Genomic DNA, 69,552 nt, shown 5'->3' on the forward strand with positions numbered 1-69,552 from the left:
AAAATAAAAAATACCGATTCTCCGAGAACAATTCAAAACGGGAAGTCCATAATCGAATGGCAAAATCAAAAGCACAAACACATCAAATGGACGGACAACAACTGTCACATTCCTGATTTGGTACAGGCATTTTCTTATGAATAAAATGGTGGTTTAACCTGGTTTTAAAGCAGCGCTAAACCTCTCTATTGTATTTATATATATATATTTGTGGAATATAGTAATTTTTTATTTTTTTTTATTTTAATGGGGAATTTTTTGTGACTTTTTACGGAATATATTTGAAATTTTTATAGAATTTTAAGCTTTTTAGTGTCTCATAAGTCGTTTTTATTGCTGGATATTGATTGTTTTATGTGTATATATTTATATAATGTTGCTTATATTTATGTCAATCAATATGTGACACTTTAATAAACTATTTACTTACTTTACTTACTTACTATGACAGTCGCATCAAAATCCATTATATTGACAACGATGTGTGAATAAAACAAACAGACAATTTTGCGCCTGTCCCAAGTCAGGAGCCTCTGGCCTTTGTTAGTCTGGTATGATTTTTAATTTTAGTTTTTTGTGTATAATTCGAAGTTTAGTATGACGTCCATTATCACTGAACTAGTATGCATATTTGTTTAGGGGCCAGCTGAAGGACGCCTCCAATTGCTGGAGGTTTTTTTATGATTTTTATTTCAGAAGAAATTTCAACAGAAATCACATGTTTTTCCTTAATCTTCTTTGGGTACAAAGTATGATGATAAAACAATATGTCCATCAAACTATATGTCCATGTTAAATTTTTTCTAGCTGTATTCTAACTGTTTTTGTGTTGTTTTTCCCATGCTGGTTAACTTTATTATGTTACAAGACGTGAACAAATAAATTAGATACATAAAAGACATGAAGCCATATAATTATTTACTTCCATTCCGTTTGAACTCTGGTAGATTGTTGTCTCATTGTAATTATATCACATCTCGTTATTCTAATATGACCTTCGATGACCATATATACAGTCTTTAGATCTTTACATAAAATTGCAATTATGTATTAAAATCAATACTCAAAGTTCTATATTACCATGACTAATACTCAATTAAGGTTCTGAGACAAAGAATGTGCCCTGTAATTATGTCATGCCAGATGCTACTAATGAAATATGACTGTATTCTTTATACAAAGAAATGAAATGTGCTTCGTCGAGTAACGTCTAATATAGTTATAATTTCAAGTGTTCAACAGACTTCCTTCTAACTTCTTAGTCTTCAGTTACCTGTAATCAGTATGACATTTAGATAATCATAATAATCAAAATATAGTGTTGTAGATTATATTTTGAAACATATTTTTGATAAAGAAAACTCAGTCGAATCGCTCACATACTTAATTTACTTTGTGGGTGAAAAGTAGAGTTTCATCTCCAAATCAATTATTCCGTAGGCATAAATTAATGTATTACTTACAGGTTGCAAGAGCGCATTTTTTAAAACCTTTTCCATAGGTAGAAGTGGTATCCCTTCATTTCTTAAAGATTATACATTATCTGGAGAAAAAAATTGTAGCAGTTCATGTTACTAGAAATGTCACGGTTGTGTAACAGCCACACAAATATATACATGTATGGTCATGCGGCAGAAGTGGGAGTGAAAATGCAGTTGATGAACAACGTCTATTTGTGTCGCTAAATAAAAGAAGCATTGTTTAATAGCTCCTACTTGCAGAAATTTAATGCATTTACTTTACTTTATAAAAAAGGAACTTATTTTTTCTGAAATTTTTAAACCGAAAAGGATAAGCATTTGAATAAAAGAGATTCCAATCCAAAACGAACAATTTGTATCTAAGAAGCTGGCATTTTAACTGGTACATTTCCTTAATTTGAATGTGTTTCTATATAAATCATACAGGAATCAATCGTTAAAAGTAGTTATTCATCCTGAAACTTGAATATAAAGCCTCAAAATCTGCAACACAGAAATCTAGGGAGAGATGTTTGATTAACAAAAGCATTGTAAACGTCTGCTTCTGCTCGCTGGAAAAAGATTATGGGTACGATTCCTTCCGTGCAATAAATTATTTGGTACTAACAGTTCTCAAAAAAAAGAAAATTTCTTCAATTCAAACCCGCCGCCCTGTGTCAAATATAGCCGACCATTATTCGTTCATTATTCGCTTATAAATACGTGTGTTAATACGCTGCACTTTTTATAAACTGTCTCTAGTGTTCGCTATCAATTCTCAGAGGTGAAATAACCCTATCAGCGTGTATGTACCCGTTTCGGCGCTCATGTATATATTTGTGTGGCTGTTATAGTAGGGTGCCCAGTATCGAAAAAGACGTCTAGTTAACGAGTTTAAGTTAACGGATAACACACGGCTATATTTATATGCAAACTATTGCAAAATCATTATATTTTCCAATCATGAATGTCGTCGTAATCTCCCGTGGTCACGTTTTTCAAACTTTTGTGGTTTCTCAGGGTACCCAAAAATACCTCATCTTACAGGACATCTTCAACACGAAAAATAAAATTATTGCTTTCTGTGTTATCTGTTTAAATGAAACTTATCATTTAGCTTAAAAATTAAATTTATCATAATACGAAAGCTGAAAAGATTTATATTATTTAAGTACAAGTATTTAATGATTTCAGTAAGACTATTTTTTTAGCTGAAATTTACCACATTTTGAACGAAAGAAAATTTATTGCGTGTTACTTTCATGTGATTTTTACTCTGATTGCATCAATAAGACATGGTTTATATGTGTGCCAAATATCTTTCGTGTAATGTTAATCGGTGAGAAGAAAATAGCAATTTAAAACACAAATTTAGTGATAATTCTGCCTTGTTTCAAAGACGCCTTTTCTCGAGACGTTAACCGTTTTGTAGCTGACACTATAGGTCATTATATAGGACAATTGTCACTAACTTCTTTTCGTTTTTTTTTGTTTTTTTTTTTGCTTTTTATATAGTCGATTTGTATATTTGGAATAATCCAGTTAGTTTGAAGATCGTTGTTTTGTAATTGGAAACATTTTTTTTGTTGGTTTTTATAACTTTAATTGTTTCTTTTTCAAATCCTTCGGTCAAGTTTCAGACCCTGAATATGGCACACATTCACAGTCTTGTTAAACTATGCCCATCAAGCCCGAAACGAAGTAAGAATGAAATACAATGGAAAAAATATGTTATATGTCAGGGTTCTTCGACTAAATTGCTTAGTGATATACGAGGAATTAGCACAAACAAAAGCTTTAACGAGGTTATGGGATCACGGAAAGATTTTAGTTTATTGCATAATGCTTCAGACCTAGACCATCTCCGTACTGCATGATTACAAAATATTGTACCATCATTCTTGCTATTAATCTTACACTAGAAGACACAACTGCAGTTATTTTAAAGCTGAATCAAGTTCGTTGTTCGTCTTAAAAGTGTTTCAGGTCATATATAAAAGGTCGTCAAATTCCTGACTGGAAAAAGTTTCTTTGAGTCAGTGAAAACCAGCAGGCCTTAATCAGATTCATTTTTGAATCGATTGTTCAGTATCATACATATGGTCGATCAACAGTTACTATGATATATAGGAAGTCATGTTCTAGCTAGCACCTTCAATGACTCTAAATCAGTTAAGAATTTTTCGAAGGGGTATTCAGGTTTTAAGAATTACTTTGTACGCCCGGTGAAGTAGATACTCGCATGATTTTACATGTATTCATGTAGACAAAGAGTTCGGTGTGAAAGGAATCAAGGTTAGGATAATAATAAAGTCACAATACACAACTGTTCGATTTCATTTTTCTGTATGTACCTTATAAATCATTTTCAGCTATTGAATGAAAGTGAAAATTAAGCAGTCTGTAACAATAAAAAAAAACACATCTACTCAATTTTGAAATCGTAGGAATTATAGTTATAATCTATCCAGTGGGGATTCCGAAAGATATGTAAAAAAATAAATAAAAAAAGACCCTGCACTATGTATACTAGCCTCGATCATAATTTTCTATTTGCATTTGTTGTTGTTTTTTCGTGTTTTTGTCATGTTGTTGTCTGCTAGTCTTCATTTTATAAGTTTTTAATGATCCTTTGGTTTTTCACGCCTTTTTTGTTTGCAATTGTTTTAAGATACATCGGTGCTGTACGTAACCCTCTCTCTTATTATATTTTTTGAATACTTGTAGACATTAAAGCCAATTGTTGCTTATTTAGTCATCTATATATATGTAGGATTGGGTGTTTTACCTGTTTCTAATAGACGTTTTGTTTTCACAACTTTTACCCCCCTCCCCCCCCCCCCCCCCCCCCCTTTCTCTGTTTGCAGTAATTTTTACTTTTTTAAACCAAAGCTATACGCAGAGCTTTATATTCAACCAAGTTCGACGTTAATTTTGAAACAAAACATTTAAATATACTCTTTCAAACCCAATAACAGAAATCTGATATTTACTTAGAAATTGACGAACACCTTACTATCAAAAGACGTGAAAAACACTTTTTGTTTGCGACAAACGATTAAAGTTAAGATCTAGAAAACATCTTTAGATCTTACTTGTAACGAATTGAATACAAAAAATTGATATTTAGAAATTGAAATAGGTCAAGGTCACTGTTATTTAACAGCTGTTTGAAAATTTCAAATTTGCACCCTATATGCAAAAAAGTCAATTTAAAGTCATTTTTGGCGATAAAAATATGAAATAAGTTCTAAATGTAGATACAAAAGACATTTTTTCTATAAATTATTTGTTTTTATCTTGCTCCAAATGCATAAATGTAGGCGAACCAAGCTATCTAAATGTGACAGTGCATTTTTCTTGATTTTTTGCTTTGACCTTTGACCCTGATTTAAAAAAATCGTGACCACGAAAGACAACGACGACAACGCTATTTCGATGAGACATGTTCTCCTCTTTCCAATGATATGAAATATAGCCGTGTGTTATTCCGTTAGGGCAAATCGATCAAATTTGTTGATTGGGCACCCTGCTATTACACAACCATGACATTTCTAGTAACATGAACTGCTACAATTTTTTTCTCCAGATAATGTATAATCTTTAAGAAATAAAATAGGGATACCACTTCTACCTATGGAAAAGGTTTTAAAAAATCATTTTTTCAAATAAGTCATTTAAATGGAGATAACTCTTTTAGTACAAAATTTATACAGTATATATAGGGAAATTTTCATTTTTTACTTGTAGCAAGAAATCTAGTTCGGTGACACCATATTTTTTTCCCTTAAAATATGTTATAAAACCTATCTTCTCGTATTTCATTTAAAAATTTCTTTTTATGCACAAAAATATGTTTTTTCATTACTAATCTAAGCAATTCTGGCAATTTTGAACGACTTGTACTTTGAAAAATAGCGTGGTAAAAAGGGACTTTTTAAAAACGTTAATTATTACTCTAACGAAAAATCGTAGCTTCTTTATCATTGTATGTAACATATTATCTACATACTAAATTCAATCAGCGTACGGGAGGTTCATGTCCATCCTGTTACCGCTACTTAAATCAGCCATTAAATTATTCTCCGTATGAATATTGAATCAGTCAGTGTTGGTTTCAAAAGTGCAAAGTAATCTTTACATTTAAAACGCATCGTTTCTTGAACGACAGTGTAGAGAAAAGAACTTTCAAGACATTTAGTGCAAAAAATATAGAGTGTACTTTTTCTTATGTCTATGCTGTTACCAACAATGTTGATTAATTACACCAACAGTATGCTTGTTATGTTCTTCTCATATATTTTAATAAGTATGATGGTATGATACTAAACCCGTAACGGGAAGGATTGTGCCTGATATTCATATGATGAAGACATAATCCTTCAATCAGTTTAATTGAAGTCTGGAGCTGGCATGTCAGCTAACTGCTAGTAGTCTATTGTTATTTATGTATCATTGTCCTTTTGTTAATTTCTTTGGTTAAATCTTTTGACATCAGACTCGGACTTTTCTTGAACTGAATTTTAATGTGCGTATATATATTGTTATGCGTTTACTTTTCTACATTGGCTAGAGGTATAGGGGGAGGGTTGAGATCTCATAAACATGTTTAATCCCGCCGCATTTTTGCGCCTGTCCCAAGTCAGGAGCCTCTAGCCTTTGTTAGTCTTGTATTATTTTTAATTCTAGTTTCTTGTGTACAATTTAAAGTTTAGTATGGCGTTCATTATCAAGTATATATTTGTTCAGGGGCCAGCTAAAGGACGCCTCCGGGTGCGGGAATTTCTCGCTACATTGAACACCTGTTGGTGACCTTCTGTTGTTGTCTTTTCTATGGTCGGGTTGTTGTCTCTTTGACACATTCCCCATTTCCATTCACAACTGTATTGTAAAAAGTGCAATAATGTGTTGGAAACCAAAGTCCCAATAGAAAACCATAATCATTTCACCAAAGGGAGTAGTTATTTCACAACAGCAATCAAAAACGAAGAAATTTTTCTATCCTGTTATGTCTATCCTGTTACTATGGTTGCTATGGTTACAGTAACAGGATAGACAATTGTAGACAAAAACATCGTTAAAAACGAATGAAATTTTTCGTTGTTTCAACACATCTTAAGGTTATAACGTCTTAATCTTCCCAATTAAGCATTTCCAGGTGCAATACTGATATCGGTAACAGGATAGATAAAAAGGTAACAAGATAGACTTTTATATAACGATATATCAGAAACGGACGTTCCTGTTTCCAATGAAATAAAGAGACAAGTAAACTAACTTATGAGGGATTTACTTGATGTTGGGTTTATTTGAAAGGGTGAAAAAATGCCGAACAATATAAATTGCTTTCTTAGACTTGCATTACTGATGGTAATTTTTACAACCTTTGAAAACCAATTTTTAGAGGTATTTTTCAGTACAACCTGGAAAATTGACAACAATCTATTATTTTACAGAATGAATATATATAGAAGATTATTCTCTTGAAAACCATCTAATTGGCTACGTAAAACCAGCTTAACATTTTATCTAAACCTTTTCTTAACAACCCAAATGATTTCTTTTGAAAATGGTAACCATGGTAACAGGATAGACAAAATATTGTACTACCGATCAAAAAATGTTTCAAGATATTCTTGTATGACATCATTAAGATTGCATCTTTTAATATGCTGTTCTTAAAGCACTGTTTGTTTTGATTTGCTTATGTAGAGGGTTGTTTGATTAAGTAACTTTTAATATTTTTTTCAATTTCAAAATTCGACATTTTTTTAAAATGACCCATGTACGATATACAATATACGTAAAAGGTTGTCAGTTCAACATTATTATATTTTTTATTGTAATGATGGATACTAACATTAAAATGGCCTTTTTACATTTTTAGTTCTTCAAATTTGTATCGCTATCAAGTTATAAAGAATGGAAAATATTAGGCCCAAGTGCCAAAATATAAGAATATAGAAAATTAAAACGGTGGACTGCAAAAAATAAAGAAAAACTGACAGAAAGGAAGACTGCCAACCAACACTCATATCAAAGGTTAACAAAAAATGAATATCAAAAGGAAAATATACCTAGCTGTTTGAAAAAGGGTAACTGTGCAAATAATAAGGTTAGAAGGACATGCAAAATACTTATGCAGATTTTTACAATAGTCATACTGATCAAAACAAAACTACTCACATACATGTATGTAACAAACGAAAAAATATAAATTTACACAAAATTGACTGCTGTCTCGAAACAATATCACGAATATGTTAGACCAGTCTAAATCGAGAATGATCAATCTCTACCCACAATTTACAAAAACATGGACCGCAATAGTACACTATTGAGTCAAATAGTTCATAAATACTGTAATTAGATAACTTGATGAAATTGAATCTGAATTCCTATTTATCTATATTGTAATCATTTAAAATGTTTATGGTGATGAATGTTGATGACATATATCTTGATGGTTTTGATCGACTTACATTAAATATTTAATGAATTTTCCTGAAACTGATGCCAGCTCTCAACCAATTTATTTTAAACCATAAATGTAATAAATGGGAATAATATACGTCATTAATCTTTTAATCGGTGTGTTGTTCTTTTTCTGTCTCAGTTTGTTGTTTTTGAAGATTTATTGTTATTCAGCTGTGTCATTTTGGACTCTTGTGGAGTGTTGTCTCATTGGCAATCATACCACATCTTATATATATATATATATATATATATAGGCAATCATACCACATCTTTTTTATTGGCAATCATACCACATCTTTTATATATATAAAGCAAAATAATCTGCCTTTTTTTAGATTTATTTCAGCAATGATCTCAGTTTAATTAGTATTTGATTTTATATAGGTGAAGAGTTACATACGGTTAGTCCAAATAACTAGCCTGTCGTCTGCAATTTTATTTTTTTTTTTCGCAGAAAATACTAAAATAGCCTTGCAATACGTCCTAATTAATTGGGCTAGTGAAGCCTATTCGGTAAGTTATTTCAAGGTTTTTAATGGTAATGACAGAGAAATATACAATTCCATTCTCAATTTTATTTAAATATTATTATTATTGCATCACTACGGGAGCTACCATTCGAATTGTATGGAAAAGGGGGGGGGGGGGGGCTAGGATGAAGAATTGTGTCCTGCATTATTTTCACGAGTTGTAATCTATGTCCTGCCTTTTAATTTTTCTTTCAATTCGGTACTGCCTACACTGCATGACATATTGGTCATTTTTAAAAAATGTCGCATTAAAGTTAAAGTTAGTTTACTTTTCTCTTTATTTCATTGGTAACAGGAAAGTACGTTTCTGATATATCACTATATAAAAGTCTATCCTGTTACCTTTTTTATGAGGCTCCGTTTTACTATTCATTCACTATTTTCTGATATCAAAAATTTAATTTTTGCTATCAATAAATTAATTTTTTATATCAAAAAAATATTTTCTGATATCAGAAAATGGATTTTTTGATATCAAGAAATCTATTTTTTGATATCAAGAATTCCTTTTTTTGGAAAAAGTACACTCTATATTTTTTCACTAAATGTCTTGAAATTTCTTTTCTCTACACTGTCGTTCAAGGAACGATGCGTTTCAAATGTAAAGATTACTTTGCACTTTTGAGATCAACACTGACTGAATTAATATTCATAGGGAGAACAATTATGTCAAACCGTTCTCGTCAAAACTATGTTTAAACCATTTTTCGAAAAATTTACACACTGAAAATTACAAGAACGCACAGTGAGATTTAAAAACTTCAAAACACACACTGAGAATTAAAAATTACGCACTGAGATTTCAAAAAGACGCACTGAGATTACAAAAATGAAAAACACACACTGAGAATATCAGATTATTACATGGCATTTTTCATATCGCATGTATTATCAGCCTAAGGTTCAATATCAGCCCAAGAGCCACATGGCTCGAGGGCTGATATTGACCGAGGGCTGATAATACATGCGATATGAAAAATGACATGTTATGATCTTTTTATCATATGCTTCAACAGTAAAGAAAAACAACAGATTCATATATTGATCCTTCTACGTGGTTCCTGAAAAGAAGTTGAAAGAGTAAAAAGTTCACGGACGTCGGACCCAAAATTTGATACATTCAATATGAAATCTTTCTATCATATGCCTCAATAGAGAAAAAAAAACCCACATTTTTATAAGGGCCAATCGACAGTAAAATAATTCAACAATATACATAATGAACATTGTTTGGAAAAGTCAACTTTTTTAAAGTAACTTTCTAAATTATGTTTCAGAAAAACTTAAAAAATACATTGATTTGATAATTTAAAAAAAATAATTTTTAATTTAATTTAATTATTTTACACAATATACTTTCCAGTATTCAAATAATTATTTTGTACACTACTTTGTAATGTTTTTCACTGAAAACGTAGCATTGAGGTGTATTTTCCGGAAATTGCCGAGTATCACCGGAATGCCATGTGATAACGTTACGGAAAGGCATGTGATAACAATCGAAGCATGTGATAAACTTTTCATATCAGCCCGCTAAGCACCAATTCGAAAAATATGGAAAATACTTTAATTTAATGCTATTATCATACGGTAAAAATCATATGTTATTTAGTCTAAGTATATGATAATTGAATTACACACTGAGAATAGAAAATTACACACTGAGATTTCAAAAAGACACACTGAGAATAAAATAAACTGAAAACACATGCACACTGAGAATTTGAAATTAAAACACTGAGAATTTAAAATTACACACTACGCACATATCTAATTAGCATGCTTAATCTGAATCTATTACAAGCTTAAAACAACTAGGGGACAGAACTCGTTAGTCCTTCGATTTAGTTCCAAATTAACTTTAGAAATACAAGAACAAGAAAAATACCCTCTAGCTTACACTTATTACAAAAAATAAACAAATGGTGAAAAACTTTATTAAAATTATAAGAAAACATTAGAACAATCTGCAAAAAAACAAAGAATGCAAAATTTTTACTCAAGTGTCTATTATAGCATATAAACGTAACAAAAATATAAAAGATTACCTTGCAAAATCAGGGTAACAGTTCGGGAAGACTTTTGAAAAGGGACCCATGCTTAAACGATTTTAAGTAAAAAAAAATCCAGATACACTGGTAGTAATGATCTGAATAATAGACAACAAACTTATGAATATGAGCGATGTTAAGTCTTGAATTTTATTACGAATCATCGGTTGGTTGAAGAAATCGCATTTCAGTACAATGACAAGAGTTCTTAATTAAGATCAAGATATTAATCTGTTGAATTATTCATCTCATGAATATTCATAAGTAATTTGCATATTAATCTCAGTGTGTACTTTTGAAATCTCAGTGTGTAATTAACAATTCTCAACGGTGTGTTTTTCAATTTATTTCATCTCAGTGTGTCTTTTTTTGAAATCTCTGTGTGTTTTTAATTTTTTTTAAATCTCAGTGTGTAATTTCGATTTCTCAGTGTGTTATTTTAGGTTTTTAAATCTCAGTATGTATTATTTTTTCTCTCGAAAAAATGGTTTAAACACAGTTTTGACGAGAACGGCTTGCCATTAACAATTTAATTACTACGTGACAGCTCAGTTAAAAGTAGCGGTAACACCGTAACAGGATATACATGAACCTTCCGTACGCTGATTTAATTCAGTTAGCAGATAATATGTTACATACAATGATAAAGAAGCTGCAAATTTTCGTTAGAGAAAAAATTAAAATTCTTAAAAAGTAAATTTTTCGCATTGATATTTAGTACGTTGTAGTGGAGTTGGTGCTTTGTTGGCAATAGTTGTTTTGTGTGTCTAGTGTCATATTTTCGACCACCAAATTGATGACGTATACACATCAACACAAGCACATGTTCAGAAAATAAAATGGGAAAAGGAAAGAAATTGGTAAAGTATTTATTTGTAGATTTCTGCGGGGAAAATGAGGATTTTATCTGTAACGGAGAATCATATTCATTTTTAACAATGCATATTTTTCTATGAAACTCACATCACTCGGGCCAGGAATATAGACTGTTCTCAGCTCGGGCCTAAATTATCCATAATCCAGTAATCAGTCAAGGGTCTAACTTAAATAAGTTATTCATTTGTGTTATTAGAGAAAAATAACATGCATGTCGTTATTGTGGGCTAAAATATCAAAATACTGTAATAACATATAGTTTGTTACATGTTTCAAAGGGACAATATACAAACTTTATTTTGTTAAATTTTTCACAAGTTCTATTGCTATTATAATTTTCTTTGTGTATACTTAACTTTGCAAAGATATAGTATAACAGTTCATAGTTTACCAATCATGCATAGTACACCTATGTTATTACAGAAAATATATTCCTGCAATAACTAAATGGTGTTATTACAGCTTCTCTAAATCTCTTTAAGACTTTGCTCAGACATATATCACAATGTATTTCAATTTATTGTAAGAAATGATGATCAGAACTTGTAATGAGGCACTGCGCAAGATTCCAAGTAATTCCCAAGTGTCTCATTTACTCTCATATAATAAGTTACATGCCTGTAATAACTAAGCCTTGTTATTACAGCTTAATTTTCCCTTAAAGGCCTTGTCTCATTGATTTACTATGGTTGATCAAAATTGTATTAATGGAATTAGAAAATTAGTTATCAAGGTAATATATTAAGCCACTGCGCAAAGTTCAAGTATTTCAAGTGCCCACAAAAGACAAAATATTTATGATATATTTAACTGATAACAAACATATGTTACTACAGATTAAGGAAAAAATAGTAGACAACTCATGAAAGTGTCTGTAATACAATGTAACACATGCATGTTATTTTTCTCTAATAACTTATTTAAGTTAGAACCTTGACTGGTAATCGCTTTCATTCCATATTAATATAAAGCCATGTAAGGGAGCTACCATTTGATTTTTATGGGGGGGCTAGGATGAAATTTGAAAAAAATAGGCAGGACAGGAGTTTTGAGTAAAAAAAAAAGGCAGGATGAGACACTTTGCAAAAAAAAAAAAGGCAGGATGACAATTTAGGTAAAAAAAAGTCAGGATAAACTATTAAAAAAAAAGGCAGGACCAAATAGAGTGAAAAATAAAAAGGCAGGACAGAGATTACAACTAAAAAAAAATGCAGGACAAAATTTTTCATCCTAGCCCCCCCATAAAAATCAAATGGTAGCTCCCTAAGATTGCTTTATAAATTTACCTCTTCAACCAATACATCAATAGTAGTTTTCTTCATTTCCACAAAAATGCAGTAGTATCCCCATGGGGCATGAACCCCATAATTTTTTATCTGTTCATAATATATTTTTTTCAATGACAATGTCTTTTTGCTCTTACTCACTATGTAATGAGGGTTGTGATAACAGGCACTTGTTTCTATCCATGGGAAGGTCGATTATCCATATTAAAAGAAGAAGTTGGCTAATGAAAACAAAATTGAGGTCATGTCTCCACTTTGGATGCTTTTTGTACCCTTAAAGCTGGGAACAGTACCGTATATTTAACGGGAAACGAATCTGATAGGATTATAGTATAAAACTTGCTGAGATTTATAGATTTTGGTAACGTCTGACTAAAAAGCTATCTGAACTGCTCAATAAATTAACCACTAAACTCTAAATCATAAATAAATACAATTTTATCACAAAGAAGATATACATGTATTTTGCATTATAAAATTACCAAAATAAGTTTGGTTTATGTGATGTATAGTGTTTTATAATTGTTTGGGAATTAGGGTACCATCGTGGTAATCACCCCCAATTTTCTTATCCCCCAGTTTGCATTCTCATTCTGTGATGAAATGAATGCAATTTTAACAAATTTGAAGTGACAGAATACAAGTTGTTGATACACTGACATGACTGACATCACTATACAACTGGTTTGAATGACATTTTATTGATATTATCAGAAATTATTAGGATAATAGCAAGTCAGTATTTTACACAAATTCTGACAAGTATACGTAATAATTAATTGCCCTATAGCTTGAAATCATTTTTTTTTTAGTTTTCTCTTTTAGGTGGGACACACATTTTTATTGACAACCAAGAGCTAGCTGAAAGAGAAAATGTATCCAGATCTGTGGAAAGAAAATTTACTTTAATAGTCATTAATTAAATAATCTATATATATTCATGATATTGTCATATAAACACATGTTTGTGACAGTGAACAAAAAACTAACATACACTCATATATATAATATATATATGTATATATCAATTGTTGCAATTAATGATGACACAAAATAACAAATCTCTTTTAACTGAAACGATGGTGAACCAACACTTTTGATTTGCGTTCTGTTTTATGGTAACAAAACTACACTAACACAAGTACATGACTTTTCATTCAATTTTATATATTTATATTATTAATTAATTCCTTTACAGGGACGGTCTGCCAAGAAGGCTAGGGCAAGTCAAACAGGAAATGTAGAAGAAGAATTTAAGAAAGCACCCCATTCCTTTGTATTCCATCGTGGACATGTTGGAAAGAATATCAAACAGTTAATTACAGATATGAGACATGTGATGGAACCCTATACAGCCTCAAAGTTAAAGGTATTATTACTTGTAAACTTACACATGTTACATTATTACACTGTTTATACACTGCTCAGAAATTAGTTGAACAACAAACAAAGTCATGAATGTGTCTCTATCATGTCTATATATACCTGTAGTACTGATTTAATGGAAATGGATACATGCAGTTGGGCTTGGATTGAGTCAGACTGACATCCTTTTTGATGGAATTCTAACTACTAAGGATATACAATTGTTGTATTGTTATTTGTGGGAAACTAGTCATTCCTTTCACCTGGTACTATTACCCTTCTCAACCAGTGATCAGTATCGTCTATATAAAGGAAATTTCATATATAATGTATTCAAAAACTAGACTTTAACCTTCTAAGTTTACAAGTAGGAAAAGTACCAAATCACTAAAAAAGATAAAGGGTTGAATTATCTATGTTAAAAAAGAGGGTGAAAGATCTAGACAGTCAGAGCTCAGACATAAACAAGTCGATTTTTGTTTTTGACTTAAAGAAGTCAAAACATGTATTTATCATAAAAATTTGTTTTCAATTTTAGACTTACAGTACGGGTAGGGACTTATTTTTATGGATGTCTTAATCCGTCTAGTCGGATATGAATAATCCGACATTTTTATGGTAGGTAGTATGGTCATTAATCAACAGATCCAGGTGTGAATGGTCCTTTCATCTTAATCCGTGTTGCTAGAATTACGGTTCACTGCTTTCAGAATCAGGTTACCTGTAATTTTAACCTCTCTGTCACTTTATTGATTATATAAGTTCTACATCCTATTTGACATAAAATATTTTTACAGGTGAAGTACTGGAGAAAACTTTGTTTTAATAAAAATAGCCTATTTTTGTTAATTATGGTTTTTATATTTCAACTGCTATTTATTTTCTTTGTTCCTTAAAATTATTTTTATTTTATGTTCCTTTTCGTTTGTTTTTTTTTTGTATCTTTTTCTTATTTGTTTGCATAAATTTTTTAAACATATATACAGACCTTCTAAAATTCAAACTGACCACACGCACGATACACGCACGCACGATACACGCACGGTGAATGCACGATACACGTACGGTACACGCACGATACACGATACACGCACGATGAGCGATGAGCGTTACACGGAGGATTAACGCAAAATGAATGATGAATGATGAACGCACGATACACGCACGATGCACGATGAATGATAAATACACGATACACGCACGATACACGCACGATACACGCACGTTGAATGATTCATTGACGTATGAACAACGAACGCTTTTTACACGATTCTCAAAGCTATTTTATTTAGAATAGTATTTAAAATTGATATGCATTTGAATTAAAAGCAATACTTGTTGCTGTTTTGCCGATACCAGCATAATAGATAATATGCTAGTTTGACAGTTCAGATTCAAATAACTTAATTAAAGTCGGCGATTTTATAGGTATCGGAAATATTTGTGAACTTGGACAGAAGCTCCTAACAATCAAAATATAGTGTCTTGATTTTGTTCAGTTCAAGTTTACGGCAAAAGAAGGCGAGACATTGTGTTCCGCGGAACCCTTTCTAATTTTATTTCATACAGTTAAAAATCTAAATTTTATTTTTATGCATACAATGTCCGACGCATTATATCTACAGACAGTGACTGGTTCTAGAAATTATTTCAACTACATGTTTCATATAATTGATTGCAATAAATGAATGATCAATGTATTTTTATTTTCATGTTATATATTTTTTTCTCACTTTGACGGATAAATTTTATAAACGATTATATATGTATATATCTAAAAAAAAGTATTGTAAGCTGTTTTCGTATTCACTACAAGCATAGCAGAAATTAATTGATTCTTTTATGTTAACATGCACTGCAAATTTTTGTAGTTCTCTACATGTATACTTATCAACAGGACAGTAAAATCAGTGATCCGACTGACACGAGCGAACTTACATAACAACTGATTAAACAATCATAATCTCTCTTTTTTTTTATGTAAATTACAATGTTCATTATACTATCCATCGTTATCAGATTCGTATGTGTTAATTTAGAGCAAAAGATATTATTTTTTCAGAAAAAATTGATTCGTACAAATTTATTGGAACTAGCAGAGAAAATGACATTTACCAAATAATTAGAAAATTTAAACATTTGTAATACCAAATACTTCAATATATACTTCTGAAACGACTTTTCGTCCTGAATATGCATTAAATGTTTGCCACTGGACGTTTAAACAACCACAGAATAATCAATTAATCAAAGTTTGCTCCCAGTAAAAATGAATTAAACAATATAAGACACAATTTGTGTCTGTTGTTTGTTTGTACAGTAAACATACTGAATTTGTTTATATTCCTTATACAATTTCAAGTATAAAAATTCATACATATTTTCAAACATCCTGACACTTTAAATTTCTAGGAGGTGAGATTCTCGGGGTTTTACCTAGAACTCTTTGGGAAAATGCAATTTTTAATTCCAATTTGAAACCAAACGGTAATAGATATCCCAATGTTTTTTTAAAATGCATGACTGTCTAATTTGATTAGGAGATTTGTAAAATCGATCTCAATGGTAGTTGAAATTATTCAGTGCAATCATTTTGTGTCCGTGTCCGTCGTTGTCTTTCATATCAATTGGTGTATCCCCTGTTTGCTGTTCGTAATCTGTTGTTTGTAGCAGTCAGGCCTCGCGATCGGTGTCCAAATTTAAGCCCCCACTTAGGTAAATTAATGATCATTTATAGGGGAGGGGCTATTTTTCTCGATGCAAACATTATTTTCCTTCCTGAAAACGAAACAGCTTAACAATTTTCTATATTTTTTCATTTACTCATAAACCGATGCATATTAAATGATTTTTTTCAAATTTAAAAACATATTTTTATGGTAAATAGATCTAAATGTCAGGGTAATTTTCTTATCCAAATAATTTTTTTTTTCATTTTTTAAGGTAATAGTGTTTTTGACACGTGTCTTATATTTCAGCGATTTTCGGAAAAATTAACGAAAACCGGCACAGGCATTGTTCAATTATAATTATTTGTGATCTTTTATTGATTAAATTTGAATATATGCATTAAATATCAATCTCTATCTAGATAAGAAATTTGTTTAAATTGTACAGCACCCCTTTAAGACCTACGTAGCATATTATAACTCATTAGTGCACTTAAGAGTCCTTAGTCGTGTTTAGACGCACCATTTTCTGCTCTTTGGTCGGATTGTTGTTTCTTTGACACATTCTCCATTTCAATCCTCCATTTTATTCAATTAGTTGTGATTCTCTTTATCTCTCTGTTTGATGTTTTTGCAGACAAGAACAATTCGCAGAATTAATCTTAAAAAGTAGACATTAAACTCTTTCTTCTAAAAACTTTTAGCATTTAAACCTTATTGCATGACATTGAATTAGTATTTTATTATCAGTCTTATCACATCTTATATGACCAGAATAATAGTTTCCTATATAATGATTTTTGACAGAAATTCATTTACTTAATAATTGAAGAATTCGTTCTTTTTATTGACACATTAAAAATTGATGCCGTAAATGTTATTTTGCGCGACGTCAAACTGTGAAATATCGGGAAAAGAATCATTTTTTCGAGATTTAACCATTAGCTTGAGAGCATATGTCCTTCTTTTTTTAGAAATAACATGTGGCTTGATAGTCATACCGTACGGAAATTTTTGTTCCAACTATTATGAAGAAATTAACCACTTTTTTTAACTACATAAATATTCAACAAAAATACTGTTTTTTCTTAAATCAATTTCTTTTAACAAAAATCAATTATTAACAAAGAATTGTAACACAACTGTAGTAAGAACCCAATTTTGTAACGAAGATATTCCTTATCTCTTTACCGAAATCTGCATATCTTTATATTTTGAAACATAAAATGTTAAGGGTGTCTGCTCAAAGAACAGAAATGTCCAAGAAACCGAAATATTAAGTAAATGTCGAATAATTCAAACCCATTTGTCTTTTAAAATAGCACATGAAGATATAATTTTTAGCACATATGTACACATAAAATTGAGAATGGAAATGGGGAATGTGTCAAAGAGACAACAACCCGCCCAAATAAAAAACAACAGCAGAGGGTCACCAACAGGTCTTCAATGTAGCGAGAAATTCCCGCACCCGGCATGTACAGATTGATTTCGTAAAAAAAAAAAATCACTGTCGGTCTAAAACTGTATCGCATGCTCATAATTTTCCTAAAGCTTTAAATGTTAGATCATGAGGGTCTGAATGGGGATTCATTATTTCTGTATTCTATAATTTTTGGCAATTTGTTCTATAATTCATTTTACCTGTTGCCGATTATTCTTTATTCCATATATTCATTTCTAGTACCTCATCATTTTCTTTTTCTATATATATTTGTCTGATTATTTTCTGTATTCTTTATTTTTTGTCTATAATTTCCTTCTATAAACCCCCATCCACACCCTCATGTATAATGGAACACGATAAACATTTTAGTATACATACCCACCCGTTGTCACTTTCACCTGACATACAAATCACATATTGTTATTACGGGCCCGTTATTTCCACCTGGACACAGGACTTATATAATATATATGTTACGTAATAATAACGGATATAGTAAATTCAGTAGAATATAACCTGTATCAACGCACTGACTTGTTAAATGTATTTTGAACTCACAATTGTTAATCATATTTTAAATTATTTTAAAATTAAGAATAAAAATCGAGAATATGTCAAAGAGACAACAACCCGAAAAGAACAGTTGACAGCCGAAGGCAACCAGTTATATTTGCTAATGTTTTAGTTTTGAATAAGGCAAAAACCATTGTATTTTCAGAAAATCTCTAAACGGATCTTTCGAGGTTACGTCACGGAAATGTATCTTAAATGAAAAGGTGCAACTGGGTGCATCCCTAAAAAACAAATTAAAAAAAAATCTATATATATAAAATGACCGGTATTCGTCAATCAGACAGCAATCCAGCATATGAACATAAACACAAGAAAGTTACCTGACATCTAGAATAAGAGGTTTAAGCATACATGTACCCCGCGCAAGTATCAACTTACTGAGTTGTGATAAAAATTCAATATACATGTAGGACTGTGAAACGGGAAATATACGAAAGATTTGTTTTTACGTACGATTGAGTATCATTTCCTAAATACATACGGGTCCACACACTATTCTTATGATTAAATAATGGTAAATGAGGATCTCATTAGAAGAACAAATTAAGTAAGGATACATGTAGAAGCAAGAATGATTTCCACATGCAAAACATCAAATAGGACGACCTCTCAATTAGTACGCAACAACTTGAACTATAACACCAATAGACAATAACACTATAGTAAATGCTTTATATACTGAAATTGAAACGAATATACTGCTCATAATAATTGCACATATGTAGACTTTAATTGAGGTATCTCGCGTACCATCGCACACCATTGCGCCAAAGTGTGCTGGTCTGCGCCGAAGTGTGCTGAGCTATTATTTCATTATTCAATCCGATGTATTTAGCAAAATGAATGATACCGTTTTGAGCTATAAAACCAAGGCAACCCTTTATACTAATCAAAAATTACTTGGTCTTGATAGATGCATACGAAACTTCAATTAATTGTTTGTATTTTTCAATCTTTTATATCCGATAAAAATGAACAAAAAATGGAAAAAAAACTACCGATTGTTCTACGAGACAAAATATATCCTTAACAGAGTCTTTGTCATATGGATTCACAAAGAATAAAAAATTTCCTCAGTAACAGAATAAGAAACACCCCATGGTAAAAAAAAAGTTATGTTAGAAATTCAGGATAGTTTAAGAAACGGTTATTAATTTCAAAAACTTTAACCACAGAGTGAATATTTGTAGACGCCGCCGACGCCGACGGAATGTAGGATCGCTAAGTCTCGCTTTTTCGACTAAAGTCGAAGACTCGACAAAAAACATACAAATCAGATTTCCTTCTGACATACGGGCGCACTACGCTTTTTTTATACGCCCGTCAACATTTTGACGGGACGTATTATGGTATACAAATGTCCGGCGTCCGTCCGTCTGCCGGGCGTCCACATGTCGCACTGTAACTTGAGAACCGCTTATCCATTTCATGAAACTTTACATAGTTGTTTCTTATGATGGTTTTCGGAATTTACTCATATTTTTAGAGAAACCATTTGTATATAAACGCGTCTTTGTCGGAATTAAAATAAAAAACAAAACGCTTATAAATATATATATTCCTGTTGTCTTCGTATATCTTACATAAACATTTTAACAAGCTGACCAAACTCTTACTTATAAGTTAGCGCACATCAAAGTCGTGCTCCTATGGCAAACAATTTTGTTGGGAAAGAAATAAAGCAACAGCAAAATTATTTGTCCTTTTTAATCATTTTGAATAAGAACAACACATATAATTATAAATATTTGAAGCATAAATCTTTTCGATGCAATTGTTTTAAATTACTTAAAATAAAAAGATCGTGATTGTTTAATCAGTTGTTATGTTATTTGCACGTGTCAATCGGTTCATTGATTTTCGGCATATCAAAGAAAAACCGGCACGTGTCTAAATAATGTTGAATATCTCGTTTTTTTAATGATTTTTTTCTGTAAAATTTGAAATTTAAGCATTAAATATCAACTTCTAGAATGATATATATAAAAATAATACATATAACAACACTCCTTTTAGTCCTTAGTGGCATTGTATAGTCAAGGCCTTAGTGCACCAAGGAATTCTTAGCAGTGTTTAGACGTACCGAAATAAAACATCCGTCATTTTTTAATAATCATAGAAGGTTAACCACTAGTCTGTTTCCCGTCCGTCATTGAAATTCTTGACAATACCTTAATATTTGTATGTTCCGAAGGCATACTGAATGTTTTACGGAGGGGACCAACCTAGTTAACAACGTGCTATTGGGATTTTTTTTTCCGGATAATAATCTTTTAGACATACATTAAAAACGGTGTCATTGATAGGCAACCACGAACACAATGAAAAATGAATCCGTGAAAGTGTTCCATGTTTATTCCATTCAAATAAAGACTTGTTATGATAATACCATATATTTAACTATTTTATTATTTAAAAAAAATAAAAACAAGATTATATCTTAAACTTGTAAATTCAATTTCAAGTTTTAACAGTTCCTCAATTTAAAATCCTTCTGAAGGATTACATGCTATATTTGCCTGGATTTATATTTGTTTTTAATTAAAATAATGCCTTCAAGTACATATAATGTTTATTTTTATTCAATTTTCCACAAAACATAATTAGCTTAGTTTAAATGAAATTCAGAACAGAGAATTCAAACACTGTTGAAGAGAATATACATATTCGTGTTAATTCGCCTCAGTTTAATTTGTTAATTCAAGTTTGACATTTAACATTTTAATCCGCAATCCACATTTACCCAACAATCTTGTATATTGCATTTCTCAATGTAATAACATTACGTGCATGTGACCATCAGAAACTAAGACAAAAATGATATTTATAATGGCATTTACCAAAACTTAAATATTTGAATATATCTAAGAGGCAAATAAGCGAAGAAATATAATCTAGCCTAGTTCAACCAAGGATTTGTATAGTTTTTTTCCAATAAAATATTGTTGGTGTTTTTGGCGACTTTAGCAGTAACATTGCCGTTATTAAATGAAAATATAAAATTTTTGCTATCTGGTAATTAAAGGTTAAAATGTTCATTAAAATGTATAATATTTGTCTTAAAACTACATGTAATGGGCATTTTAGAATGACATGAAGTTCATCTTCAATAGTAGAGCTACAACACATGTCATCTCGTGGACTTCTTTTCTCTCATACTTTCCAGTTTCAATTTTTTTAGTGGAGCTACCCCACATCTAAATTTGGCGAAAGCACTTTTGTTTTTAATTGACAGAATATTTTTAACAAATAACAGTTGGCCAACAGTATATTTCGCTCAGTTGAATAGAAATTCCAATTTTAACTCTTCTGTCGTAGAAATGTCAATATCATGTTATTGTTTTTACGTACAACATGTAATTATATCAAAATGTGTCAGTCCCAGTTAAGATTCACTGAATAACCACGAAATATTTACAGATGATAAAATATTTACACAAAAAGTCATAAAGATTTGATTTGAATTCAATTGAATTATGAACGTTATGTACGATGAATTTAATTAAGTGTTCACAAGAAAGTAAGTATGACTGTAAATTTTATTGAAAGTCGGAACATATATATATACTTTAACCGTGAGAAAAAATATAAGCTTTGGTGAGCTCTATAACCGACTATTATATAAAAAAAACCGCAATGTATGAACGTTACACAAATAGAGATGAACGTTTGTCAAATGCTCGTTATCTGATACACAATTATACACGATTGACGAACGCACGATACACGGTTAAGAATCAATGATTGATGAACGCACGATACACGCACGATACACGGTAAAGAATGAATGATTGATGAGCGCACGTTACACGCACGATACACGCACGATACACGATTAAGAATACACGATGCACGCACGTTACACGGAAAATACACGGAACGATGAATGATGAACGCACGATTGGTACACGCACGATACACGCACGATGCACGCACGCAACACGCACGATACACGATGAACGCACGGAATAATGGTCAGTTTGAATTTTAGAAGGTCTGTATTTAAGTCTTTTCACTTTTTTGTGAAAAGACTTATTGTATTTCTTCTGATTATTATTATTATTTTTTTTTTTTTCCGCCAAATTTTGTTCTTGCGATAAATGTTTGTTTCGCAATATGTCGCTTAGATATTTCTCATATGGTATCGTATAGTTTATGCGCTTTTAAATTTCACCCTACTAAGCCGAACCATTTTCTTTGTAAGAGTTATCTCCCTATTCACTGTTTATCATCTGTGTGCATCTCCTTCGTAACAAAAAAAGATATCGACAAAATTCTTTTTACAAATTGTTCGTTACATCCTCAGGAATTTTTGGCTCATTTGGGTCGAAGCGATTCGCTGAAATTTTATAGGAGTTATCTACCTTTACAAAATAAATTTGTCGTTATGTTTTTTTAACTCAATAACAGTTAACCGTATAACCCTGGAATGTTTTTATTTGAGTCCCCTATGTCCTAACTTAGAAAATGAGGTCAAGGTCAAAGGTCAAGGTCAAGTTCTAATTTGTGACTTTTGCTTGTTTTTGCATTTTCTCTGACGCTTTGAAAGATACATCAAGAAAAACAATTGCAAAATGTCTGCTTTATTGTTATGAAGATATGATACATTAAGTTTGATACAATTTAATGGCATCTTATAGGAGTTGGTGCCCCTAATATGTCTTGATATGAAGTTATTTGATTATAACTTCAACTAAGTTCATTATAAAGGCATTTGACCTTGTACAAAAGGTAAGGTGACAAATGACCTTGAAAAATGACTACCGGAAGTGACCTTGAGAAAACCGGAAGTAGCCATTTTTGCAATTTTTTCATATAAAAGTACTCAGAATCCATATATTTTGTCATATAGATACATAAACTGATTACTGAAGACTAAAAATGACTTCCAACAAACCGGAAGTGGCCAATTATCTGCCATTCTACATATAAAAGTATATAGAAACTATATATTTTTGGAATCAGTGTCAAAGAAGCTATCATATGAGACCGGAAGTGATATTCATTTCACCGGAAGTAGCTTATTATCTCCCTTACATCACTCATTAATATAATTAAACCATTATTTATCGCATCAGTATGAAGAAACTATCTTATCAAAATTTCTTTGGTGTGGAAAGACTTTCAATTGTTCTCTGAACAATTGGTTTTTAATTTTACATGTATTCTATTTCTTGAAGCTTACGGTTATTTTTGTTTTACTGATTTATTTTCCACGTAAATCCATTGATTAGCAGAATGCTGTCTCAAGTGCTGCTGCATACGTTTTAGTTTGACGCGGTCACATGCAAAATATTTCTATAATTTGTATTTAATATTCAGTCTGTGTTGGGTCAGTTCCGAGATAAAAATAATTACAGTGAGCAATACTTGTATATTATTTATAGCATTCTTTGTAGTTTTTACTTTTTACTGTAAACAAATATTGTCCGAAAGTTGAAGATGTATAACTTAAATAGAACACAAATAATAACACTAGAAGAAAATATTGATTCTTCCCGGGCATCAGTTTATTTTAAGATTTCCGTGTTTGTTCATTATGCTAAATTAATATAATTGATCTGCATTTGGGGGTAGGGGGTAAAAGGGGTCCGGATCTCGAAATCCCGGGCTTAAAACACGAAGTCCCAAGGTCCCGAATTTAAATAAATTTAAATCCCGACATCGCGAAAAAAGAATTCCCAGATTCCGAAAGGGTTAATTCACAATCCATGTAAAAAAGGAAACTTGTATGTTATATTTTTTATAGCAATCTAAAAGAAAATATTGCCGTGAAAAGACAATTCCATGATACACATATCAGTAATCAACAGCGTGTGCACGTGGTTGAACTTTAACTTGACTCCACTCACAATAATATTGAATGCTAATAAAAGATATTATAGATCGATTTTGTCCACTGCACGAGATTTTTATATGGCGGGAAATGTCGTAACAGTAAACACAGGTGACCTTACAGAACGACCGTGGGAAAATCCATTCATGATTAAATTTGATGTGGAATAATTGACAGTATTGTGCTTTAGTTTTGAGGCTCTTGATCGATTTACCAGAATAGAAATAATCAAAAGAAGATTTAGTCTTCTTTAACCATTTTTTGTTTTATTTTTATCAGTCATTTCCCGGATTCCCATTTAAATAATCTATTTGGAGACTTCCTTTAAACTTCGGAAATAATACAACATCGATTTAAAAAAATCATACTGACTGCGCGAGCTTTAGAATGACTAGAAGTGCGACGAAAAAGTAAAGACAGCTGATCACAACTAGTACGACTAGCCTTCAACCCCTTTGGGGTATAAATGTGCATTTATTCAATAAACTATATAAGGTTAAACTTTGATTTTCGTGTATCGATTTGATACAATTTGTAAAATATATTTATAACACCGGCGATTTTTATAAAAAATTTCAGACATAAAAATAGAAAGGCATTATCTCGAGTGTCAACAATTTAAAAAAAAAAAATTAAAAAATAGGAATCGAAATATGATCTCAACGTTATAAATATTGTATTAAAAGAAACCAATTGTTTGACTTTCAAAGAGATAAACGGGAAATATGTCAAAATAGAAAGCACGAGTGATCTGTCTGACCAAAATGTTTCACTTGCGAGAAATGATTGACAGGTGTGAATAGATGTAGAGGCTCCGACGGGGAAAGTTGTATCAAAAGGAAAATAACTTAATTCACAATGCCTATACATATTTTATAAATACGATATGTTGGCCTTATACTTAAAATTGAGTTTCTAATAATAACATATAAAGGAACAGGACGTTAAAAGGGGAAATAATATAACCATTAACGAAAACTCGTATAATTTACGGGATTGAAGTCTCAACAATTTGATTTAAACTTCTATTGAAAACAGTCTTGGTTGTTATTAGGCTTATTATTTTGAATTAGATGAAATATTTACGGTTTACAAATACAAATACAAAATAGTTTATTGGCACAAAACTATTGAAATAATTGGCAACACAATATATTGTTAAAAATCGTCTTTATTTCATTTTCAAATTATAAAAAAAATAAAATTATATTTAATTTTAATTTTCATTCTTATATTTAATTTTAATTTTAATTCTTATATTTAATTTTATTTTTAATTCTTTCTCTTTGAATACAAAACAATATTTTACATTTATCTATCCTCCATAAATACTAATATATCTGTACAGGTAAAATTTAATTCTAATCAAGCTGGTACAGATTGATTTACGACCTTCCACTTGGATATTGCACAGCAGGTGTTTATTGCACTGGGACAACTGTCCGACCAGTCCGACATCTAGACGGATTAAGACATCCATAAAAATAAGTCCCTACCCATACTGTATCTAAGTCAGAAAATGACAGACTTGTTTAGGTCTATTTATGTTGATGAAAAAACTTAATTTTACTTGGTGGCCAAAGTACACCACCTATGACAGCAAAAATCTGTCTGAGAGTTCACAAGGCCTTGAGCTATCTATATAGCTATATTTAATTGTCTAATTGAACATCCTTACTAAACACAGCTGTTTTACCTCATTAAGTGTGGTTCCAGGTGGTTGCATATCTCCGATTTTTTAGACTCTCAGTCATATTTTTCTTTAGAAGACAAAGCATTGTCTTTCAATGTTGTAATTATTTGATTTAGATGCATGACCTTAATATGCGTGGGTCTTGATGAAGTTAACCAATTTTGATAACTTATCGACTTGTAGGAGTCGATATTTGCAACTTTTTGATTCTGGTCAATTATTTCTTGCTTAACAATATTTGACTTATTAAAGTTGTATTTTGTCTTGCATTAAAGGGAGACAAATCCTAAAACTTACAAATTTAGACCTCTATGAGTCAAAAGCAGATTCAGACTTGTTTATGTCTGAGCTCTGACTGCTAGAGAGACAGTCAAACTGACTCATAGATCGAAAATAAGCTGACAACACCAAGGCTAAAAAAGAAAAAGAAAAGTACACAATACACAACTTAGAACACTTAACTCTCTGGGTGTATATTAGGAAAACCACAAATCCATGTGTCTGTGAAAAGACATTTTATTTGCCTTGATCATGAGAATTATAATATAATAATACTTTATTCTGAAAGCAATACAGCTTATAGGATACTAAACTAATACCCACAAAAATATTTTATCTTATCTATATTGGCTTTTTACTGTTACGTATACAGGTATCTATTGATGCCTGGACTTATAATACATGTAGTTGAACTGATTCTGTATACCTCCTTCCTACAATGCAGTTAATATGCCTCAGTAGCCACAATGTCAACAAGCATGCATTTGTTTTACTTAACAGGTTAGAAGAAAAAATGTACTGAAGGATTATGTGGGCGTGGCTGGACCTCTTAATGTATCACATTTTCTCATGTTCACAAAAACAGAAGTGGCAACAAACTTTAGAGTAATTAGAATACCACGAGGCCCTACGTTGACTTTCAAGATACAGAACTATTGTTTAGCCAGAGATGTCATTACGTCTCTCAAAAGACCAAACTTGGAACAGAAGCAGTTCCAGCACCATCCCCTTCTGGTCATGAATAATTTCAGTGGTGATGATGTGCACCTGAAACTGATGGCCACCATGTTCCAGAATATGTTTCCATCTATTAATGTCAACAAGGTTTGTATATTCATGTTTTTGTGTAAGAATACAATACATTAGATATATATATAATAAAAAAATAAATGGTTCATTATATTTATCAGGCTTAAGTGACATGAGTGATAAATAGGCGAAAGATACCAAAGGCATAATCAAAAGCCGAAATTAAAAATGAACTTACAATGCCCAGATGCCATGGCGAAAAAGGAAAAACCACCAAAAGATGAAAAATATGTGAAAGATACCAAAAGTATTTATCAAACTCAGAAATTGAAAAGGAATTGACAATGCCATCATGGCCATGGCAAAAAATGAAAAACCATCAAAAAACAAACAGCAGTTTACAAAACACAACAGAGAAAACTAAACACTTAGAAACACTTCAACCCTCTGAAAACAGAGGGTTAGATATATGAACAGATGTTCTACAAACAATGGCCAAGCTGGATTCTCAACTTTATATTTTTACTTTGAATTAAAATCTTTCAATAGAGTCATGAACATACTATATTTACAAAGATATTGTAAAGCAACTTCTTTTTCATGGATACTTTATTTCACTATAAGCCCTTTCTAGCCCACTTCACAAAAAAATGCTTCAGGGCGACTAATTTTGCTTGATTTTCTAACTAACTTAATGTAAGCTAGCACAGAAAGATCCAAGTTGTACACCTTTGCAGCGATTTCGATTTGCAATATCTTTCTGGTGTGAAAGAGTGTTTCTAGCTCTTTTTTTCACTAGTTTTTTTTTTCAAAGTGGATTGCTCAACACCTGCAAAAGTTTTTGTTTTTAATTCACATATACACTGACTTAATGTTTTTCAGGTAAAATTAAACCAGATCAGAAGGTGTGTTATGGTGAATTATAATCCAGAAACAAAGACCATAGATTTCAGACATTAGTAAGTTTCTAATCAGACTAACATTATCTTATGTAATAATGTATGTAAGATGACAGATATTTGATAGTTTCTGCTCTATGGTCGGGTTGTTGTTGCTTTGACACATTCCCAATTTCCTTTCTCAATTTTATCTGTTAGATTTGTTCACCTTTTTTAGCTCACCTGGCCCATAAGGCCAAGTGAGCTTTTCTCATCACTTGGCGTCCGTCGTCGTCCGTCATATGTCTTCGTTAACTTTTACAAAAATCTCCTCCTCTGAAACTATTGGGCCAAGTTTCACCAAACTTGGTCACAATCATCACTAGGGTATCTAGTTTAAAAAATGTCTGAAAATAGAACATAGGGGTAAAATGTAGATTTTGGCTTATATCTCTGAAACCAAAGCATTTAGAGCAAATCTGACAAGGGGTAAAATGTTTATCAGGTCAAGATCTATCTGCCCTCAAGTTTTCAGACAAATCAGACAACCCATTGTTGGGTTCCTGCCCCAAAATTAGTAATTTTAAGGAAATTTTGCAGTTTTTAGTTATTATCTTGAATATTATTTTAGATAGAGATAAACTGTAAACAGCAATAATGTGCAGCAAAGTAAGATCTACAAAAAAGTCAACAATGACCAAAATTGTCAGTTGGCCCCTTAATGAGTTATTGCCCTTTATAGTCAATTTTAAACTTTTTTCTAAAATTTTAGTTATCTTTTAAAAAAATCTTCTCCTCTGAAACTACTGGACCAAATTTAACCAAACTCTGCCACAATCAATAATGGGGTATCTAGTTTAAAAAATGTGTCCGATGACCCAGCCCATGAATCAAGATGGCGGACATGGCTAAAAATAGTACATAGGGTAAAATGCAGTTTTTGGTTCAAATCTCTGAAACCAAAGCATTAAGAGCAAATCTGCTGTGGATACAATTGTTCATTAGGTCAAGATCTATTTGCCCTGAATTTTTTAGACCAATCTGACAACTTTTTGTTGGGTTGCTGCCCCTGAAATGGTAATTTTAAGAAAATTTTGCAGCTTTTGGTTATTACATGTATTATCTTGAGTATTATCATAGATAGAGATAAACTGTAAACAGCAATAATGTACAGCAAAGTAAGAACTTACAAATAAGTCAACATGACCAAAATGGTCAATTGACCCCTTAAGGAGTTATTGCCATTTATAGTAAATTTTTTACAATTTTTGTAAGTTTTGTAAATTTTTGTTTAAATTTTTATGCCCCACCTTTGATGGAAGAGGGGCATTATGTTTTCTGGTCTGTGCGTCCGTTCTTCGTTGGTCTGTTCCTTTGTCCGTTTGTTCGCCCTGCTTCAGGTTAAAGTTTTTGGTCAAGGTAGTTTTTATGCAGTTAAGCTGCATTATGCGAGCACCCTAGATTTGTGTTCTACCCAATAAATCCTGAAATACTTGCCATTGTTATTATCTAGCTTGTTACTATGTTATATATAACTAATTGAACACTTTTTTAATACTTTTTATTCTGGATTACAAAAAAAATGACCAGAAAAACCTTAAATGATCGTCGATTTATCCAAATATTTTAAAGTTACACATAGGAAGTAGTGCTTATTAAAAATCCTTGTGTAGTTCATTATGACTTGTGCTTTTAGCTAAGATGTCAAAGAACAATTGTATGAAATATTTAATCGCCGAAAATTTCTTAAGACAAGCAGTTAAGATTTCCTAAATGACAAAACTCGTAGGAATATTGTTTGTCATCAATACGTAGTACAACTACGTCAGTAGTCTATTATATAATTCAACTGTTCATGCTGTTGGCGGCAATTTCAAATTAGAAAAAGAAATTTTCGTAGCTTTTCAATTTGGAGGCAGGTGTGCAATTAGCTAGCTTTATACAGAAAATTGCCGACAAATATTGTATAAATTCGAGTAAAATCGTATCTGATTGAAAAAAACAACATTGTAAACACATAACAATGACGGCCGTGAAGACAAAATTTTACAAAATCGGATCCGATTCCGGAAGCGGATAAGGGTAATTCCGGGTTTGACGATCATTTACAAATAAATCCAAGCAGGTGAAAAAATACATCTATGCATGGTAAATGAATATAAACACTAGTATTGTAAACCAAAAGATATATGTAAAAGAAAGAAAAAGCAGAAAAATATTTTATTCAAAAACTAAAAATTACTTTTTGATAAATTTTAATTTAAAAATCCAATACAATGTGACAGCTGGGAACAGTATATCTAACAATATACATGTTCATGGTCACAGTCTAAATTTTCTTTATAAATGATAAATGATGATAATGCATGTGAGATGCTTTTAAAGTGTAAACATATTACTGCAATTCGAGGGGCTATTTGTTTTTTCTCAATTTTGAAGGGTCAATTAAGGTAGCTGAAAGTTTCATTCTTTATTTTCACAAATAATGCAACTATATTATATATACCTTAATGTAAGTAAATCATATATCAATATGAAAAATCAAATGAAATATAGGAAGAGTCGCTAGGGGTCACCCCACCCCTCCTGTTTTAGAATTTAAAAATGGTCGAGATCCCCATCCCTAAACCATATATATTCATGTATGGGACAATATAACAAATCAGATGAAAGATGGGGGGAGTCCCTGAGGTCACTGTTCACGCTCCTGTTTGAGAACTTGGAAATGGTCAAGATCCTTACCCCTAAACCATATATACTCATGTATGGGACAATATAACAAATCAAATGAAATATAAGGGAAGTCCCTGTGGTCATCCCAACCCTCCTGTTTGAGAACTTGGAAACGGTCGAGATCCCCACACCAAAACAATATATATTCATGTATGGATCAATATAACTAATTAAATGAAATATAGGGGGAGTCCCTTGGGTCACCCTACCCTTCCTGTTTGAGAACTTGGAAACCAATGAGATCCCCACCCCTAAACCATATATATTCATGTATGGGACAATATAACAAATAAAATGAAATGTAGGGGAAGTCCCTAGGGTCACCCTACCCCCAGTGGTGGATCCAGAAATTTTCATAAGTGGGGCCCACTGACTGACCTAAGAGGGGCCCGCTCCAGTCATGCTTCAGTGATTACCTATATAAGCAACCAAATTTTTTCCAAAAAAGGGGGGGGGCCCCTGCCCCCTAAATCCTCTGCCTACCCCTACCTGTTTGAGAACTTGAAAACCGTTGAGATCCCTACCCCTAAATTATATATATTTATATGTATGGGACAAAATAACAAATCATTTACATTTACTATGGGCAAGTCAGTCAGACCTCATCTTTGATCCCTGTTGTAGTGAACATTTGTCTGATTCGTGTCTCATAACTTTTGTACTATAGAACACACACTCAGTTTTCTTTCCAGGGAAACCAGTCCATTCATACTATTACATGTTTATACTACGTCAAATTGAACTTCTAGCAGTCAAATAAAACCAAGGTTAACTACCAAGTAGAACAACTGCAATCATTGGGAACTTGTACCACTGCAGACTCACCATAAAAAATATACATTTATATATGCATTGCTTTTGAAACCTTGATAACATATAAATTATTTGCCTTAATAAATAAATCATTAGATAAACATGAATGTACTATATATGAATGTTTAATGTTGAGGCAACATTGCCACAGTTTTCATAATTACGGTTGCCTTGGTTTTTGGTTAACTGCCTTCAGCGCTTACAGCGCTTTGATTTATGAAGTTGAAGTCCAATCAACTTGAAACTTAGTACACATGTTCCCTATGATATGATCTATCTAATTTTAATGCCAAATTAGAGTTTTGACCCCAATTTCAGGGGCCACTGAACATAGAAAATGATACCGCGAGTTGGGCATCCGTGTACTTGGGACACATTCTTGTTACAAATTATATTCAACTGTCACTTCTGGGCAAAATTAATTATAGATAGAGATAACTGTAAGCAGCAAGATTGTTCAATAAAGTAAGATCTACAAACACATCACCAACATCAAAACACAATTTTGTCATGTGTCCTTTGTTTAATATGCACAAAGACCAAGGTGAGCGACACAGGCTCTTTGGGGCCTCTTGCATTGTTTACTTTTAATATAGAAAATCAACTTAAAACTTCTTCTTTTCACATTATGGATTAATCAGTGATGAAATAATGTCTGTTTTGTTCACGCATCGTTGTCAATATAATGGAATTTTATGTGACTGTCATACAAGTGAGAGGTTAAGCTAGCTATAAAACCAGGATCAATCCACCATATTCTACATGAGGAAATGCCCTTACATAGTCAGGAATATGACAGTTGTTGTTCATTCGCTTGATTTGTTTTATCATTGGATTTTGGGTCCGTGTATATCTGCGTCCATTCGTTTTTCGTTTTGAAATATCAAAAACAAAAAACAAAAAACGAAAGTGTTTTCATTTTTCGTTTTTGATTTCATAAAAACTAAAAGGAAAATCGAAAGTGTTTTCATTTTTCGTTTTTGATCTCTTAAAAACCAAAATGAAAAACAAAAGTGTTTTCGTTTTTCGTTTTTGATTTGACAAACAAAAAACGAAAAACAAAAGTATTTTCATTTTTGAATTTTGATTTCTCAAAAACTAAAATCGAAAAATGAAAGTGTTTTCATTTTTCATTTTTGATTTCACAAAAACAAAAAACGAAAAACGAAAGTGTATTTATGTTATCTTTCCAACACAGTTTAATTGTCATTCCAAAAATGACAATGTTGTCATTTGTCATTCATTTAAAGGTCGTTAAAGTATACATGCACAGCGGTTGTCAGATCAATACTACTTTAATCGAAGATAATGTCGACGGATGCAAAAGTCTTTATCAATCTAAACAATAAGGGTGCGTGATCTTTACTTTTAAGTTTGGAGAGGTTAATCTAAGATGATAATATTGTAGCGTAACTAGCCTCTTTTACAAATAAAGCAAACTATATATTGTTGGCGCGGGAAGGGCTCAAGGACTCCAGAAGAACTGGAAAAAATTATACAAAATCTTTCACACCCTTTCTTAATCTAAAGCGCAAGTTTTAATTTATCTATCTATTATGTTCTGGTCTCGGAGCAAAATGTATAGATACAGTGTAAGACTTTTAGTATTTACATGTATGAACAATATCAAAAGACATATGTAGGATGATGAAAAAAATAATATAATCCACAAAGTCAAGTGTGTGGCTATTGTTAGTTTAAACATATTTATTAATAGTGGATTGGAAATTTTCTCACCGGAACGGTGATCGAACCAGGAACTTATGTTTTTGTATAGTCCGATGCACTAACCTATGTTACTCTTGTATAATGAGGATCAATGGTCTACAATGTAGTTCCTCGTTGAAGACCCTCCAGCTCCTTTCAAGATGAAGAACAGGCATAAAAGCCCTGTTCATTAAACATTTGTATTTTTTCTATATATTGTGTGCGATTTTGTCCCGTGTACATTTACTCCACATCTCTTTATTTTCTATTTCGGACCTGGACACGGCTCAATGCTAGTTTAGACCTCCAATGTTAAAGGTCATATGTTTTTTTTTAAATTATATGATGTCGTGGGATTGGGATTTTTAGCTTTAATGTAAACCATGTCAGGTTTTTAACTTGTATTTACAGCAAAGATAGCCAGTTTTGTGTTTTGTAATATACTGTAACAGTTAGATTTTACTTGTCCGGTTGCATCGGAACTTCTCAAAACATCTTCCGAACAATATCTGGACGTCGATTTCGTGGGCATGTACAATTGCTAAACCACACTTGAACGTTCTTTAGTCCTCGTAGATCTATTCCAACTTGAAGTATTTTTGAGTCTACGACAAGCAGAATATGATATTTTATACCATTAAATATTGAAGCCATAGTCATGAAGATCGATTACTTGATTGATGTTCCGTTAACGTAGCCGCAGAACAAAAACGCGAGTGCTACTTTTGAATATTTCTACAATTTTAAGTAGTTTTCCACTCACATACACAATAATATTTTCAACATTTATTAAAATATTTTTTTTTTTACACTTTTTAACTTTTATGTTGTTTTAAAATATCAATTTGACTTGAATTTGGGATCCTGCTAACATGTTTAACCCCGCCACATTCAAAATGTATGTGCCTGTCCCAAGTCAGGAGCCTGTAATTCAGTGGTTGTCGTTTGTTTATGTGTTACATTTTTGCTTTTCGTAATTTAGTTTTCTTGTTTGAATTGTTTTACATTGTCATTTCGGGGCCTTTTATATCTGACTATGCGGTATGGGCTTTGCTCATTGTTGAAGGCCGTACGATGACCTATAGTTGATAATTTCTGTGTTACATGTATGTTGGTCTCTTGTGGAGAGTTGTCTCATTGACAATCATACCACATCTTCTTTTTTTATATTTATATCAGTATATCAAATAAACATGTATATACCAAGCTAAGTCAGTTCATATCTTGTTTTTCGTCTGACTATACAAAAGGCGAGGAGAGCTACTTAATAGATCAGGTTTTTCGTAATTTAGTTTTCTTGTTTGAATTGTTTTACATTGTCATTTCGGGGCCTTTTATATCTGACTATGCGGTATGGGCTTTGCTCATTGTTGAAGGCCGTACGATGACCTATAGTTGATAATTTCAGTGTTACATGTATGTTGGTCTCTTGTGGAGAGTTGTCTCATTGACAATCATACCACATCTTCTTTTTTTATATTTATATCAGTATATCAAATAAACATGTATATACCAAGCTAAGTCAGTTCATATCTTGTTTTTCGTCTGACTATACAAAAGGCGAGGAGAGCTACTTAATAGATCAGGTTTTTCGTAATTTAGTTTTCTTGTTTGAATTGTTTTACATTGTCATTTCGGGGCCTTTTATATCTGACTAAGCGGTATGGGCTTTGCTCATTGTTGAAGGCCGTACGATGACCTATAGTTGATAATTTCTGTGTTATATGTATGTTGGTCTCTTGTGGAGAGTTGTCTCATTGACAATCATACCACATCTTCTTTTTTTATATTTATATCAGTATATCAAATAAACATGTATATACCAAGCTAAGTCAGTTCATATCTTGTTTTTCGTCTGACTATACAAAAGGCGAGGAGAGCTACTTAATAGATGATCCAAGGTTGGGCGGTAAATACCACCCCCGGTATTTACCAGTGGTATTTACCGGTATTTACTGCCCCGGACAATACTCCCCAAGTGGTCAATACTGGCAAATACTGGTCAATTGAAATTTTCATGGTTGTTTCTACTATTAAATGAAGTAAAATCTTGATAAAAAGTCAAATATAATGTGTCAGCTTATAAAGGTAATGAATTTGATATGTTTTATTCATTTATAACACTTTAATTATTCTTACTACTGATTTAAAATTAAGTTTTTAAGAATTATGATATTGCATACTTAAGATATATATATATACAAATTTATATTTTATTTCAACATGTTTAAATCAATATATTTTTATTCAAAATGTATGATTTTACAGGTAATTAAAATTAAAGGTAAATAAAACTACAGGTAAATGAAGTTACATAGGTCTTTTTACCTATAGCTATCACCTGGCATTGCTAGGTGTGAAAATTTAATTACTAAAACAACAGCCTCCAATAAAAGTTGACAGTACATGGGTTGAAAGTAATAAAATTGATATATGAAGACTCCCTTAAACAATAAATTATTTCCTGTTTATAGCTATCTAACTGTGAGATAAAAAAAAAAACCTTCTTCATGCTGGAAATGAAAATTTGAAGCATGAACAAAAAGTTTTTATCTTTTACTATAATATTATGTACACATTAATCAATGTAGATACCTGTTTGAATTAACAATAGAATTAGAAATGAAAGCATTAAAAATGGTTTGTACACTTTCTATATAAATTAATTATTAATTGTAATTATAATTGACCAAGTAGATAGTGGTTTTTATAGTAATGTCCACTCAAAATTTCAATCGACCAGTATTTGCCAGTATTTCCCAGTATTTGCCAGTATTTCCCGGTAAATACCGGTATTTACCACTGGCATGGTCAATACTAGTATTGACCGCTTTTTTGCCAACCTTGAATAGATCAAATTTTTCGTAATTTAGTTTTCTTGTTTGAATTGTTTTACATTGTCATTTCGGGGCCTTTTATATCTGACTATGCGGTATGGGCTTTGCTCATTGTTGAAGGCCGTATGATGACCTATAGTTGATAATTTCTGTGTTCCATGTATGTTGGTCTCTTGTGGAGAGTTGTCTCATTGACAATCATACCACATCTTCTTTTTTTATATTTATATCAGTATATCAAATAAACATGTATATACCCAGCTAAGTCAGTTCATATCTTGTTTTTCGTCTGACTATACAAAAGGCGAGGAGAGCTACTTAATAGATCAGGTTTTTCGTAATTTAGTTTTCTTGTTTGAATTGTTTTACATTGTCATTTCGGGGCCTTTTATATCTGACTATGCGGTATGGGCTTTGCTCATTGTTGAAGGCCGTATGATGACCTATAGTTGATAATTTCTGTGTTACATGTATGTTGGTCTCTTGTGGAGAGTTGTCTCATTGACAATCATACCAACATCTTCTTTTTTATATTTATATCAGTATATCAAATAAACATGTATATACCAAGCTAAGTCAGTTCATATCTTGTTTTTCGTCTGACTATACAAAAGGCGAGGAGAGCTACTTAATAGATCAGGTTTTTCGTAATTTAGTTTTCTTGTTTGAATTGTTTTACATTGTCATTTCGGGGCCTTTTATATCTGACTATGCGGTATGGGCTTTGCTCATTGTTGAAGGCCGTACGATGACCTATAGTTGATAATTTCAGTGTTACATGTATGTTGGTCTCTTGTGGAGAGTTGTCTCATTGACAATCATACCACATCTTCTTTTTTTATATTTATATCAGTATATCAAATAAACATGTATATACCAAGCTAAGTCAGTTCATATCTTGTTTTTCGTCTGACTATACAAAAGGCGAGGAGAGCTACTTAATAGATCAGGTTGACTGATAAGCTGTCTATATAAAGTAATGGGACAATGCATGGCATGAAGACATCACCAAATCACCATATGCAATACTCAAAAAGACATCCAGAGCTTACCATATAGTCATCAACTACCCACCAATAGGCCGTGAGCTTTGGTTGGCTCTTAACTGAAATCCAAGAGCACAGCAAAATGTCAAAATATTCTATTCAAACTGGGTGACCTGGGAGAAAAACATTGAAATTTTCCAAAGAAACACACACACCCCTCAACTTTTAATAAGGAGATTTGGTATTAATGCAAATGAGTCAACTATCCAACAAAGTTCAAATGTAGTGGATGTAAGCAATTATATATAGGCAACCATATAATCTTCAACAATGAGAAAAAACATACGTTATTGTCGGCTACAATAGTCCATGAATTGAAAAATATGAAACAGTTCAATTGAGAAAAATAACAGCCTATTTTAAAACAACATGAATTACGAAAAACACATATAAAAGACATCAACAAACGAAAACCATTGAACTGCATGTTCCTGAGTTGGAGCAGGCACATGCAATATATTGTGGCGTTTAACATGCTTGTAAACAGCCGGGACAGTTTTGTTACATCACAGCATAAGAACAAACTATACAAATCAGTGGAAAAGGGCTTAACGTATGAGATCGATACAAAACAGAAGGGAAAAAAGGTCTAACAAAAACACATACCGAATGTGGCAGGGTATTTTTACCTCGTTTTCAAACAATCAAAGTACTGAAGTACTGAACATCGAATGACTGCAAGTTCTTTTGGATTGTCACAAGCACTTGTCTCAGAAAAAAATCACATCTCTATACTTGAAAGTGAAGTAAATGTACAGATATATTTTTTTTTGAAACTCAGTACACATATTCTATATCATATGATCTTTTTAATTTCAATGCCAAATATAGAGTTCTGACCCTCAATTCCACGGTCCACTAGACATGGAAAATGATTGTGCTAGTGGGGCATTTATGTGGTATGGACACATTCTTATTCAAATCCTGTATTAAAGAAGTCAGTAAATTTACTACAGATAACACTACATTTGTAAATTACACGAACTAATCTAATCAAAATGTATATCTCTAATTTCGTAATACTTATGTGTATGAGAAAATTAATATATATATTAATTTTAATAAGATTGTTGAACGAACGCGTTCAATCTTAGGATTTTATTCTTGTCATTTTTTCCGACCGAGCAGAGCGAGTCGAAAACAATTAAAAAGATGTCTTTCAAGCCAAAGTTAATATGTTTGCTATACACACATATGATTTTATTTAACTTGGTTATCAATTGTTAATCAAAAATACAGTCCTAGATAATAAAAAATCATGAAATATTTGGTCTAGTAATAAAAAAATCACGCAAAAAACAGTAGTTGTCGTTTGTTGATGTCATTCTCGCTTCTCGTTTTTTAGCTCACCTGACCCGAAGTGTCAAGTGAGCTTTTCTTATATCTTGGCGTCCGTCGTCCGTCGTCGTAACTTTTACAAAAATCTTCTCCTCTAAAACTACTGAGCCAAATTCAACCAAACTTAGCCACCATCATCATTGGGATATCTAGTATAACAAATGTGTCCGGTGACCTTGCCAACTAACCAAGATGGTCGCCATGGAGAAAAATAGAAAATAGGAGTAAAATGAAGATTTTGGCTTATATCTCAGAAATCAAAGCATTAAGAGCAAATCTGACATGGGTAAAATTGTTTAATAGGTCATTATCTATCTGCCCTGAAATTTTCAGATGCATCAGACAATTAACCTGTTGTTATGTTGCTGCCCCTGAATTGGTAATTTTAAGAAAATTTTGCAGCTTTTGGTTATTTTCTTGAATATTATTACAGATATCGATATTTTTGATTGGGGTCTGGAGCTGGCATGTCAGTTACTGCTAGTAGTTCTTTGTTAATTTATGAATCATATTCGTTTTGTGTAGTTTCTTTTGTTTACTATTTTGTCATAGGACTCGGATTTCTTTTAAACTGAGTTTCTCTGTGCATATTGTTGTGTGTTTGTTTATTCTACATGAGCTAGATATAATTGTATAGCGGGAGGGTTGAGATCTAACAAAGCATGTTTAGCCCCGCCGTATTTTTGCGCCTGTCCCAAGACAGTAGACTCTGATCTTTGTTATTTTTGTTATTTTTTTTTTTTTGTCTAAGTTAAGTGTGACGTCCATTTACTAGTATATATTTTTATTTAGAGACCAGCTGAAGCCCGGATTTTCACGTTGTGTTGAAGACTCGTTGGTGGCCTTCGGCTGTGGTCTTTGGTTAGGCTGACTGTTGTTTCTTTGACACATTTTTTATTTTCATTCTCAATTTTATTGATTGATCAATTGATTGATTGATTGATTGATTCATTCATTCATTCATTCAATCATTCATTGATCATTTTACTACAAGCAAAAGTCATGATCATTTGAGAATCCTTTATTTGTATTGTAGTGTTAATTTCACCAATGAAACTCGAAATTAATGTTTGTCTTAATATTAAATTTCTTTGTAAACTCTAAAATTACCGTCTGATTATAATAAGACACGCAAGAATAAAAACAAATATTTGGCCTTCAATGTCTCAACCTTTTTTAATGTGAGTAACTTCATTGTTCGCTTAGATTTCGATTTTGATATTGTTTTTGCAAGTTTCCATAAAAGATTTCCGGTTATTGTTCTGCATAAAACTCTATGGGAAAGCACATTAACTAAATTTTCCAAACGTTTATTGGAACCTAATGATTTGGCAAGGTGTTGCAACCTGTAATGTAAAAATGTTACAGCGGATTGCACTGAGTGTGTAGGCAAAGGTAGCCTATCCTTGGTTAGCTTGCTTGTATTATTAGGTTAGGTAAACTACCCTCCTTTAAGAGTAGACTAGTTCGACAAATAACCAATCAATCTGTCTGTGGGACTAGGCTCCTTCTACAGGAGGGTGGTATACCTTACCTAGTTACTTCATAGTTCAGCTAACAAACAAGCGATCCAAAGATATTACCTTTGTCTACACACTCAATGTAATCGGCTGTAATGAAAATGCGGAGTTTGTGAGACCAGGCTCAAGCAACCAGTCGGTAGCAGTCAGTTTTCAAATATATAAAAACAAATATTGCATAAGACTCAAACGTACTTAAAATGTTTTTATTAATATATAACCACTATATCATCAGTTTTTAAAATTTCATTTCTGGTTTATTTAAGAATTGAATGCTTTTTTGTCGAGCCTGCAACTTTTGTTGCAGAAAGCTCGACATAGGGATAGTGATCCGGCGGCGGCGGCGGCGGTGTTAGCTCACTTCTTAAAAGCTATATATTTTAGAAGGTGGAAGACCTGGATGCTTCATATTTTGTATATAGATGCTTCATGTTACGAAGTTTCCGTCAGTCACATGTCCAATGTCCTTGACCTCATTTTCATGGTTCAGTGACCACTTGAAAAAAAAGTTCAGAATTTTTGTAACGTTGAATTCTCTCTTATTATAAGTAATAGGATAACTATTTTTGGTATGTGCGTACCTTGCAAGGTCCTCATGCCCGTCAGACAGTTTTCACTTGACCTCGACCTCATTTCTTGGATCAGTGAACAAGGTTAAGTTTTGGTGGTCAAGTCCATATCTCAGATACTATAAGCAATAGGGCTAGTATATTTGGTGTATGGAAGGACTGGAAGGTGTACATGTCCAACTGGCAGGTGTCATCTGACCTTGACCTCATTTTCATGGTTCAGTGGTTATAGTTAAGTTTTTGTGTTTTGGTCTGTTTTTCTCATACTTTATGCAATAGATCTACTATATTTGTTGTATGGAATGATTGTAAGGTGTACATGTCTAGCGGGCAGATGTCATCTGACCTTGACCTCATTTTCATGGTTCAGTGGTCAAAGTTAAGTTTTTAAGTTTTGATCTTTTTATCTAATATTATATGCCAAAGGTCAACTATATTTGGTGTATGGAAATATATTATGATCTATATGTCAGTCCCGCAGGTTTTATTTGACCATGACCTCAATTGCACGGTTTATTGGACAGTGTTAAGTTTTTGTGTTTTGGTCTCTTTTTCTTAAACTATAAGTAATAGGTCAACTATATTTGTTGTATGGAAGCATTGTTAGCTGTACATGTCTGCCTGGCATGGTTCATCTGACCTTGACCTCATTTTCATGGTTCATTGGTCTTTGTTTAACTATCTTGTTTAATGTTAAGTTTATGTGACAGTTGTAATAACGCTTTATACTTAGGACTATCAACATAATATCAATGATTAGTAAAGAAGGCGAGACATTTCAGTGTGCACTCTTGTTTTGTTACTTCATTGAGGTGTAAAGCGATGACCGAAATACATTTTGTATGAAAAGCGGAAGCGCTTCATTCAGAAAATGTACGCACGGCAACGCTTTTACAACCCTATGAAGTTACAAAAAGAAGTCAATATTTATAATTACATGTTTTAGCTAGGATCATGAAAACACGACTTTTATCAAGTTTTTATTAAATTCACCTTTGCACTTTATTGTGGGACCTCGTGTCATCATGAATAATGATTTTCGTTGTGTAATGTAACATGAAGTGTGCAGTTAGCCAATCAGAATAACGAATTATAATGAAACATACATCTTATGTTATTATTAGTTATATAAAGCCAAAATCAATCGCTTTCGATATATTACACAGCGTACTGTCCGCTTTACATTTTAAATAGTCAACACTTGGAGTGTTTATAGAATCGTAAATAATTATGATTTTTTTTAATGATGGCAAAATTGCACTATTGGGTGAAATAGCTTTCCTTATTATCGGCATCCTGTCAAATAGTTCATGAAAAGTAATAATGATTCTGCATTAAAAGAAAAGAAAGTTGCACTCGTGCTTTACCTTTTTTTGGCCACACAAAACTGTTTTTACAAAACATTCTACCTCTGAACTAGTGGATTTCGCTTAAATATGACTGGACAAAAGGTTTATTTTTTGTATTCAAAGTATGGTGGGCAAGTAAATTATTTATTAGCTTAAAAAAGATTGATCCGTGCTATAAATTAACTTGTAATTTTGATCAAGTAGGCCCTAGATCTCTAGCTTACGTTCTCACCTAGAGCAGATAAAAGTATTTCCGCAGAATTTTTTTATTAACTGTAAGGTAAGGGTTTTTGTAGGGTATACGACCTCAACTTTAGACCTACTTTGGAAAAAAAACTAAGCAGAACAACACCCTGGATTTTTCTACTGTAGACCCAAGCTACCCAGCTTCCCTTTGCACCTAGTGAGGACAATTTTTATTACATTTTCGGTAAGGATGGGGTTCGGTGTTCGACCCCAACTTTGGACCTATCTATGAAAAAAAATAAGCTAAACAGCAACATTGATTTTTTTCTCCAGCAGAGATCAGCTACCAAGCTCCCCTTTACACATTGTTCGGACAGAAGTATTTCCGTAGACATTTGTTTATTAACTTTTATGTAATGATGGGGTAGGGTGGGTAACTGCGGTTCACTTGAAAATTTTTAACAGAGACTCCAATGTGGTGTGGTCTATGCAGAACAATTACCGGAAATCTATGGTAGTTTGCAAAATAATAGTCTTTTTTTATAATGTGATATGTAAAATGTTGGTAAATAATGAAAGCATGCTTCTGAATTAATAAACAGAGAAATAAAGAGAAACCATATGAAAACCAATAGCAATCTCCCAGACATTTTGCCAGAGACAAACTAACGTTCATTAAGGCAACTAGTATGATGGTCTGGATTCGGGGTCCTTAATTTCTGTATTCTGTGATATTTTATGCCATATTTCTCTATTCTTTATACTTTTTATACGACCGCAAAATTTGAAAAATTTTTCGTCGTATATTGCTATCACGTTGGCGTCGGCGTCGTCGTCCGGCGTCCGAATACTTTTAGTTTTCGCACTCTAACTTTAGTAAAAGTGAATGGAAATCTATGAAATTTTAACACAAGTTTATGACCACAAAAGGAAGGTTGGTATTGATTTTGGGAGTTTTGGTCCCAACATTTTAGGAATTAGGGGCCAAAAAGGGCCCAAATAAGCATTTTCTTGGTTTTCGCACTATAAATTTAGTTTAAGTTAATAGAAATCTATGAAATTTTGACACAAGGTTTATGACCACAAAAGAACGGTTGGGATTGATTTTGGGAGTTTAGGTTTCAACAGTTTAGGAATTAGGGGCCAAAAAAGGGCCCAAATAAGCATTATTCTTGGTTTTCGCACAATAACTTTAGTTTAAGTAAATAGAAATCAATGAAATTTAAACACAATGTTAATGACTACAAAAGGAAGGTTGGTATTGATTTTGGGAGTTTAGGTCCCAACAGTTTAGGAATTAGGGGCCAAAAAGGGACCCAAATAAGCATTTTTCTTGGTTTTCGCACCATAACGTTAGTATAAGTAAATAGAAATCTATGAAATTTAAACACAAGGTTTATGACCATAAAAGGAAGGTTGGTATTTATTTTGGGAGTTTTGGTCCCAACAGAATAAGGGGCCCAAAGGGTCCAAAATTAAACTTTGTTTGATTTCATCAAAATTGAATAATTGGGGTTCTTTGATATGCCGAATCTAACTGTCATGACTGTGTATGTAGATTCTTAACTTTTGGTCCCGTTTTCAAATTGGTCTACATTAAGGTCCAAAGGGTCCAAAATTAAACTTAGTTTGATTTTGACAAAAAAATGAATCAGTTAGGTTCTTTGATATGCTAAATCTAAAAATGTACTTAGATTCTTGATTATTGGCCCAGTTTTCAAGTTGGTCCAAATCGGGGTCCAAAATTAAACTTTGTTTGATTTCCTCAAAAATTGAATAAATGGGGTTCTTTGATATACCAAATCTAACTGTGTATGTAGATTCTTCATTTTTGGTCCTGTTTTCAAATTGGTCTACACTAAAGTCCAAAGGGTCCAAAATTAAACTTAGTCTGATTTCAACAAAAATTGAAATCTTGGGGTTCTTTGATATGCTGAATCCAAAAATGTACTTAGATTTTTTATTATGGGCCCAGTTTTCAAGTTGGTCCAAATCAGGATCTAAAATTATTATATTAAGTGTTGTGCAATAGCAAGTCTTTTCAATTGCACAGTATTGCGCAATGGCAAGAAATATCTAATTGCACAATATTGTGAAATAGCAAATTTTTTTTTAATTAGAGTTATCTTTCTTTGTCCAGAATAGTAAGCAAGAAATATCTAATTGCAAAATATTGTGCAATAGCAAGATTTTTTTTTAATTGGAGTTATCTTTTTTTGTCCAGAATCAACTTAAATCTTTGTTATATACAATATACAATGTATATTCACTTTTTACTACCAACTGATAAATTATAATAAATAACATTCAGTGATAACAAGCAGTTTTTTTTACATCTTAATATTTTATGATGTATTTAAATGAGTAGTTATTGTTGCAAACTCCATTAGAAATTTTAATTGAGATTAGTTTTGGAATAAGGGAAAGGGGGATGTGATTAAAAAAATTGGGTTCAATTTTTCTCATTTGAAATTTCATAAATAAAAAAGAAAATTTCTTCAAACATTTTTATGCCCCACCTATGATAGTAGAGGGGCATTATGTTTTCTGGTCTGTGCGTCCGTCCGTCCGTCTGTCCGTTCGTTCGTCCGTCCGTCTGTCCCGCTTCAGGTTAAAGTTTTTGGTCAAGGTAGTTTTTGATGAAGTTTAAGTCCAATCGACTTCAAACTTAGTACACATGTCCCCTATGATATGATCTTTCTAATTTTAATGCCAAATTAGAGTTTTTACCCCAATTTCACGGTCCACTGAACATGGAAAATGATAGTGCGAGTGGGGCATTCGTGTACTGAGGACTTATTCTTGTTTTGAGAGGATTAATATTCAACAGCATAGTGAATTGCTCTAAGAGAAAACAAAAATTTTAAGTTCATTAGAACACATTCATTCTGTGTCAGAAACCTATGCTGTGTCAACTATTTAATCACAATCCAAATTTAGAGCTGAATCCAGCTTGAATGTTGTGTCCATACTTGCCCCAACTGTTCAGGGTTCAACCTCTGCGGTCGTATAAAGCTACGCCCTGCGGAGCATCTGGTTGATAATTATTCTCTTATCATTACATTTTAACACTATTATTCTAGCTATTTTATTTATTTCTTGGTCCATTGTCTCAATTATTTATAATTTCTCAAAAATTAATACCTTATAGGCTCCTAATGACAAACCAATTTTATATCCCAGTTTGAATTGTGAAATTGCGGAAATTTTGAAAATTAAATCAAGCAAAATACATTATCGTTCTCGTAGTTCGTAAAATACTGGCAGATGGATCTTGGTCGTCAATTCTAATAATCTTGGATCGACCTTTCTAAACTTAAAAGTAATAAAGTTCACGCATCCATATTGTTTAGATTGCCAAAGACTTTTGCATCCGTCGACATTATCTTCGATTAAAGTAGTATTGATCTGACAACCGCTGTGCATGTATACTTTAACGACCTTTAAATGAATGACAAATGACAACATTGTCATTTTTTGAATGACAATTAAACTGTGTTGGAAAAATAACATAAATACACTTTCGTTTTTTCGTTTTTTGTTTTTGTGAAATCAAAAATGAAAAATGAAAACACTTTCATTTTTCGATTTTAGTTTTTGAGAAATCAAAATTGAAAAATGAAAATTCTTTTGTTTTTCGTTTTTTGTTTGTGAAAGCAAAAACGAAAAACGAAAACACTTTTGTTTTTCAATTTGGTTTTTAAGAAATCAAAAACGAAAAATGAAAACACTTTCGTTTTTCGTTTGGGTTTTTAAGAAATCAAAAACGAAAAATGAAAACACTTTCGTTTTTCATTTTGGTTTTTATGAAATCAAAAACGAAAAATGAAAACACTTTCGTTTTTTGTTTTTTGTTTTTGATATTTCAAAACGAAAAACGAATGGACGCAGATATACACGGACCATTTTGCCATTTGATTAGGGACTTTCCGTTTTGAATTTACCTTCTTTTTTTTTAAATTCATTTTCTATTTTGAAATAGAAGACAATTTTAATAGTTCTCTTGTAAACAAAGCTCATATGAGATTAAAATGAAAGAATGCATAATTTTATAATGCTTATTTGATTCCTTTTCACCAACACTTGTTCTAGCAAAATAAAAGATTGTAAATTTAATACCTTTATATCAAAAGTGAATATTATATTTCTTGTATTTTGTATTTTTAGCAATATTCGAGTGGTACCAGTTGGTATGAGTAAAAGTGTGAAGAAACTGATCAAGGCAACAGTACCTGATATGAGTAAATATAGTGACGTCAGTGAATATATCACAAAGTAAGTTGAAAGGTTAACAGTCAGTTCTGTACTGATAAAGATGTTTGATAAAAAAAAGTTATACAGCTCTGTATATGGTCTGTGAAATTATTCTTTCCTGACCAATTTCTGTTACTTTTCCTAGCATTTACAAAAATTACAAGTCATTTCTTCCCTATGTACATTTTACGTGTATGGCACAAAGAGTCATCAGGATAAGCCCTTGAAATAATCGTACTGACAGACTAATGCAAATTTACAGTGAGTTAGAATAAAAATAATTGAAGAGTTATATTTCTGTAGATATGAACTTAAAACAAAATCTTAGTAATTCAATCAGAATTCGTCTTTTTGAATGTACTTTTGTTGTTTTATGTTATTTTGGTAACGTAATTTATCCTGTAGATCATAATAAGTCAAAAGAACGCAACATTTTCTCTTGGTACAGGTTGGTAGAGTAATCATAAATCCAAACTGTGAAAAAGACAACAACATCGATATCCTAGTTATGGCAAGAAAATGGTTTTTTTTATGCCCTATTTATGGGCATTGTGTTTTCTGGTCTTTTTGTCCGTCCATTCGTCCGGCTTCTGGTTAAAATTTTTGGTCGAGGTAGTTTTTGATGAAGTTGAAGTCCTAACAACTTGAAACTTAGTATGCATGTTGCTTATGATATGATCTTTCTAATTTTAATGCCAAATTAGAGATTTTACTCCATTTTTCACGGTCCACTGAACATAGAAAATGATAATGTGGATGGGGCATCTGTGTACTTGGGACACATTCTTGTTTTACATGTTTCACCTATCAGTGTGGCGTCTTCATGACAATACAATGATTAATTTAATAATATTACACATGATTTTTTGCTATCCAATTCTCACTGAAGAAAATGGAAAATAATAGTATTATCTTGTTTTTTCTAACTTTTCAGCCCTATTTATAGAACGATTTAATACTGTAACTGTGATGTTTGTTTAGTCAAAATGCATTGACCCTATAAATGTTGGCTTTATATAGTTTGAGACATTGATAATGTGTTTCTGAAGTCTTGGTTTGAAACGAGCTTTAGTCACAGCATGAGCCTCACCCTTTTCATATTTGTAAGGCCAAATAAAAAAGTATGTGTGGTTCCAGTTACATCTGAAAAAAAGTTAAGGTAGGTAGGTAGGGATTTTTTTTATTTTATGTTTTATTTTTACATTGAGTCTATGGGAGCAACATTCTGACTTTAACCGTGCTTAATGAAAAATGACAATAAAATCTTTAGGGTAGGCTTTTTTTAAGCCGAAAAAATTGGGAAGGTAGGGTTACTGGAACCTAAGCCTTGTACAAATAAAATTTCTACTTTAGAGACAAAAACAAGTTATTCTATATGTATTGCCTTTGACATGTTAGATTACTTTTAATTTGATTATATTTTCAGAGCTGGTTATTTATCGGACAGTGAGGCAGAGTTAGATGGGGAACACAATGAAGTTGTTTTACCACAACATGTGGGTAGCAGAGGAAATATTCAAGCCACAAAAAGTGCAATTAGGTCAGTGAATCTCCAATAGCCAATCATTTCCTTGACACACCAATTTTCATGATTACTGAATAAATATTATTCAATTAATTTTTTGTAAATGAAATTTTCCTAAATTATACCTAAAATAATGTAGTAATTATGATGAAATATAATCTGAATTTACCTGAGCAGTAATTGATTATTCAAACATATGTTCCTTCATTAAAACTCGCATCTTTTTCATTTGCATTAAGATGGTAAATAACACTGCATGCAGATAAATCTGCAAGATCAATTGAACGTTTTCATCAAGTTCTGTTGTTAAGAAAATATCAAATTTCTCAGTGATCAAAATTAATGTTTGTCAAACTGCTATACATATCCAACCATTTTTTTCAGACAATGTGTTTGGTTCAAGTTTTTAGAAATTTTGATTTTTTATCTCAAAGGGTTAAAGTCAATATTTTGTCAAAATTTTATAAAAATTAAACGAGCCTTATTGATTTAAGTCGAAGTGTTGTTTGTCTGTACGTCCCAAAGTTGGTTCTATAATCTAACTTTCATTTGCCAGCAACAAATGTTATAGAATTCATACACAATACTCATTACCTATGTTCGACCAAAAACAGATAGGGTAAAAAAAAAATCTTGACATAATTTATAAATGAAATATATTGTATATTTACAATTTTTATTTTTTTCCAAAAAAAATGACATAAGTGGCTTGTGTTTTGCCTGGTAGGAATATAAATTAACTGATTTATTACTTTCAACAGATTGACAGAACTAGGCCCTAGACTTACATTACAGCTAGTCAAGATAGAAGAAGGGATCTGTGATGGAGAAGTTATGTTTCATGAATTTATTGAGAAGACAGGTGACGAGGTTAAACAATTGAAAGCTCTGAGAGAAAAGAAAAGGTTTGTTTTTATACTGAAACGTGTCTAATTCAGAACCATTTTAGTCTGAAATATCAGGTGAGTACAACAAGTGTTTTGTTTTCTTGGCAGGTTACTGTTACTTACAAATTTTTGTGCTGGAATTATTTTGTCTTAATCTCGTAATCATTTGTAAAAAAACACAGAAAATTTTAGCCCTGTAAAAAAAATTTGTATAAAAGATTTGTGAAGAATGTCCTTACTTAGGCCAGGATTTTTTAATTTGTTGGTTTACAGATCCGCCGACCCGAATTTGCCGATTTCCAGAATAAAAATAAAATTGACTTTTCATGCTTTTTTATTCCCGCCGACCCTAACAAATGCATTATGAAATGAAATGCATTAATCACTAACAAAATTGATAACACTTTCTGCTGTGAAAAAATAAAACTTCCAGTTTACGTTTCTAAAAATAGACAAATCAATTATAACTGACCTTGAAATGTCGTTTGCGCAAATAATTTTGCGGAACAAAACTTGTGTTTAAAAACAATTACACAATAAGTTTGTTTCCCTTATTTGTCACCAGTCTGTAAGATGCATCATCTCATAGAAATAGACTTGTCCAAATGTGGACAGGGTGAAGGCATCAAGTTAAAGTACTGAATATTAACAAATCATTTAGAATTTTCTTAATTCATAGATAATAAAAAAATTATTGTCCATTTGGATAAAAAAAAACTGGAATGCGAGACAACAGATTAACCCGATAAACCTCGTTTTTCCAGTGGATTTTTGACACATGTGTTGAAACTTATTTTCGTACGACGTTATAACATTTTTTCTTTATCAGTTTTCGTGCTTGAAGATCATTATTCACCAAGTTTTCTGGAATTGATTGAGAGCTACCCAAATCTGTTTTTCTTGTTTCTGAAATGACGATTTAATTTCGTCTTTGTCCGTGCACCCCCCTTTTTTTTACTGTAAATTATTAGACAATGTCGTGATGTTTATAACAGCTGAGCAATAATATTTCATCAAACTAAAATTTAAGAAATGATGATAAAATAGCATAACAAACATATTGTTAGAAAGTTGAAATATATATTGATTTTGCACATTTTTCTGTCTTCAACGATGATTTTTTTTCTCTTTTTTTTCCTGACCGACAAACCCGACTTTTTCATGGGGAAAATCCGTAAACCAACAAATTAAAAAACCGTGGCATTACCAATAATAGTTTGGTAAATTTATATATAAAAATGAAGATGTGGTATGATTGCCAGTGAGACAACTGTCCACAAGAGACCAAAATAGCACAGAAATTAACAACTATAGGTCACCGTAGTGTCTTAGTCTCTACTGAAGTAAATGCATTAAAAATGTCCTTGTTTAGTAGTGTAACAATGGAAACTTAACTGTGACCCCTACTCAAAGCTCCCTGGACACATTGACATTTTCTTGGCAAATATTCATCGTTTTAATTCCTGCAGGACAATCTATTATTTAATAACATTACATTCATGACAATGCATGATGTATCTTTCAGAAAGTTGAAAGAAATCAGGAAAAAGAAACAAGAAGAAAATGTGAAAAAGAAGCAAGATGAAAAAGAGGCTAATAAGGTAAAATCGTTGGAAGGAATGAAGAAAAGTGACGATGAGGAGGAAAGTACAGATGAGGAGAAGGAAAAAGTGGACAATGGTATGTATTCTGTATTATTACATAAGTTGCAATGAATAACGTTGATTTCCCAGTGGAAAAAAAACCATGATAACTTCACATGTAAACATGGTCAAGACGTCGATTACAGTGGATCAAAACAAATTGTTAATGCGTAGAAAAAGATATAGTTCCTTAGATTTTCTACTTTCATTTCATTAAAAAAAAAGCTCCAATTCATTTATTTTCTGGAAGCCAATTGCCAATGTTATAAAAAGAATAACTAATCAAAGAATGAAAATGTCAAAAAAAATCAACTCATGACTGAACAACACTGATAATTAACTCATGCGCTAGGTGTATTCATGAATTAATGTGTTGTTTCAGTCACTCAATGAATATTTTTTCTATTTGAATTCTTCTATTAGTTATTTAATGATTATGGCTTGACCACGGTTTTGTTTCTAACATCTGTGCCGTCAAGTTGTAGGAAAATTGTTATTAGGTCACACAGACAAGACATATTAAAAAGTTAACTGTTAATGTGGTTTAGGAAAACTAGCTTCAAGTCTACTTTCAACAAAATGCAAATTCATATGTTGGTATGATTGTGAACAAGAAAACTATCCACCGGAAACATAAGGACAAAGTTGCAAACAACAGAAGGTCATGGCTCAAAAGTGAAAACAATCAAAATACATAGAACAGTATAGAAAAAACAACATGGAAAACCAAAGACGGAGCAACATGATCCCCACCATAAACTGGGGGTGATCTTATTTGCTCCAGAATGGTTAGCAGATCCTGCTCCACATATTGCACATGTTGTGTGGTTGCTCATATAAGTACAAACACGGCAAGTTAAAAAAGAGGAGGTTTTAGTATGAGCAGATAACATGTGGTGTTTGTTTTAGATAAAGATGTTATCAAACTAATCGGTAAACCAGTCAGAATGTTAAGTTTGAACATTTGCAGTTATAAGAAATATTTTTTTTATATTTATAGACCGTGATGATGATAGAGAGTACTACAAACAGGAAGTTGGTGTGGAACCTGATGCAGGTATGTTACAAACAAAAGACATATTCTATAATTGTACTATAAACTTTAGGACCTTAAGGCTGTATCTATAACTTAGCTTAGTACAACCTAATGGATTTGTGGAGAATAGGAAATGACAATTTTCTGACATGACTTCTACATCTTTCAGACATTTTTTAAAAGCTCTTACATTATTTAATTTTCCACCATTTTGGATTGTAAAAAACAGAAAATGTCTACAAATATACAAATTTGATACAAAAATTCATTAATATTCAAAAGAAGAAATTTATATGTTGTATCTTATTTGTATGACAGTTTAATAAAAAAATACAGAACATTTATTTTATGATTCAAGTAAGAATTTATTTCAGCTTTGCCATACAAGGGGAGATAACTCAGATAAAATTGCCTTCATTAATTTACCTTTATTGTTCTGCAGCAAGAAAATCAGTTCCTTGACCCTAATTTAAATTCTATTTTCTGAAAACATTACAGAATTATTTTCTCATATTTTATTTTTAAAATCTGTGGTTTTTGTCGAGCCTGCAACTTTTGTTGCAGAAAGCTCGACATAGGGATAGTGATCCGGCGGCGGCAACGGCGGCGGCTACGGCGGCGGCGTTAGCTAACTTCTTAAAAGGTTTATATTTTAGAAGGTGAAAGACCTGGATGCTTCATACTTTGTATATAGATGCCTCATGTTACGAAGTTTCCGTCAGTCACATGTCCAATGTCCTTGACCTCATTTTCATGGTTCAGTGACCACTTGAAAAAAAAGTTCAGAATTTTTGTAATGTTGAATTCTCTCTTATTATAAGTAATAGGGTAACTATATTTGGTATGTGCGTACCTTGCAAGGTCCTCATGCCCGTCAGACAGTTTTCACTTGACCTCGACCTCATTTCATGGATCAGTGAACAAGGTTAAGTTTTGGTGGTCAAGTCCATATCTCAGATACTATAAGCAATAAGGCTAGTATATTTGGTGTATGGAAGGACTGGAAGGTGTACATGTCCAACTGGCAGGTGTCATCTGACCTTGACCTCATTTTCATGGTTCAGTGGTTATAGTTAAGTTTTTGTGTTTTGGTCGGTTTTTCTCATACTTTATGCAATAGGTCTACTATATTTGTTGTATGGAATGATTGTAAGGTGTACATGTCTAGCAGGCAGATGTCATCTGAACTTGACCTCAATTTCATGGTTCAGTGGTCAAAGTTAAGTTTTTAAGTTTTGGTCTTTTTATCTAATATTATATGCCAAAGGTCAACTATATTTGGTGTATGGAAATATATTATGATCTATATGTCAGTCCCGCAGGTTTATTTGACCATGACCTCAATTGCACGGTTCATTGCACAGTGTTAAGTTTTTGTGTTTTGGTCTATTTTTCTTACTAAAACTATAAGTAATAGGTCAACTATATTTGTTGTATGGAAGCTTTGTTAGCTGTACATGTCTGCCTGGCATGGTTCATCTGACCTTGACCTTATTTTCATGGTTCATTGGTCTTTGTTTAGCTATCTTGGTTAATGTTAAGTTTATGTGACAGTTGTAATAAAGCTTTATACTTAGGACTATCAACATAATTTCAATGATTAGTAAAGAAGGCGAGACATTTCAGTGTGTGCACTCTTGTGTTTTCTTTCTATCATAAAAAATTTGTTTTTACATATATAATCATACTCAGGAATCATAGTATTTATTATTATGAAAAGATTGCCTACTTTAAGATAGGAATTACTTACTCTATCAGAGAAACTGAGTTAATCTATGATTTTGAATGTTTTATTGTTGTACAATCTTTAGTATGGTAGTTAATGCTTTTGTGGTATGCTGTTTGTCTTTTCATCTTGGTCCTTCCTTAGTTAATGGCTATTTAGTATCATCTTTAATATGCTTTTATGTCATTACTAATTATAGGTGAAATTAGTTGATTATATAAAAGTTCTTCTAATTATATTTCTTTATGATATTTTCAGAATTGTTTCCAAAAGCAAGAGCCCAGAAGAGAAATAGATCTCACTCCAGACCTAATGATAAGACTAAAAGATTCAAGAAAGATACAGAAAAAGATTTTAGGAATCGTAAAGAGAAAGATTTTACCAATCAATATGGGAAAGATTTTACCAATAGAAAAGAGAAAGATTTTGATAATCGTAAAGACATGAAATCAAATTTCAAAGGAAACAAGTTTTCTAAAGGAAATTCAAAGGACAAATTGAAATCAGGGAAAGGTTTTTCAAAGGACAAAATGCATGGAAAGGACAAGAAATTTACAAACAAAGGTTCATTTGCAGGGAGGGGCAAAGAGAAAAAGACAGGTTTTCGAAAAAAGTAATAAAATTTCTTGTACGTTATTGACTTTTTACTTGTTGGAAGTTCAACATTAAATCATAGGATAATGCTATGAAGCCAACTGCTAACACAGGCAAGCATATTTTATAAAGATTTTTTGTTATTTATAAAGGGAATAATGTTAATAAGCATATCAAACTGTTTGGTAGCATTTATCAAAATTAAAATAAAGAGATGTGGTATGGTTGTCAATAAAATGTTGTGGATCTGAGCAACTATGGTCCCTCTTTGGTCAGTTACAGTGAGTAAAACCTATACTGTATATAGTCAACTTGACTAGACCTCAACATTACAAAATGTAAAATAATTCAAATGAGAAAACCAACTGCATGATTTATGACAAAGCAATAAGCAAAAAACACATCTGAGGGACAGCACCAATGGCAACCACTAACATATAGGCCAAGAATGTTTCCGTGAACATGTTCGTGATAGCATAATACCAAACTATAAAAAAGTTGTAATCGCTTAACTCTTCAGATTAGAACTAATCGCAAAACAAATAACTAAAATTAAAGAAAGACATATCGATCTGAGAGTAAGCAGATACTGTACCATAGTTCAAAGCCAATTACAATTTTATCATCGGTACAAGCACATCATTTAAATATAAATCAACATGCAGGCATCTTTATAAGTTGAGGTATTTCACATCAAATTTTTATGGTAATATTCTTTTCAAAGCTAAAAAATGTTGGCATACACCTCCAAAAGCTAACCAAACCCTTAAACAGACTTATTGAGAAGGGATATAGTTAAAGTACGAATCACTGCCAATTTCTACATATAAGTCAAGATATGATGCATTCAACATGGTCACCAAACTTTGATTTATTTAGTGAGAGGAACTTATCTATATAGCTGAACTTGAGGCTAAAGGATAATGTGACTATGTTTGATTCCAATCTTAATAAAATGCTCCCCAGGGTGCAGCTTGATACAACCGTAGAGGTCAAACTCTAAACAATTGGGGCCAGTATGGACACAACATTCAAGCTTGATACAGATCTGAATTTGGATTGTGATTAAATATTTGACACAGCATAGGTTTCCGACACAGAATGAATATGGTCTAATGACTTTAAAAAATGTAAATTTACCTATTATGGTCCAATATCCAAAATCTAAATACATGGATTGATTCAGCATTTAAAAGATCCCAAAAATTCAATTTTTGATGAAATCACACAAAGTTTAGTATTGGACCCTTTTGACCTCAATGTCGACCAATTTGTTAACAGGGCCCAAAAACCAAAAAGCTAAATACATGGTTAGATTTAGCATATCAAATTATCCCATACATTCAATTTTTGTTGAAATCAATTAAAGTTAAATTTTTGACCCCAATTTTGACCAACTTGAAAACTGGACCCATAATCAACAAGAGGCTGTCATTTCTAAATATTTATTTGTGTCTTGGCATTTTTCAATATTACAAGAACCATAACTGATGAACAGTGAAAGTGAAAATCATCAATATCAGACCTGAACTCCATTTTGTCATCAGTAACATTAACATATACAAATTTTAAAAGCTTTGGTTGAATGGTCATGAGTAAATGCAACATGACTGATAAAACAATTTTTCAATCTTTCAAGAACCATAACTCATGAACAGAAAAAGTTAAAATCGCCATTTTTGAACTTTACATCAATTTTGTCATCAGTAACAACATATTTGAATTTTAAAAGCTTTGGTTGAACGGTTCATGAGTAAATGCATAGACAACATTTGGTTGCCGACCGACCCTGTACATCCCCAAATCAACAACTGACATTTTTGTCACAAAAATCCGGTTAGAAATATAAATTCATGTTTATAGGCGAATGTAATATTTGAAAAAGACATCTAGTTGACGACTTTAATGCACCTACCTAACACACGGCTAATTTTTTTTTTAAATGAAAGAATAATGATTTAACTTTGATTTTTGCCCGGTCATCACAAAATTGTATGGTACAGTTTTTGTAAAATTGACATTAAATTCAGAAATTACTTGAAATTTTTTAAATTACGACATCTTGTTCAAGCAAAAGAATTTGGACTTATGTCTTATTTTTTGCAGAATAATTTAGTGAATTAGATTCTTAAATTATTGAAAAACAATATTTACAACTGCAAGTCCGCGTGCTTTTGCATTCCTCAAAATATTTGACATTTTATAGGAAAATTTTCATAATCTTGACATTTTCAGGTCTATCAATTGACGTATATTAAATGTATTTGTACTCAATTCGTTTTAGAACAAACAAAATTACTGATCAGTTATCCTTTTTTCATTCAAGAGCAAGATTTTATTCAAAAAGTTCCTATAATCTTGAATTTTATTCATTTTAAAATGTTGGTAAAATTATTATAGTTTCCGGAATTCCTCATCTACTTTGTTATCGGGTTTTTACTGTATTTGTTAGTTGATTTCCGTGTATTTATGTGTGCAGTTAGAGTGCGATAAATCATATTTAAATGGTTCTATTTCTATTTAAAACTGTTCCAGTACTTTAGATTTGCTTAAATAAATATAAAATCATCCGAAATTAAGATTTAATTAAATTAAAACATATTTTTTTAGTTCTGGCGAATTCACCCTTTACTAATTAAGGAATCGTATTGGAAAATTGTTGAACATTTTCCGCGTCATGTCGAATTTTCATAGTCCAGTTAAAATGGACCCTTCCTCTGCTAAAAAGCAAAAACTATCCATTGATTGGCACAGACGCATAGTTTGTCCGGTTTTTACTACAGAGAAGCTATGTAGTTCAACATTGAAAGGAAGATCAAGTTTTATCGCCACAGTGGAACAACGAAAAGACGAAGTATACAGAAGACTGGTCGATGAGTATGACAAAATTGAAAACGCCCCGTTTGAAAGAACAAAATATCACAAGAGTTGCTATAAATCTTTCACTAGTAAGCACAACTTATCGTCTTCTGTTTTGTCTGGACAAAGTCTTTGTACTACAAATACTAATTCCACTGAGACAGTCTCTATTCATATATCAACGAGGGCGAATAGATCTACAACTGATTGGTCTGCTTGTATATTTTGTAAATGTAAAGCCTTTAAGCAAGTTAAACAACTTCAAAAGGTATCCTCTGAGGAGAGAACTCAAGCTGTATTGAGTGTTGCTACACATATCTCTGACAATGATATGATTTACAAAATAACTCACGAGAATTTTACTGATCAAGCTTTAAACCATGGAGCTTGCATTATGAAATATTTGCTAAAAAATTTAAAATCAGAAAGTACAGAGCAATTTAATTCTGAACATGAAACAGCGTTTATTACATTTGTTTCTACAATTAAAGATGACTTAACTGTACACAAGAAAGTGTTTTTGTTAACAACTTTCCTTGAGAAATTTACCCAATTTCTGCCCGAGGATTGCCGAGAAAGCTACACTACCTATTGGCTTCATCAAAAGCTTAAAACATATTTTGGTCAGTCGATAGTCATACAGCCTCAACAGGCCCGTAGCCAGGAATTTCAAAAGGGGGGTTCGTTTGACTCAAAAACTCGACTTTAACAGTCACAATTCGAACAGAACATTGACTTTAACAGTGCTTATTTGTTTTCAAGGGGGGGTTCGTCCGAACCCCCCGAACCCCCCCTGGCTACGGGTATGCTCAACAAGGCCAAGGTATGTCCAATATTGTATATAGTAGCTCTATAACCTTGTCTGATGCCGTAAAGACAGCTAACCGTTTAAAATGTGACATACAGTCTGTCCAATTTAAAGATCTTAGCACTGATTGTGAAACTGTTTTCAATGAAGAGCAATACTTCATGCAGCTGCTACTATTTTACGGAAGCAGATTAGTGAAGTTGTTATCCAATGTGAGGAGTATCCTTTATCTAAAGACACTTCATTGGATCATTCAATTGCAATTATACCGCCTGCTTTAAAAACATTTCTGTATTGTCTTTTGGATGATGGCGCACACGCGGCAGTTAATAAAGAGTACGAAATGCCTATTGACAAGATTCGTAAATGTATGGCTTTAGCAGAATGTATAGTATCTATAAATAGACATTCTTTTACTCCTTTTCATTTAGGTTTAGCATTACAAATGCACCATATCTATGGATCAAAAACTCTTGTAGATACATTAAACAGTCATGGGTTTTGCGCATCATACAATGAAGTAAGACGATATTTAACAAGTTTGGCAGATCATGAGATTAGAAAAATTGAAGATGGGGCATACGTTCCGCATGGTATTATATCTTCCTCTGGGGGGTCAAACCTTACCCAAGAAGGTGCAGACAATGTCGACCTGAATACAGAAACAATAGATGGGAAAGATGCATTCCATTCAATGGCTAGGGCTGTGTTTCAAGTAGTGACATTACCCACAGATCCCCCAGTTGCGGATATAAGGATAGCACGTGGCCCAGGACTTTAACTGCCTGTTACGGAGGAAACATCTTCCCTTATTCGTTGTCTTCCTTTCAGTAAACCAAAAGAAAGGGTAGAACCTATTCGGCGTGAAAATGCGTATAAGCAAATTACTTCCTGCAATGTTTTAAACGCAGAAATATCCAACCTTTCGTGGGTATTTCTAAGACTTTTATCTAGAAACCCTTTAGAGTTCCCAATAGTATTCCCAAATTCCACTGATCAACAAATTACACCATTTTGGACCGGATATCACAAAGCAATTTCAAAACACTGTCCATTTGTCAGTACTGTAGCATATGCACCTATAGTTGATGCAAAACCAAGTGACATGACAACTGTCTATACTACGATGAAAAGATGTGTTGACATGTGTAAAAAAGCCGATCAAAAAAGTTCTCTGTCCAAACCTTTGACCAACAGCTATATGCCAGCGCTCAGCAAATAAAGTGGACAAACCCTTTGGAATTTCCTGATCATATTATGCGCCTAGGTGGCTTCCATGCTTTATCTTGCTTCATAGCATCTGTTGGAAAACTTTGGGGTGACGGAGGTCTCACAGATCTGTTTGTTGATTCTGGTGTGTATGCAGCAGGTACGGTTGATCAAATGCTATCTGGAAAACAGTTTAATAGGTCGGTTCGAGGTCTCACTTTAGTGTATGAGGCTACTATGTCTCTTTGGCTCTCAACTTTTTTTGATTGGTGTGGAGCTAATGGCCATCTTGGGAACATACTAGATGAGTTTTGGGATAGCCTCCAAACATGCTATAGTAGCTTTTCAGATGACCCGCCTTCGTTTAATCTGTATATCACAAAATTTGAATCTTTATTTGAGACATATCTGTCACCTCTTCTTGAAGATTTTAAAAACTGGGGTTGTTCCGTTTCTGCAACATTTCAATACTAGGATATGTTTCTGCAAGCTATGGTAATCATGCTAGAAAATATTCGAGCGGAAAGAGATGGCTTGTGGTCACTCCATTTAAGTTCAGCTCGTTCAATGCTTCCTTTTCTTTTTGTGACCAACAGAAACAACTACTCTCGATGGCTGCCAGTATATATACTTGACATGCTTGATCTCCCTCCCGAAATTGAAAATAGTTTTCGTGTTGTCTGTTTGCTATTCGTCAGAAAAATGGTACTTTTAATGGGGTGTGGAGTGACATTGCAACAGAAAAAAAAACAGTAATAAAAGACAGCAAGGGAAATGGAGGTATTGTTGGTATAACAAGAAAAAAAGTCTGCACTCATCAGGTGGAATCTAACAAGGCATATTGTAGGACATTTCACCACAGAGATGAAAGCAAGATCCGGACTACTTCATGAAGATGATGTCAAACACGACGAAAGTAGACCATCTTCCATGAAAAGAGATGAACAACAAGTGCAGGATTTAATTGGCCACATGAAGGATAAAATGATTTACCCTTTTGACACTAAAGATCATCCTCGTGAATTAATTAATATATCAACTGGCTTGCAACAAAAGAAGTTCAAGACTGTTTACTTAAAGCAGTTACCACTGGCACTTCAATGTTTAAAAAAATTGTTGATAAATCTTTGTCTGCGAATGAAAAAGGGAGTTTCTATGATCCGATCCAACGATCAAACATAAAGACTTTTACTGACATGAACAAAAAAACAAAACTGAAGTGCAGATCAGGTGATATAATTAAGGGAAATATCAACCTAGAACTTATTTTTAGACGTGCTCTAGCCTTAACAAAGTGCAGAGATGATGTAACCGTCGAAAAACTTTTGTCTTTCCCTATTGGACCAATTCCGACTTCTCTGTTCCATGATGACGGTACCATGAGAAAATGTACAAAGGCTGATCTCACTCGTGAACTTGAAAATGAGATATGTTCATCTTTTACTCTTCCTCCTTTTGACATTTCCCTCACAGCCTTAATAAGAGATGGTATGGGTGTGGTTCAATCAATGGACGCTAAGAAATTTTCAAGTTTTGGTGAGCTAGGTATGTTTTACATTCAACAACAATCTCTACATTTTTCGACAGCAGCAACTATTACAGACGTCTTCGATAGATATGATGTCGAAGATTCTATTAAATCTACTGAAAGAGAACGAAGGTCTTTAACATCTGCAAGCCATCGAATTTATCAGGTAAACGAGGGAAGCAGTATCCCTGACTGGAAAAAGTTTCTTTCAAACAGCAAAAACAAGCAAGCCTTCATCACTTTTCTTGGAGAATTTACAACACAATTTTACAGCGAAAAAAATGCCCTAGCTGATGGGCGTATTTTATATCTGGCCGGAGCATTCCATAATCCTGAGGCAGTTTAAAAGATCCGTAACGATACAATAAGTGATTGTTTGTGTTTGTTCAGCACACAAGAAGAAGCAGATACCCGTATCATATTACATGCCCTACATGCTGACAAGCAGTTCGGTAATTCGAATGTAAGGGGTAGAATAGTTATACGGTGTTCAGATACGGACGTTTTAGTTCTTTGTGTCCATTATTTTCATCATCTGCAACACACGGATCAGCTATGGCTTCTTATGGGAACAGTAACAAGCGGAAAGGATGGTAGGCGGTATATCCCAGTTCATGATTTATGCAGTTCCCTGTCGAATATCACTTGTAAAATTTTGCCATCAGCCCATGCTTTAACTGGTTGTGATACAACATCTTCTATTTTTGGGATAGGGAAAAAATCGGTGTATAAGCTCTTGAAAACATCGTCAGAAGATCTATCAGATTTGATGCAGCTTGCTCGATCAATCTGATCTTGATGTTTCAATAAGCGCCTCAAGAAAGCTTGTTGCAAGATTATATGATCCTAAGGGAAAGTATAAATCTTGTCAAAATAATTTAAATAAATTGCGTGTCAGACTGGCGAACAGCAAAGACTCTGCTCTTGTTCGCCTTCCACCAAGCGAAGCGTCTTTCAAGCAACATGTATTGTGAACGTGCATTCAGGCAAAAGTATGGATGACCTCACACGAAGCAAAACCCCACATAGGTTCTCCGTATGACTTTGGTTGGCAAAAAGGCAGCAACGGTCCAATGCCAATTCTATTTACTGGTATGATGTCATCCGACATTCTACAAGATTTGATCTGTTCCTGCAAAGGTAAATCAATCTGTAGTAGATCTTGTGTCTGCTTTGAGCAAAACCTCTGCTGCACTGAGTTATGCCCTTGCCAAGGAAGTGATCTTTGTAAGAACATGTTTACAAATGAACCAAGTCTGGACGATGAGCATGATGAGATTACAAATTAAAATACTGCTCTGATATCCCGACACCCCAATATTTCTACACCTAAATAGCCCAACACCTAAATAATCAGACATCCCATTGGTCTAACACCCCATTAGTCCCACACCCCAATAGTCCGAACTCTCTATCATTTGTAGGATAACGGAATACTTTTAAAAAGTATATATTTTAACATAAGAAATCTAAATAAAAGGTTCAATATTAGGATGACCTTGTTCTTGTTTGAACCGGCGATGCAAGTTATGAAAATAAGTTGGTATATTAGTGCCAAAGTAGCCGAACGTCTAGTGTTGTTTAATCAATTCGGTATTTCAAGATACACGGCGGTCGACCACAGTAACATCAAACACAGTTTGACCTTAATGAGTGATCGTATTCTTGTGATGTTTTATATCAAAATAATCTATTTGACAATGTTGCAAATTTTATAAAATGTGAGAATGGTGAGTTAGTACTCTCATCATATCTGATTAAGTGATGTAAATGAAATTGCAGTATGATCCAGTATGTCAACATATTGCACAAATAAGAAAAAAAAAACAAAAAAAAACCTGCCATATGGTTTTCTGACCTTGACGCGGTTGGTAGGCTTTCAAACTAACAGGAGACCACACGTTTCATCCATTGTAATGTACAGATTATCTTAGGACTTTCTATGAAAATGAAAATACGTCATAGTAATATTTCCCCCTTGCTATAAATATTTTGTCTCGGATTATTTATATCAAATTTGCAGTAAATATGTTTGTAAATACGTGCAATCAGTTGATATGGAGATCTTATAAGATTTAAATAATGCAAGGGCGACTACCGATGAATTTGTACAATTAATAGTTGACTTTTTAAAACTCCGAGAGAAAACGTTACGTAACATACGTTACCAGTAAAATCGACCAAAGTTAATTGATACTATGATAGAAATATCTTTTCCCGGCAGTAATACTGTATTCTTATAGTATTGTTTCGTTTTCGCAGTTGTTTTAACTCGATTTTTCTACTGCAAGTATCACAAGAATTGAAATTGCACCCATGACCTTTGACCCCGATTTAAAAAAAATTGCACCATAATTTCTTTTGACGACCGGGATATTTGGAAAGTACAGATTCTTAGCTTTCCATTGATATATAATTTAGCCGTGTGTTAGGTAGGTGCATTAAAAATGTATATTTGGCTCTCATATCACTCGCCTATTAGTTTTAGCATATCAAAGAACACCAAGAATTTAATTTTTTGTTAAAATCAAACAAAGTTAAATTTTGGACCCTTTGGACCTTAATGTTGACCTATTTGAAAATGGGACCAAAAATCTAAAAATTTGTAAGGGTTCCACAGAACACAGTGTCTCGCTTACTTTTGCTGTTAATTGAACAATCAACAAAAATGAGGGAAAAAAACAATAAAAATATTCCTCTCGATAGTATCTTTTGATTGTTAGAAGCTTCTGTCCAAGTTTGGAAATAATCCAGGATAGTTTATGAATCTTATTATTAATGTTTTACAGACTGTATGTAATGTTTACTGGAAGAAAAATTAAGTAACAAGCATCTGTCCAAGTTTGGTACAAATCCAGGATAGTTTAAGAAAGTTATAAAAAAATTAAAAACTTTAACCACATAGTGAATTTAATGTTTCCTGGTAGAAAAACTAAGTCCATTTATCAGTAAAATACGGGGGGAAAATGGGATTTAATTTTACATAATTTACTTCTGGAATAACAATACTGTTGTCAGGTCATTAAATATTGATTTACTCAGGTCCTTTGCATAGGAAATAAACACATTTTGTTGTAAAACCAGATGTTGGCATGATACCGGTTGTGTTCTTCTCATATATTTTATGATGGTAAGATACTTAACCCCTAACGTAAGGAATTGTGCTGGGCTTTCATATGATGATAATCGTTAATTCAGTTTAATTGAGGTGTGTATCTGGCATGTCAGTAACTGCTAGTAAAATTGAGAATAGAAATGGGGAATGTGCCAAAGAGACAACAACCCGACTATAGAACAGACAACAGCAGAAGGTCACCAATAGGTCTTCAATGCAGCGAGATATTCCCGCACCCGGAGGCGTTCTTCAGCTGGCCCCTAAACAAATATATATACTAGTTCGGTGATAATGAACGCCATACTAAACTCCAAATATACACAAGAAACTGAAATTAAAAATGATACAAGACTCCTGACTTGGGGCATGCGGCGGGGTTAAACATGTTTATGAGATCTCAACCCTCCCCTATACCTCTAGCCAATGTAGAAAAGTAGACGCATAACAATACGCACGTTAAAATTCAGTTCAAGAGAAGTCAGAGTCTGATGTCAGAAGATGTAACAAAAGAAAATAAACAAAATGACAATAACACATAAATAACAAACATTTTTGTACGCTATGAGAGCTTTTAAAATCACGGAAATTTGTTACATGAATACAGTCCGCCAAAAGTTAAGCACCACCTATTTTATTGCCTCGAAATTTTTTCCAATTTAAAAAATCAATTATTCCTCGAACATGTAGCAATTTTGCTAACATATACCATAAACAAACCACACATATAATTTTGGTCACTTATGAAGGTTCTGTGCATTTAGGGTTTACGTTCATAGAAATAGTGTAAAGTACACAAATCAGAAACGGAATTTAAGTTTCACTGTGATTTTATTTTTTTAACTACAATTAATCACCCAATATCATTAAAATTTTCTCGAAATAATCTTTGGTATGTTCGCCAAATTTAATGTCAATATTTGAGTCAATAGCATGTGTAATAACCTCTCTTCCGGTACAGTTCCATAACACGACGTTTGAGACTCGTTACAAGCATTCAAATCTTTAGTTGAGGAAATCTTAGCCATTCATCAACAATTCCCACTTTTAAATCGACAATATTTTGTGAAGGTTGGTCTCTGCAATTGAGATACCTGCCAATGACAACCAAGCTAAGACATGTTCGATAGGGTTTATGTATGGAAACATGGAAGGTCAAAAGATAGTGTAAATGGCTTTTTGCTCTTTGGACTCGGTTACAATCCTTGTCCTGTGTGGTCTAGCGTTGTCATCTATGAACAAAGGTCGTGACCATGTTGACGTAACTGGGGGATTATCAAAATGAAAGACCACAATGTTTTTAGGCACTAAATATCTGTATGTCTGTCCATTTATGTGACCCTGCAGGATATGCACACCGGCTTACAACGGTATAAGAAGCAACCCTGTACTGTAACACCACCAGGATAGAATGCAATCATTGAGAAAATGTTGTTTTGGTCATAGGCCGTATTATTTCCCCGCGAAATTCGTATTATGGCGACTACTGGTCGAAACATAAACTGACTCTCATCTGACCAATGAGTGTTTTGTCAGCTTCTCATGTTGGAGCATATATAGTCATTCTATTGAAACCTGCCTGTGCAGTGCCTGCTAGTTAGGGCAGGTCTTTTGACAATACGACTTGCTCTTCGGTTGCCTCTATGAAGTCGACGGACCAATGTTCGCACACTAACACGACCACCTGGAGACAGTGTATTTGTAAACGCGCAGATGCCCTTTAATAAAAAGTGACTGCTTTATCGGAGTTCAATCTTTTTGGTCGTAATGAATTTTCTTAGTGTATGTTAAAGGCAATTCATAACACCAAACATAAAATATGTTTTTCGCAATAGTTAAAAAAAATTTGCCAGTTATATATCGGTGGTGCTTAACTTTTGGCGGACTGTATATATAAGTATTTAAATCCAGGGCTCCAAAACGGTCATCGATTCTTCTACAAACGGCCACATAGTGTGGACACAGGCGAACAGGTATACGATACAGACATTTTTTGTTGTTGATTAAAATATTCAAATTTCTATATGTATACAACATATCTTTCGCTACTGCACATGTCTCACCTAGTGTCGAGTGATTTTACCAACTCGGAGAAAAATACAATTTTGTTTTGTGTGGATAGTAAAATTGTTTTTTTTCTCACAGTTAGTAAAATCACCCGAAACTGTCTGGCGTACTAAATTATAATCCTGGTACCTTTGATAACTATAATGAGACATGAGCAGAAGTGATAGATAGGTAGTATAAATATAGAAAATTAAACAAAATCCCCAAAAATATCTGTATGATATATACCCAAGCGCCTGTGAACAAGTGAAGAAACATCTCACCAGTAAATCTAGATATATTATTTATATCTCCTACTTAATACGAACAAGATTTGTATAGTAAGTCTTGATATACAAATCCTTGATACGATACCCAGATACGATATGACTTGAATTGGGTAGGGGATTGTCTTTAACAAGAAAATTGTGGAACAAAGGGTTCCAGAACGGTCACCCTTGTACAAACAACCACAGGCGCTTGGGTATATAATACAGATTTTTTTTTCTAAGTGTCGATAGTAAAATGAGGGTTGTCTCAGAGTTGGTAAAATCAAACAAAAATAGGTGAGACATGCGCAGTAATGAACAACAAAAAATTCCCAAACAAATATCTGTATCATATACCCACTTGCAGTGTGCAGACGGGTTCGTGATTTGGTTTACCAAGTTTGAATTGTCACATTGACCATTGGTTATTACCTATTATTTCATTATATAAATTGTGGCATGTGTCCCCTAACTTTTTACTGTTACTAAAATACGTTGTAAAAAAAATTGCATTTATTCAAACAACTTCAGAAGAAAATGGCTTTTCCTTTTATAGAATTTCTCTACGTAAATTTCTCTGTGGATGTCTTCAAATATTCCAGATTAAATCATCAATACAGCATAAATAAGGCATTCTGCTTTGATTTCTGACGACTTCAGACTTCATGACTGATATAAAAAAAAAACATGAAATTAGAGATACCAAATCAACAAAACCGATTGTAACTTATTTATTTATTTTTTTTAAATTAAAAATGCCACACAACTCCAGTCATAAGCATGATGTTTGAAAAAGAAACCATGAGCCCGGAGGGTGAATGGTTTGTTTTTCATGAATCAATGCTTATCCGTTGTATCTATAACTTAAACTATTGTTTTAATGTCTTGTCAAAATTAACGCCTATTCTTAATTAGAAGGTATTGTAAGTGAGTTTAAATAACCATGTTATCGTGTCAAACGATCCATTACAATAAATTAAATATCCGAAATAAATGTTTAAAAATACAAATACATTATTTCACAACACGTCTGCCCTTTAAGATCTTCATATTATCAGGCATCTGAATATTATCTGTTTATACAAAATAAGTTCTATTCGGACTCATTTCTATTAAAATTGAAAATGGAAATAGAGAATGTGTCAAATAGACAACAACCCGACAAAGAAGATACATATAGTGCATATAATAAGTGTGTTTCCGAAATTTTTTAACACGAAGCCTTATTCTAGGCACATAACGATTTTCTAGCATAGGAATTTGCGAATTCACATTTGTAAAATTATGTAGTAAAACAGATGAAATCATATTATATTAATTTATAAAACAATAATGGACAAAAAGGATGTAATCATTTTTATTTCAAACATGTGGAATATAAAAAAAAGAAGATGTGGTATGATTGTCAATGAGACAACTCTTCACATGAGACCAAAATAACACAGAAATTAACAACTATAGGTCACCGTACGGCCTTTAACAATGAACAAAACCCATACCGCAAAGTCAGCTATAAAAGGCCCTGAAATGACAATGTAACACAATTCAAACGAGAAAACTAACGGCTTATTTATGTAAAAATTGAACAAAAAACCCCACTGAATTACAGCTAGGCTCCTGACTTGGGACAGGCACATACATACAGAATGTGGCGGGGTTAAAAATGTTGAAGGGATCCCAACCCCCCTAACCTGGGACAGTGGTATAACAGTACAACATAAGAACGAACTATAAAAATCAGTTGAAAAAGGCTTAACTCATCAGATGGACAGAAATACAAGTGGACGTGGAATAGCCAACATTAATCCGATTATATACGACCAAACTCGCTTTTATTACACAAAATATCCACAATAACATACAAAACAAGAACAAAAACTGGAAAACCAGAGATTATTGACAACAAAGAGAATTCAGGGATTCGAACCTAAACAGACAAGACCTAAACTTTACCTCATTAATCCACTGTGTCTAAACCACACCGGCAAAATTTGTTCGGACTCGATGGTATCTAACATCCGGCACAATGACGGAACATTAATAGACAGAAGAAAGCTAGGTTTCTCCTTATTTTCTTATTTTTTTTATGATATCGAAGAATATAAATACACATACAACTATTTTCTATTGTGATATGCAATATTTTCTACAACCGTTCTATATTAATGGAAAAATAAGTAAAAATGCACGTCAAAATGACGAATTGAGTGAACCTTGCCTCGAAATTGTTTAATTTCTCTTTAAATTGTTCACATTGTACGGAAAGAAAGGTACGGGAAGATAGATATTGACACGGAGATTGCAAATTTAGTTATTATGAGCATCTCAATAATTGTAACTCTGTGTATGGAACGAAAGAAATGGGTCATGTCAAAATGGAACTGGCCGGTTTCGTCAATGTATACAACCCGGTTTCGTCGTAGATTTCAAAATGCATAACCCGGTTTGGTCAAATAAAAAAAATCATAATCGCATTACATTATAATTGATTATTTAACTTCAGCGTTCAAAATGAGTTTTGTGGGTCGTTCGAAAACAAGTTCGTTCACCGGACAGCGGCTTATTATTTATATGAGTCTCAGATTCAAATAAATAATAAGCAAATTCCTACTCTTATAGAACACAAATATTTTAATTTTACTTTGCATTCCGAACTTTTTTAACAGCATATTGAGATTAAAGCTCTCTAAATATGCGTTTTCTATATGAGTTATGGGAAAATATGTTGAACATGTTTAAACTTGAAATTAAAGTTTACGGTCTTAAAAATCGAAACACACTATTGATATGTGATTTTCTCGCACAAAAGAATGGACACCTTTATAAGTAATCTAATCATTCCATGTATGTAATCTTTTCTACCATCGTTAAAAATAAATCTTCTTAAGGATAAACGTTGATAATAAGACAAATGTATATGCATGCATAATCGACATAGAAAATGAATGTAGGATTACAACTACCATGCATTAAAATAAAATTTATTTATCACTAATTGTAACTATACTGCTATGTACAAATTAGTATAATAGTCTCAGGTCATCGATAAAATTCAATAACAATTATTTTGTTAACATTATTAAAAAAAACGAGTCTGTACTGTCGCCATTGTGTTATGATGATCGTACACTGACGTTGGTCAATATATTTTGACAATATATACGGACAGACGGATTCAGTTTATTTCAAAGTGGGCGTATTTCGAACAACCTTTACATACCGCCGAGCGTAGCGAGTCGAACAATATTTTGATTATTTTTTGCTTTACAAAATCGTTAAATACAGGAATCAATATAGTTTTGGCAACCGAAGGTGGGGTCGGGGCGTGCAACCTATACGTCATCTAGATTCGCCACTTATCTTATAAAGTGTATACCGAATTAAAATATTGTAAGAAATGAGAAAACAGGGACACCCGGGAAATCGGATTATGTGAGTTGGATTATGTTTATTATAATAAATGCCGAATATCAAGTTCTTTTTATCGATTTCTATACATTTTTCTCAAATATATATAAAAGTTATATAGGAAAATGATAAGGCAGACAAATATACAAATAAATCGACTTGGCCGATATCCTAATAAAACTTATTGACCTTTAATTACGATTTTTTTTTTTCATTTCTTTGCGTTTTTACACGCCCGTCCCAATTTTGACAGGACGTATTATTGTATACACCCGTCTGTCCGTCCGTCCTTCCATCCGTCCGTTCCTCAATCTACCAGTCATTCGGTCCGTCCGTCTAGCTATCCGTCTATCTTTATGTCCAGCGTAAACATGTCGCAC

At 32.6% G+C, this 69,552-nt stretch overlaps 1 protein-coding gene across 1 annotated transcript; it reads left to right on the forward strand.

The window, feature by feature from the left end:
• The first annotated feature begins 11,272 nt into the window (after window positions 1-11,272).
• Window positions 11,273-53,975, forward strand: LOC139488742 (suppressor of SWI4 1 homolog). Its single transcript, XM_071274570.1, has 10 exons — window positions 11,273-11,378; window positions 13,879-14,049; window positions 27,044-27,367; window positions 28,175-28,251; window positions 46,436-46,543; window positions 47,949-48,062; window positions 48,809-48,952; window positions 50,460-50,614; window positions 51,578-51,634; window positions 53,598-53,975. The coding sequence occupies exons 1-10, from the start codon at window positions 11,358-11,360 to the stop codon at window positions 53,954-53,956; spliced, it is 1,530 nt and encodes a 509-aa protein (XP_071130671.1). The 5' UTR covers window positions 11,273-11,357; the 3' UTR covers window positions 53,957-53,975.
• Window positions 53,976-69,552: the final 15,577 nt, after the last annotated feature.

Source organism: Mytilus edulis, chromosome 9 (genome assembly GCF_963676685.1).
Source record: "Mytilus edulis chromosome 9, xbMytEdul2.2, whole genome shotgun sequence".
In the NCBI taxonomy this organism is placed as follows: domain Eukaryota; kingdom Metazoa; phylum Mollusca; class Bivalvia; order Mytilida; family Mytilidae; genus Mytilus; species Mytilus edulis.

Excerpts from the sequence above, each read along its gene's own strand:
- LOC139488742 (XM_071274570.1), top strand. The coding sequence starts at position 11,358 with ATGGGAAAAGGAAAGAAATTG. Across the intron at positions 11,379-13,878 it reads TGGGAAAAGGAAAGAAATTG|GGACGGTCTGCCAAGAAGGC; the intron begins GTAAAGTATTTA and ends ATTCCTTTACAG. Across the intron at positions 48,953-50,459 it reads GCTCTGAGAGAAAAGAAAAG|AAAGTTGAAAGAAATCAGGA; the intron begins GTTTGTTTTTAT and ends TGTATCTTTCAG.